Genomic DNA, 72,089 nt, shown 5'->3' on the forward strand with positions numbered 1-72,089 from the left:
TTCAAGGAGTGCCGACCGGACCCATTTTCCTGCGAGATAAGGTGGCCGGAGGTGGTGGAGATGGTGGGTCAAGGTGGTGGTGTAAGGGTGGAGCAAAGGTGTGGTGTTTGGCCTCCAAGAAAGTAAAGGAAAATGAGAGAGAAAGTAGAGAGAAGTTAGAGAATGAAGAATGAAGAAAAAAAATCTGCACTTCTAATTTTTTTTTTTTTGTGTTGAAATGGGGTGTTTGGTTACACCTACCATCAAGTTTGGAGTTGGGTTTAGATATCCTAAATGGAGTTTAACATAGGAGTGTGTTTGGCTCTAGATGAAAAGTTGGGAATATTATAATTCTACCCCCCTAAAGGAAAATTTCGTCCACGAAATTTATTCGTTTGTTTAGTCTAGTTCATACCTTGAAAAAGATGTGGATATCGAATTTTCATATTATCCTCCCGCTCCCAAGTAGCTTCCTCCAAAGCATGATTTTTCCACAATACCTTTACTAGTGGTATGGTCTTGGAACGTAGTACTTGATCCTTCATGTCCACAATCTCTATGGCTTCCTCTTCATAAGACAAATCATCCTTGAGTTGGATTGGTTGGAAATCTAACACGTGTGATGGGTCAGGCATGTACTTCTTCAATGTGGATACATGAAACACATTGTGAATGCGAGATAGACTAGGTGGTAAGGCCAAACGATAAGCAGTCTTGCCAATGCGCTCTAATATCTCAAATGGCCCAATATACCTTGGACTTAGTTTGCCTTTCTTACCAAATCGCATCACTCCCTTCCATGGCGAGATTCGTAAAAATACATGATCTCCCACTTGAAATTCCAAATCTCTCCTTCGATTATCTGCATAGCTCTTTTGTCTACTTTGAGCCGCCTTCAACCTTTCTCGAATAATATGCACTTTATTGGTAGTAATTTGAACAATCTCTGGCCCTAACAATTTTCTCTCTCCAACCTCATCCCAACATACTGGAGTTCTACATCTTCGCCCATATAAAGCTTCATAGGGAGCCATCCCAATACTTGATTGATAACTATTATTATATGCAAATTCTATTAAGGTCAAGTGTTCATCCCAACTACCTCGAAAATCTAGGACACAAGCTCTCAACATGTCTTCTAAAGTTTGAATTGTCCTCTCGGATTGCCCGTCGGTTTGGGGGTGAAAAGCTGTACTGAATCTCAGTTTAGTACCCAAGGCATTTTGAAGACTAGGCCAAAAGTGGGATGTGAAGCGCGAGTCTCTGTCTGAAACAATAGATACCGGCACACCATGCAATCTCACAATTTCATCCACATAAATTTTTGCTAATCGATCAAGTGAAAAGTTTTTTCTTAGTAGCCAAAAAGTGTGCAGATTTGGTCAACCTATCCACAACAACCCAAATAGAGTCATGCCCCTTCTGTGTGCGAGGCAGGCCCGAAACAAAATCCATGGCAATATGCTCCCATTTCCATTCAGGTATAGGAAGAGGTTGAAGTAAACCAGCTGGGCGTTGATGCTCTGTTTTAATCTGCTGACATACCAAACACCTTGACACGAATTCTGCTATTTCTCTCTTCATATTTGGCCACCAATAACTTTCTCTTAAATTTCGATACATCTTTGTACTCCCCGGATGCATTGCATAAGGTGAATTATGGGCCTCATCTAATATCTCCCTTTTTATCTCGGGCTCATTTGGAACACATAACCGATTTTTAAACATCAACACACCATCTTCTTTAATAATAAAGTCTAACAGAGTACCATCTTTCACTCGAGCTCGGGTCTTCTCCAAAATTGAGTCTTTCCCTTGGGCTTCTCGAATGCGATCCACTAACAAAGGTCTCACTTTAATTGTAGCTAACAAGGATCCCGACTTCCCAACTGCTAGATCAACTCCAATAGATTTTATTTCATGTAAGAGACTAAATTGAATGCCCTGAATGTGAGTTAATTTCCCTGTAGATTTTCGGCTAAGAGCATCGGCCACCAAATTAGCTTTTCCTGGGTGATAATTAATGGTGCAGTCATAGTCCTTAATCAGTTCAACCCATCTCCTTTGCCTCAAATTTAAATCCCTCTGTGTGAATAAATATTTCAAACTCTTATGATCAGTATATATCTCACATTTTTCCCCGTATAAATAATGTCTCCACAACTTTAAAGCAAAAACAACCGCTGCGAGCTCTAAATCATGGGTGGGATAATTGCGTTCATGGTTCTTCAATTGTCTAGATGCATAGGCCACTACCTTTCCATGTTGCATCAACACACAACCGAGCCCTTGATGAGAGGCATCACTATAAACAATAAATCCTTCACCACTTAACGGAATAGTAAGCACTGGGGCAGAAGTTAATCGCTTCTTTAATTCTTGAAAACTCTTTTCACAATTCTCCGTCCACTCAAATTTGGTATTCTTACGGGTCAAATGTGTTAATGGTGCCGCAATCAATGAAAACCCCTCTACAAATCTACGGTAGTAGCCTGCCAACCCTAAAAAGCTCCTCACCTCGGTCACGTTAGTAGGACGATCCCAATTCACCACAGCCTCTATTTTCTTCGGATCCACAAAAATACCTTCACCCGAAATCACATGCCCCAAAAATACGACACGATCTAACCAAAACTCACATTTGCTAAACTTCGCATACAACTTCTTTTCTCGTAAGGTCTGCAATACCACCCGCAAGTGTTGTTGATGATCCTTTTGACTCCTGGAATAAACAAGTATGTCATCAATAAATACAATCACAAATTGGTCAAGGTATGGTTGGAACACTCTATTCATAAGGTCCATAAATGCGGCGGGGGCATTAGTTAGACCAAAAGACATAACAAGAAATTCATAATGGCCGTAGCGAGTTCGAAAAGCAGTTTTCGCTATGTCTTCTTTCTTAATCTTAAGTTGGTGATACCCTGATCTGAGATCGATTTTGGAGAACACACATGCTCCCTGAAGTTGATCAAACAAATCATCTATACGCGGCAAAGGATACTTATTACGCACCGTGACCTTATTCAACTGCCGATAGTCAATGCACAATCTCATGGTGCCATCTTTTTTCTTCACAAATAACACAGGTGATCCCCAAGGCGAGACACTTGGCCTAATGAAGCCTTTATCCAATAACTCTTGCAATTGTATCTTAAGCTCCTTAAGTTCCATTGGGGCCATACGGTAAGGTGCACTAGAAATTGGGGCAGTTCCAGGAATTAAGTCAATAGCAAACTCAATTTCTCGATCTGGGGGTAATCCAGGTAGTTCATCAGGAAAAACATCTATGAAGTCACACGCAATTGGTATATCCTCCAATCTTGGACCACTCAATTCGGAGTCAATCACATAGGCTAAGTATCCTTGGCACCCCTTCTTAAGCATTTTTCTAGCGGTAATAGCAGAAATAACATAAGATGGGGACGCACATCGATCTCCACAAAATCTAAATTCAGGTTCCCCAAAATTGGAAAATACTACCTCTTTCCTATAACAATCCACCGAAGCATGGTAAGAAGCCAACCAATCCATTCCCAAAATCAAATCAAAATCAAGCATCTCTAAAGGCAATAAATCCGCTACCATCTCCCTATCTCCCAACTGTAATACACAACCTCGATATACCTCCTCAATTATAACACAATCCCCAATAGGAGTAGTAATGGATAAGCAATAGCCTAGAGGTTCAATAGGTTTATCAGCATGCAAAGAAAATGATAGAGATACAAAAGAATGTGTAGAACCCGGATCAATAAGTACATGTGCCTCCCTACTGAACACATAAATAATACCTGTTACCACCTCCGGATTAGCCTGAGCATCCCGCTGAGTCAAAGCAAAAACTCTCCCCTACGAGGTTTGTCTATCGGATTGAACACCTCCTTTATTCTGCTTGCCAAATCGAGTCCCAACCTGACCTCCTCCTCGGCTTCCCCCTCGGCCGGCACCTGAAATTTTATTACTACCAACTCCAGTACTAGCAGATAAAGCAGTTCGTGTGCAATCTCTAGCCAAATGTCCGGGTTGTCCGCAATTGAAGCAAGCTCGTGTATCTCCCAAATTAGTCATTTTAGGAACTGTGCAATCTTTCACCAAATGACCCTTCTGGCCACAACGAAAACACAAGTCGGTACCAGCATGACAAACACCTGTATGTGCCCGCCCACATTGCTTGCAAACACTTCGAGTAAACTGAGATGATGTCCCACTAGACTGTCCATGACGCTGATTAGAAATGCTTTGGGTTGGGGTGGGATGCTCTCTATTTTTTTGATATGCACCAGAGCTCTTGACTGAACCATAACCATGACCACCTCTTTTTGACGGTCTATTAAATGTGTTCTCATGATGGGATGAACTAAGGTGGCGCTTCTTCTGTTGTTCCGCTAACTTCATTTCTATGACATCTTCCTCAACTGTTAAGGCTTTATCAACCAAGGTTGAATAGTTAGTTATTCCCAATACTCGGATACGAGATTTGATGTCCAAATCCAACCCATCTGTAAAACGACGACATTTGACCTCCTCATCATCCACAAACGAAGGGGCAAAACGAGATAAAGAAATGAACTTAGCTTCATATTGAGCTACAGTCAAATCCCCTTGCTCTAGCCGAAGGAACTCTCTTTCTTTTTCATACCGATAGGTAGCTGGAAAGTACTTGTCATTGAAAACCTTAGTGAATTGGTTCCAGGTCAATCCTCCGGTGCCACTTGCCGTAAGTAGGCGTTGCGTGGCCTCCCACCAATATTCAGCCTCCTCCACCAGCATAAAACTAGCAAGTGCAACTCGCTGCTCGTCTGATACTTCCATCACAGAAAATATCTGCTCTACCCTCCTTAACCAGGCCTCTGCCTCCATAGGATTGGGCGATCCAGAAAATGATGGAGCCCCCAACTTCTTGAACCTCTCAATTGCGGTGAGGCGGTTCTCTGTAGGTTGCACAAATGGCCTTGACTGTGCTGCATTCTGTTGTTCAAGGATGTGAGTCTGCCTCTCCGCTAGGCTAGCCATTGACTCTAAAAGGCGCTGCACACTAGGGTCTAAAAATGCTGGAGCTGTGTCAACCCTTGGTGGTACGACTCTATCTGAATGTCCCACTTCTGGATTGGCACTTGACTCTTGAGTTTGCTCATTATGCGATTCATGTTCAATCTCTTCTTCCTGAACCCGAGGTGGAACTTCATTTCCAACACTAAGATGTGGCTCTCGCTCAGCCTCAAGTACTTCCATAAGGGGGCGACTCTTATGAACTCTTCGCCTTGCCATACACGCCTGTATAACAAGACAATTAAAACTTAGAATACTAGATCGCTATTAAACATCATCACTAATCGAATTACTAAGTACAATACCCTATCAACTTTAATTCTAAAATAACTAGTCTACAGATTCATAACCAAATGCTCTGATACCAAAAATGTAACGACCCAATCTTGGCAAGGCAAAACCCTGCCAAGAGGGTGCACCTCAAACGCTATAGCACCTTTCAATTGCCTAACATATATGAGATGATCTATTCAAAGACAAAAAAATATTATCATGCTACAAGATAGTTCCCAAGCATTTCCTCCCAAAAAAATATAATACATACTAATCACGAATCCATCAATACATCCAACTTCATAAGCAATTTTTACAATCAACCTCCTTCATAAAAAAAAAAGGGTAAGCTTACATCCTAGAATGACCCTAAGCAAAACCTCAACCACAAGATGCCCACCTGTGATCCTTCAAAAAAAAAAATCTAGTCTTCCAAGTTGAGGCGAGCCACACAAAAGTCTATGAATCTGAAAAAAAATTATTTAAAAGAATGAGCTAAAGCCCAATGAGTATACCAATACCATGGAGTTATAAAACTTGCTCCTACCAATAGGGTTCAAAATAAAGATACTAAACATAAGAGCTTAATTGGACTTCAATTTATACAAAATAAAAATAAAAATGATGCAATACAATTTTCATAAAACGTTATCAAGATTTTTCCAAGGAATCGCATAAGGCAGAAAAAAAAACATACATTTGGATAATGAAAGTAAACAAAAATATAACTTTTCAATACATTAAGATTTCCTGTCCATCATACAATCCACCACATAGCCTTAGGGTCGCGTTACCTCGCGACTTAGGTGGTGACGGTACCGTTACCCAGAACATAACCATAGGAGCATAGCTCATGTCATCGTAGCACTTCAATTCTTGTTTCAATGTTTCGGTCCCCAGGACCCCTTATACATACAACGACCCTTATGGTCCTTAAAACATTTCGGTCCCCAGGACCCCAAAGCATTTTGGCCCTTGTGGCCCCAAAGGCTATATTCGGTTATATGATCAATAAAATAAATACCCTCACATAACATTTCACTGTCATTCAATCATCATCATCATAAAATTTGAAAGACTCAACTTAAATAAATTCTCATAAAAAAAATTAATGCTTCATTATACAAATGAAATCGTATCTTTATTAAAACTCAACCCTTGGCCTCAATAAATTTATAGATTTTCTTTTTATACATATATCATGATGAAATGTATCATTCACTTCCTTTAATTCAAAAATTATTTTCAAACTTTGTAATAAAGATAGAGGTAAGGTAATTTCCATGGTAAGTATACTCACCTCCAAAAATAGCAAAAGTGTAGATTTGAAACTCTACAAATTAATTTCCAAGAGGTGGAGAGATGCCTTCCTCCAATCCTAACAATTAGTAAATAGGATCTCAAATTAGGAAAAGCTTTCAATGAAAATTACAACATCTACAAAAATGATCCTAAATAAAATTATGCTAAGGAATGGCAAGCTAAAGAACTCCTCCAACTTTAAATCACCCAAACAAATAACTTATCCAATCTCCATAACACCCATCCTTTGAACATCTTTGAGTTAGTAACTTTTTAAATATCCAATCAATTTATATGCACAATACCACCATCAATTTACTACAAAAGTCAAAAATCAACATTTTTGTATAAACTCAACAACTTAAGTAAAATCTCTTCAATCACTTATAAAATTCCTCCATAGAACATAGAGATACCCAATCCATCATTTATCAACTCAATTTCAACATATAAATTCCCTAACACCAAAATCCCCAATTTTTACATCACATTCAAACCCTAGATTAACCCAAAAATCTAAATCTCCAAATCAACCATCAAATTGACCATTTTTTTTTTTTTTAAACATGTAAAACATTCATGGAAACTAATTGAGAGTATAAAATTCAACAAGCAAACCCCAAATCATAATAGATCTAAAACACAAAAATTTCATCATCTCTAACTCAAAATATGTAAAACCTTCAACTAAACTTTTAGAGAAAGATTCTTACCAAGTACAAGCCTCTAATCCATCAAGAAAATAAATCCCATGCTTTGATTCTTCAAAAGATTAAGAAAAATCTAGAGTTTGTGCTTCTATTGTGTTATTTTCGGATGGATTCAAGGAGTGCCGACCGGACCCATTTTCCGGCGAGATAAGGTGGCCGGAGGTGGTGGAGATGGTGGGTCAAGGTGGTGGTGTAAGGGTGGAGCAAAGGTGTGGTGTTTGGCCTCCAAGAAAGTAAAGGAAAATGAGAGAGAAAGTAGAGAGAAGTTAGAGAATGAAGAATGAAGAAAAAAAATCTGCACTTCTAATTTTTTTTTTTTGTGTTGAAATGGGGTGTTTGGGTACACCTACCATCAAGTTTGGAGTTGGGTTTAGATATCCTAAATGGAGTTTAACATAGGAGTGTGTTTGGCTCTAGATGAAAAGTTGGGAATATTATACTCCAGCAGTAGCAAACAATTCATCGTCTCGATCAAATTCTATACTGCAAAAAAAGAAGGAAATTAATTCACAATCGATCTGATAACCAAGGAAACGTGTGTTTGTGTTTGTGTGTGTGTGTGTGTGTGTGAGAGAGAGAGAGAGAGAGAGAGAGAGAGAGAGAGGGGTCACATGATTGATGGATTTTAATTCAGATGCAAAATGTTATGTGTTTACTTCATAGGAATACAAATCTGAAAATTGAAGGAAGCTTAAATACTCTGGAAAATTTATAAACATATGTCTGTATTGAGTAGGAACAAATAATTGCTGCCGTCAATTTCACTCTTCAAGGTATCCAGACAGCTAGAACAAAGCTAGATCAGCTTGTTTATCTAGAAGGTCTTGCCATAAACATTTTTTATTTTTATTTTTATACCAAACATGATATTGTTATTGAAGCTGCAAGAAACCCCATGGTTACCTTGGATTTAACATTCACAAAGAACCCAATGCAAGCCAACCCCAGTTACGTCTAAGTCTTCTTGATTTGAATTGAGTAATATCTTATTGAGGTATTTCACCCCACAAGTTGGACTATGAACTTCCTCATTTAGCAGGAATTCTTCGATCCCACAATCCTCTGACACCATTTATCCAATTCATCCACTTAGTTTTACTAATACAATTTGAACTCCCCTTCCTTGTCTGAATAGCTAATTCAAAATATTTTAAATGGTTATTCTAATTGAAAAATCTAGAAATTCCCTAGATGTTGATTTGTGATTATGTACCAATTTTAAGCAGTATATAACAATCCCAATCAAACAATCAAGACAAATTGACACAATGATTTTACGTGAAAAAACCACAATTGGACACCTCCAATTGTGATAAAAAAAACCACAGGCAACAGCCACAAAACAATCCACTAAGAAGATATAAAGGAATTACACAGGTATACTCTCAATTACCTAGTGAATCCACGCCCGAATTGAACCAACCTCTATGTACCTCTTCCAACCCCGTCTTCACCTCGGAATTGCCTTGACGATGAGCCACTCCGGAATCCACCAAAGCTTCAGGCTCGAATTCTTCAGAATCTACCGAAGAACAACTTCCTGTTTTGTGTAGAACAAACAAATAATCCTTTGATGTATATTCTTTAAACTATGAGTTGAACACTTAATCAAAACATCAAAGAAAACTAGCAAAATATCCCTAGATATAAACCCTAGAACCCAAGAAGAAGATCTGGAGCCGTTAATAAAGTTTTGGGAGAAAACCAACTACTTATAGAAATCCAAAGTAATCATAGTTTTGGAAGAAAACCAATTCCTTATAGAAATCCAAGAATCTGTGTTCGCGTGGTCTGCTCGAGCGTGGGAATTCCCGCTCGAGCGGAGGCTTCAAAATTGTGTGATTCATATAGGCTTCACGCTCGAGCGTCAAATCACACCATCCAGTACTTTTTCAAGCGAAACAGAGATGCTGTGAGCTTGCAATCCCTGCTCGAGCGTCACTTTCCCCGCTCGAGCGGGACGGCCAAAATTGGAAAATCTGGAAAACTTGATCCTATTACAACCTCAGTTTTGATCCATGGAAATTGACAAAGGCACGATTCGGGTTGGATTCGCATCTAATAAACTCATAGCCTCACTGAAATAAAAGGTGCGAAAACAAATACAACTGAAAGGAGTTTTGTCAAACGGGGTTGCCAAGAATAAAACCTAACACTAATTTATCTCCTGATTATCAAGCTTTATTATGCCCTCTATCTACCTATAGTTTTACTAAAGCTACACCACAATCATTCTTAGTCTTACTCAGCCTAAAACCCCTAAACTCTAAGGTATTTGTCCATACATTTTGTTTGAAATGAATTACCACAGATTCTAGCTTGGTCAGCTTACATCATGTTATTTCAAATAACATATACTTTGGCACATTCTATCTATATGCCTAATAAATTATCCAAAGCTAATGATAAAGAACTAATACCAATGGTAGATTATGAGCCTATTGCTACTTGTCTTTCCTTCAATTGCTCTCACATGAATTACTAATACAAGATAGATGTCATTAATTACATTAACATATCTAGCAAATGTAAAATCGTAGTCACATCTTATGAATACAAAACTATTTAGGATCCACCAAGCAGAGGCTAGCATTAATGTCAGCCTAAGAGAAAGGTTTGCAATTTGTAGCTTATACATACATAACTAGGAAAATGGTTTGAATTCCATTGACCATACACTCGAACAAAACATGGTATTTTATAATTTCAATAATCAATCAACGAATATAGTTTTAAGTAGTGGAAATCAACAGGTCTTTGATGACTGATCAGTCACTTGAGTACAAAGTCTTATGTAATATGCAATAAATTGTTTTTTTTTTCTTCTTAGATAAATATGTAATTGTACCAAAATTAACTCGCCTTGATACAATATTGGCCGAGTGAAAAAGATCGCCATGCCTAAGTTCAGCAACGACCCTCAATCGGCTATTCATTAAATATATATATATATATAGAAGAGAAGTATAGCATCAGCACACAGACAAACTTAAGAAATAGGAACAAAGCCAAGAAGCTTCCTGAAATAAAACCAACATTATTGACCAAAAACGGAAAAATAAAAAACCTGTATCGTGTAAAGGTAGACAGCACAGACTGGAAATCCTCAAGTCCTGCATGATAACCTTCTCTATTCATGGCATTTGTGTCCCTTTCTTCCTGTTTATATGACTGTCGGACCCAATGCCGTCGCCTTTGTAAGTAACACTCTTGTAAGTCATTGAACTGTTGAAAAATAAAATATTAAAGAACTATTTGAACCAACAAAAATCAACACAAAACTACAGATCAATACACAATGTCTCAGGTTGGCCAGACAGCCTTAAGCTATTCACCATGTAGTGTTCCAACGCTTCAGCAGAAGTCTACTGAAGAGTGACATGCTAAAATTACCAACTGGGGAGATCAAGAGTAGCTAGCCAACAGTAGAAGACAGCCAGCACAAATAAGCACAATGAGGATCTAGACCCTCCACTGGTATGATCGTGGCTCCTAAACACATGGCCTATATTATTATCTTTTTGATAAGTACTTTTGGTGCAGAATACTACTCCCTCCATCCCAAAATAATGGTCACTTTTGGAGAATTCATCTTTTTTTTATAGTACAATTATTATATTTTAAAAATATTAATCTTTCAAAATTACCCTTTGATAGTATATTTTTTGGAGAATATTAATTGTCATAATTTTACTTTTTGTGTTATTAATGAATTTAAAAGGGCAAAACAGTGAATTCATATTATTTTATTCCTTAATTTTTGAAAAGGGACTAATATTTTAGGACAATTAAAAATGGAATAAGGGATTAATATTTTGAGACGGATGGAGTATTAAGGATTTACAGAACGGCATCACCCAAATCTGCATGCTGACAGTGACCAGTAGGATGTTGCACTGTTGGTTGATGATCCTTTAATCCGACAAAGGAAAAAAATTAAAAAAATAAAATAAAATTGAACCATCTCATAAATTTCTACATGATTTGTTTTTGATCAAATATATTTCTACATGATTGATAAGCATGAATAATAAGATTAGCCCAATTTAGAGGAATTTTACTGACCTGTGCATGGACCCTCCTTTTTCTTGCTACTGCAAGTCCTGATTGAGTAACATGTGAATCTGACCCACTGTAAGAATCCTTTCTTTGCACCATTTGAGAGCTTATAAGAGCTTTTCCATCAACTTTCCTGCTCTGTGAATTGCCTTCATTCATCCAGCATTGGCCCTGTGGACTGGGGGGGGGGGGGATACTAGAAAGGATGCCACATCTACGTCTATCCATCAATGACGGCCATGCTTTCTGTGGGGATATATTTTCTAAGTACCAACACCTGGCAAGGTGACGCCGACGTGTCAGCCGAGGTGCCACGTGTCTTGGTCGTTGTGCCGAGGTCATCTCGGCTAGGCCGAGGTTTCCTCCGAAGATATCGGAATCCGAGATAAGCGGATAAGGGACAAGAGTCCTAGAATCACTACAAGAAAATCAGGTTTTAGCAGCGTTTTTTATTGCAGTGGCTTGAAAAATACTGCTATAGATGGGCTATCGTAGCAGTTATTGACCACAACTAAAAATTAAATTTTTAGTAGCATTTTTTTCCTAACACGCTGCCATATTTTTTTTTATAGTGATGGTTTGTACTCAACCGTTACAAAAACCCAAGCAAAATAAACGCCCGCCAAATTCAATTCTCATTTCGCGCAGAATCAATTTTTTTTTTTTTTGGTGGGTTTGGGTGAATAACATATCAGAATTTCAATCCACAAAAAAAACCGTTCAACTCACAATTTGTGCCCTAGTCTATCAACACTTCTTTTACGAAGTATCAGAGCCTTCCTTCATCCTCTCCTGCGGCGTATTGACGACATCAAGCTATACAACATCACTGTGATTTCAAGGTCAGTTTGCTCTCTCTATTTCTCTTTCTCTATCCCTCATTTTCTTCTTGTCTCTCGATTTTTCTCTCTACCCTTCTCTCTTTCTTCTACTGTCTTAGTTTCTCTTTTTCCCTTACTGTCTTCAATCAAGTTTGGGTAAATGAAATTCATTGTTAAGCTGAGACTTGCCATCCATTCATTGCTTCTAATATCTCCAAAACTTCTCTACTTTGAAGGATTTCATGAACATCTTAAATGATTTTGATTTGGGAAAATAATTTAAAAAATAGATTGATTAACATGTTCGGTATTCTGATTTTTGATCATCTATGATATTCATATTTTAACCAATATAATTAGTGAAGTGAATGGATTGTTGCTGATGCTACCCAATAAAATCTCGTGCTTGAGGAATCATTATGTATGCTAGGTGTTTGATAAAATGCCACAATGGAGTAATAGTGCCAACATTTTTGTTTATTGGTTTGTTCTGTTTTGCTCCTTTTTTTCTCTTTTTTTTTTGTGAGAAAATTGTTGTTTATGAATTTAATGCACAATTTGTAATGTTTTGTATGAATTTATGATGCTATCTATTTTCAACAAAAGCTAGCCTTCTTTTTGCCACCTGCACTGTAGAATCCAGTTGGTCAATCTTAGTCAATAGAGTTCTTAGGGGACATTATTTGATAGCATGTCTACTATGTGATTCTATTTTGCCTACAATTTATCCACTCATGCACGGATATGATAGAATGGGCGTGGATGAAAAAGAGAGGAAAAAAAAAAAGTAACAGCTTTTGTTAGCTAGGATTTTCTTTGATGGATTTAATAAGTAGGTATCTGTGGAGGACTCAGGAAAAACATTAGCCTTATTAAATGTTACCTTGTACATATATTTTCCTACCACTCAGCAGGTTTGCTGATATAAAGAAAAATATTAGTGAAATGTTAAAGGTGGCTATTCCCTATTGGATATACACACACACATCTATACATGACAGGACATGGAGGAGATGAATTTTTAAAATTTCAGGACTCAGAGTAGCTTCAAAGTCACGATTTAGCCGATGCAGTGAAACAAGTGAAGGCAAAGTGTAGGTGAGAGCATGTCCTAAATGCTACATCTGTCTGTTTGGTCTTTTTATACTAATTAACTTTCATTATATTTTGATTGTGCAATAGAAAGACAATATGGTTTCAAACAATCATGACTAAGCATATAAATATAATAATTGCTATTAGTTAATTGTGATTCTAGAAAGGTCTGTTATATATATATGTCGATCTTATGTTGAAATGCTAGTATGTATATAATATAATGAGGCCTTCTTCATGGGTGTATACAATTACAAGTTAGGTGCTCCTTTTTAAATGTTAATCTTCACTTTCAAGTAGTGAGCTGACATGCTCTTGATTATGATCAAAATTCAGATTCAAGGAGCTGTTGATAATGGTTGACACTTGCCAAGTTGCTACTCTCTTTGCTGGTATGGAGTTTGGGGAGTAGAGCTGTTATGGGCTGCTGATTTAGAGCTCTTTGCTGCTGACCTGGTTTTGCTCTGGGCTACTGGTATGGAGTTTGGGAAGTAGAGTTGTATTCTGCTTTCCCTTGGGTTGGTGTCTTACCAACTGTGGGTGGTGTTAGTCTTTGCTCTTTGTCTTTTTATTGATAATTGTCAATGTATTTGCTTGATTATTATCAATAAAATTTCTCTTTGGCTGTTTAAAAAAAGAAAAAAAAGTAGCTACTCTCTTTTCTCAGGTTTGTGGTTATCCTTCTAAATGCTGTGACTATTCTATTTGTGTAATATTCTACGGACTCCTATTCAATTTTTCAGTTCACATTTTGTCAGCTTGTTTGGAAATTTAATTTATTAGACCAGTTTGAGCGAATATCCTGGTAAGTGGTTTGAATGAAAAATCAATTTTACCTCCAGTTTCTTGAAGATGCACACTCCACAGTCCATATGATAAAGACTACAAGAAACCTATGAAAAGCTAGGGTAGAGCCTTACTCATATTGACATTGTTTCATACCTTCTTTTTTAGATGGTTGGCTTGGCTAAATCTCCCAGTTTTTTAGAATACTTATTAACCTCATTAACTCATATGTTGTCCTTTTTCTAAATTTATGCATACTTATGTAAATTTTATTGTATAAATTAGGCGACAGATGTATCTAGTGGCATTCTAAAAAAGGCTTCTCCACAAACACATCAAAGATTCTCTTTTGGGAGTCATGAAATGCGACCTTCTAATCGGGGTAAGTCATCATTACAATACACATATATTGACACAAATTTAGAGCCATTGTTAATGACTTCTTTACCAATAAATTGTTAGTTAGTTTGGACAAAATTGGGATTTGATAGGTTGACTTCTCTACTTTGCTTCCTTTATTGGCATCCGTAAAAATACCAAACAAACCAGTGAAATAGAGAATTGGGCAATCGAACAAATATGAATATCAATGTATCAAACTGTAATATACAATTAAAAATAGACCCTTGGATGTTGCTATTGGTTGCTTGATTTGGTGGCTGCTACTACTGTTTGGCTTTATTGGCTGATTCAGTCCAAATGCCAGCCTGCTAGTTGCTTGCTTACATGTTCTAAGCCCTTTAGATGTCTTCAAGCATATCTAATCTTAGAGATCAACTTGTAGTGCTTAAAGAACAACACCAAGAACTAATGCAGAGTTTTTTTTGTTGGGTTGAAAAGAAAACAAAAAATAGAGGAAGAAAATAGAGAGGAGTGGGTTTCATCATAATGCAGAATTATTTTTTTTTGCTAGTATGGAGTGGGTTTCTTTGCTACCTTTGTTTGGCTTTTGTGATGCTTTATGGAAGCTTAGGTGTTGTTTGGTTTGGTGTGTTTAGAGTGAACCTGGAATATATGGAGCAATAAAGGTAGTGTGTAATTTCTTTGTATCTTTTTATTTCCTTCCTTTTGTTGTGGTTGGTATCTCTTGTCAACCCTTTTGTTTCTCTTAGTTGAGCTTGCACATGATTTTGCAATCCTTCTTATGCCAACCTAGTTGGAATGAGTTAGGTTCGCTATGATGCAATCTCGATTTTCCTTGTTGGTTGTTGTATTTCTCCTTTATCTTTAATAAAGAGTGCTCTATTTGGCTGATAAAAAATAATATGCAAATATGATCTTCAACTTCATTGTAATCTTTATTTTTTGATATGTAAACCACATACTTACCAAAAATACTTACCAAAAAAATAAGACTTGTGGAGAATTATTTGTAATTTAAATTTTCTATGTAGATTTTAAAATTGAAAATGATACTTATGCTCATTCAATTATTTTTATTGCAGGAAATAAGACAACATGAAAGCATCAAACAATGGACGCCATTTCTCGATCTGAACATTTTTCATGGAGGTCTTTATAAAATGGCGTCATGAGGAATACTTTTGAGTATATTGTTATGTGACAAGTTTATATGTACCTTTTGTATTATGGTGTGGCTATTAGTTTGCTAGAAATATTTGATCTATTTTGGTATGACAAGCTTATGTAATGAACCTTTTAATTAAGGTGTTTTGGATATTTTGGGATTATGAAAATGCAAACTCTTTAATCTTTTACAGTTATTGAGTATTGAGCCATTAGAATAAAATAGTGCTTTTATAGATATATAACGCGAGTAGGGATAAGTGAGAGACAACAATTAATGGTTACCAAACCATTGAAAATTTCAAGCTATATATTATTGGTAATTGAAGAGTAAACATAGCATATAACCGCAGTTAATAACGGTCGCTGCAAATAAAATTCAAAAAAAAAATTATGGCTATAGCGACAGTGTAAAATTGATGGAATAGAGTCAAAATATAGCAGCGGTTCACAAAATGTCGCAAAAATGAAGGATGTAGTAGCGGTTAACTTGTCGCTATAAAGTTATCAAGTCATGGTTATATTTAAGATATAGTGACATTTATAACCGTCGCTACAGCAACCGTCGCAATAAAAAAACTTATACCAGCGTTTCACAAAAACGTCACTATAAGGCTATGCTGACGGGGCTATTGTGGCGGTTTGGCCGCCGCTATTGCAACCGCGGGTAAAGGTATTCTAGTTTTTAGCGGCGCTTTTTCTTGCTTTTAGCGACAATTTTGGCCGCTGCTATAAGTGAATTTTTTTGTAGTGAATGAAGAGGGAACTCAACTTAGATATGGACAAGAGTCCTAGATTGGGAGAAGACTTCAGTTTGGGTAAAGATAAGACTCTTAGAGAGTTTATCCTAAATCCACTGGGAGTTCCAGATTAGCAGTAATCCTAAGTCCATTAGGGTCAGGCTCCTTTTGGGACTAGGATTGTATTGGCTATAAAAGAGAGGCACCCCCATAGGTCTAAGGTATGCTTTTGATACTCAAGCTTGTGAGTTTAGTACTTGATTTATCTTTGAGAGATATACTGACTTGATCGTCGGAGTGCCCCCGGGTGGTCGAAACCACCGCGGGATTCTTATATGTCTGTTACAGGTCAGTCAGGTGCCATCTATTCTGCCAGTGCTCTCCAGCTGGTTACTAAGCGGGCAGTGTGGTCGGAAAATCACCCACACAATTTGGCGCCGTCTGTGGGAAAGAAAGAAGAATAGATGGCCAATGACAGACAGAAGGATCAGATTAGAGACAACGCTCCTGCTGGGAGTGGGAGACCTATCGATCTCGACGTTGAAGGGGACGACCGCAACACAGAAACTCATGACCAAAGTCACGGAGTGAAAGACACCGGCCAGGAAGGTGACGCACCATAGGCAACAGATCGAAGCGGATACTACAACGAAGATGACCTCTAGGTATGGAAGAATAGATGCTTGCGGAGGAACGAAGACCCTTCCAGAAGGGATGCAAAGACAGGGGGCATGAGCGCTCCCAAGGAGATAACATTCAAGTATAGAAGAGCTCAACCTGAGTGAGCAAATCCCAGATCCCAGATCCCTGATCCTAGAAGACATGATCTCGGCCTAGATGAGTAGGTCCGAGAAAAGAAGAGCTCAACTTGATGAGCAGATCCAAGATTCCAGAAGATAAGATCTTGGCACCTGAGTCTGAGAAGAGAAGAGCACAATAAGCAGATCCCAGAAGATAAAAAGGAAACACACAAGATCAGACTAAAGTTGGCCAGAATTGAGAAGTATGCTAGGGCCGAGGAGGACATGCCGGGAACAAAGGCGTCGGAACAAGAAAAGAGAAACGGCTCGCCGATGCGAGGCCGAAATGAAACTCAGGTTGGAGCCAAGTAAGATCAATAGAGAAACCAAGGCCGACAACCTCGGCTTGAATTAAACCTTGGCGACAAGGTCGAAGCTACATGTATGATGAGAACCCAAGTGGATTTTAAGTTCACACTGGGGGGGCAGAGAGAAGAAGAGTGCGTTTACCACTTGTTGAAATTTGTAGCAATTTACAAGTTGGTTAAACCAATATGATGCTTAACCGAAGTTAAGCCGAGATGATGCTTAACTGAAATTAAGCCGAGATGGTTCCTTATCTTCACTTGTTGAAATTTGTAGCAATTTACAAGTTGGAGTTAAGCTGATTCCTTATCTTCACTTATTGAAATTTGTAGCAATTTACAAGTCGAAGTTAAGCCGAGATTATTCCTTATCTTCACTTATTGAAATTTGTAGCAATTTACAAGTTGGAGTTAAGCTGATTCCTTATCTTCACTTGTTGAAATTTGTAACAATTTACAAGTTGAAGTTAAGCTGAGATTACTGTTTCTCTTCGCTTGTTGAAATTTGTAGCAATTTACAAGCCGAAGTAAAGCCGAGGTTATTGGTTAAACACTTGTAGAAATTTACAAGTTGGTTAACCCGAAGAAAATGCTTAACACTTGTTGAAATTTGTAGCAATTTACAAGATGACGTTAAGCCGACATATGATCATCCGTTGAAATTTGCAGCAATTTACAGGTTGAAGTAAAAGCTAAGTATATTGTTTAACACTTGTTGAGATTTTTAGCAATTTACAAGTAGATCATTATTTAACACTTGTTATAACTTAAGGAAAGTTTATAGGTTGAAATTAAAACAGTATGTGTTTTATATCTGTTGGAATTTATGCAAAGTTTACAGGACAAGTTATTGCCGAGGTAAATCATCAGTTTGTATACCCGAGGTATGTCACCCCGTGAAGGTTGCACAAAGAAGGAAGAGCATACTAAAGACATGCAAAATATTCTAAGTATAGAATCATGCAAGAGCAGTTAGAAGAAGATCAAAACAGAATTCGTCGTGATTGACACGCCTTCACCTTACAACATCATCTTGGGAAGGCCATGGTTGCATGCAATGGGGGCAGTTCCCTCAACGTTGCATCAACTATTGCGGTTCCCCACAGAACATAGGATTGAAGAAGTCAGAGGAGACCAACTGCAGGTAAAGAATTGCCCCATGGCAGTAATGAAAACTACCTGCAACATTCGGGAACCAGGAAAGGCAGAGATTGAAGACGAGGACATGAAGGTCCTAGATGATGTCGGCAAGGAGCCAGCCAAAAAGAGTAAAGAGACACTGAAGAAAATCCTCGTCTAGGAGGGCGACGAAGAGCGCTTCATTCAGAGAAGGAAAATTGAATTAGACATTGAAGAATAAGGAGGCACATCGGCCATATGCAGAGCTTACATTATCTAAAGAACAAAAAGGTACAAGAGTACAAGCGACAAAAAAAGGAAAAACTTCAAAAACTGAGATCATGCTTAACCGAAGTTAAGCCGAGATGATGTTTAACCGAAGTTAAACTGAGGTGATGTTTAACTAAAGTTAAGCTGAGATGATACTTGACCGAAGTTAAACCGAAATGATGTTTAACACTTGTTGAAATTCTGAGAGAATTTACAAGCTAAAGAGTGCACAAAGTTAAATGTCGGCAAAAGATTCGCCAGAGTCAAACGTCGTTTTGATTAGAACCACTAAGTGCACGCCAGAAGTGGTGACCAGAATTGTGAAAGGAATAAATGCTTCAAGAAACAGCGATGATAGTTTGCAAAGGCCAAGAGAAAGAGGGTCTAAAGGGGGTGCATTAAATACCAGAAGTTTTAATACATCGGCGAAAGAAGAACACATCAGGTCTGTGACTACAGCACGAAGCCCACTTCCCTAATGTGATCCTAAGTACAACTTATGTTCACATTAGGGGGCAGGGAGAAGGTGCAGGGGGAAGTAATGATAATTAAGGAGCAAGGAATGTTAACACTTGTTGAAATTTTTGAGCAAATTACAAGATGAGTTAACCGAAGATTATGAAGTCTATCACTTGTTGAAATTTGTAGCAATTTACAAGTTTGGTATAGCCGAGATAACACTGAAAGACGTTTCCGAGATATGATCATCCGAGATGACCAACTAGCTTGTTAAGAGCTGAGAAGGTTGGCAAGTACAAAAATGAAGACCTTAAAGAACTAGGGCCTTGAAGCAATAACGTCAGACTGATCTGCTTCGACGGACGACGATGGTTCAGCCTCGGCAGTCAGTTGGAGGAGCTTCTCTACCGTTACCTCGGCATCAATTTCAAGAAAGAAGCAAACTACTCGGCATCAGCGGTAGGTTGTGTCTCACCTCCAGAAGACAGTTGGAAAGAACTTCTCAGCAGCCTTCTCAGCCATGAAGCTCAGCATCAATCTCCTGAAGAGTTTGATCAAAGCTTTTCTCGGCGATTGGTACCTCGGCATTTTGAAAGCAAGGATTGAAAGCAAAACTCTGGGAAAAGACACAGAAAACAGAAACAAGAATGTAATTCGTAAATCAAAAATGGTGATGAAGCTATCAGGAAATCAAGACAAAAAGATTGTACAGGTGTGTCAAGCCAAGAACAGTGGCAGAAATCAACAGATATGTGAACAGTGTATATTCAAGAAGATGATTTGGAAACAACGGGTAAAACAACAATGGTGGTTAACAATGAAGCAGAGCTTCTTGGAAAGCAACAAGAAATAAAACCAGGAGGAAAAGTGGCTTACTAGAAAGAGGGAAGCCGGAATGAGAATTGCCGAAGTCTGACGACGGATGCGAAAATGACAGAATAACGTAAGCTTCACCGGAGGAGAGGAACGAAAACAATTGCAGAGCTTGAAAGCTTGGAACAATGACGGATTTAAGCAAAAGAGCTAGAAAGAAAAAAAAGCCAGAGGATTAAATGAAAAAAAAAATAGTCAAGAAGACGACAAAGTTCAAGAATAAAGCGAAGTGCACAGGCACTAAGTAAGTATGTGAAAAACAAGAAAATAATGACCCAGACATGATGCTAGCAACAGAAAGCAGATATGACAAGGACAGTGCCAGGCATTCAAACAATTCAAAACGCCAAAAAAAAAAAAGACGAAAATAGAAGGCAACAGATGGCAAGTAAACAGATTCAGAAGAGTTATGAAAGATTGAGCTTAATAGCAAATAAAGAGTTTATGAACCTACCAAGTGAAATGAACGCCGATATAAAAATCGCCGGAGTCAAAATAGATGACTGGAAATCGGGAACTCACCAGAGAGTGTGAGTGGAGCAGTTGCAAAGCTCTTAGAGTTTACGAATTAATGGAACAAGAACCTCGGCTAAGAGGTGTGATCTCGAGCAGCTTGAAAAGCATGAAGCTTGATACTTGACACAAATGGACAGTAAGGTCCAGGGAACTTTGAGGTCGGCAAGTTTGATCTCGGACATAGGGGCACAGATGAACGAACAGTGTAGGTTCCATCACCTCAGAATGCCGAGGTAATAGAACCTAGGGGGCAGTTGTGGGGATATATTTTCTAAGTACCAACACCTGGCAAGGTGACACCGACGTGTCAGCCGAGGTGCCACGTGTCTTGGTCGTTGTGCCGAGGTCATCTCGGCTAGGCCGAGGTTTCCTCCGAAGATATCGGAATCCGAGATAAGCGGATAAGGGACAAGAGTCCTAGAATGAAGAGGGAACTCAACTTAGATATGGACAAGAGTCCTAGATTGGGAGAAGACTTCAGTTTGGGTAAAGATAAGACTCTTAGAGAGTTTATCCTAAATCCACTGGGAGTTCCAGATTAGCAGTAATCCTAAGTCCATTAGGGTCAGGCTCCTTTTGGGACTAGGATTGTATTGGCTATAAAAGAGAGGCACCCCCATGGGTCTAAGGTATGCTTTTGATACTCAAGCTTGTGAGTTTAGTACTTGATTTATCTTTGAGAGATATACTGACTTGATCGTCGGAGTGCCCCCGGGTGGTCGAAACCACCGCGGGATTCTTATATGTCTGTTACAGGTCAGTCAGGTGCCATCTATTCTGCCAGTGCTCTCCAGCTGGTTACTAAGCGGGCAGTGTGGTCGGAAAATCACCCACACACTTTCGTTGCAGAAGGATCATCTAAAAGCATCCTCAGTTTTACTGAATATCTCTCTTTTGCCCGATATAAGTCTATTCTATGTCTCTCCACAGCGTTTATGTCCTCCTTAATGTACTGGAGATCAGTTTGTATCTACATAACAAGCAGGAGACCATCAAATTTGGCTTTAAATCTTTAGTTACCACTATCTTTGTTAACCCTGAGGCCATGATGCAGCCATCCAACAGCTAAATGACAAAAAGGCCACGTTGCCAAAACATGCTACTCAGTGGGTCTCATTTTGGAGATATCTCATGAAAAGGCCAACTTATATTATGAACATTTTTATATATGAACCCCAAATCACATATGTCTAGGCAGTAGATAGACACTATAATCCACGTCACTTACAAAAATTAAAAAAGTCAAAATAAATCAAAATCAGGAGTACTCCAAGAATTTCTGCTAAACATATCTCTGCAAGAAAGGATGCCAAAAGAAGCAAACATGGGGTGATTATTCTGCCATTATGTAACAAGTCTAGGCTGGAATTCCTGCAAAATGATTGCAATGTTTTGGAGTTCATAAGCTTCTAAGAAACTTGCTAATTTAATCATTTTAATATCAAAACGTTGTGCACAACAAACTCTTGTTTGAGAATGGGACAGTCACTAATGTACCAACCAACATCAGCCTGACTTTCTTATACAAAAAATTTCTTTGTTTATATGTGGCTGTTGGTATTTTTTACCCCTCTTTTAGCTGCTGAATGATAATCCGTTATATGCAACTGCACATGATGGATGCTCACATACAGCCAACTAGGTATGGTCTTTATACAAGGTGACCCACGAATGACTTTATAAGCAGGTACCCCTTCTAGAGAATGGTACCCCCTTCCACCCCATTATTGGCTATGTAGTTTATACAACAAAAAACATATATATGTATATATTTTCATCATTACAAGCTTGTACAGGAAAATATAAGAAAGCCGGAAAGTGAGTCAAGTACAAGAACCTCATTGAGCTCTTCAAGCTTTTGCTTCCTTAGGCAATGCAAAAAGTCTAGGAGAATCTGCATATTTGTCTCAGCTTCTTCTTGTTCTATTTTTCTCTTTTTCTCTTCAAGCAGAGTCTAGAGACTGTCTAGCTCCTTAACTGACACATCACAACCCTGTCTAACAACCACAAAAAAAGTCACTTTCTAACAAATGAAAGCCGTCAAGCATGGATGGAAAGACAAAACGTGCATGCATGCACCATTAGAGTTAGAGAAGTGAGTCAAGATGATCAATTCTACTTAGATCCCAACTGGAAAAGAGATGCCTTCCAGAGGCAACATTTATTGATATATGTGTCATGCATAATCATTTATTGTGAGCATTGTGAGAATCCGAATATAAAAATTAAGTAAATAATAATAATATTACAATCTTAAAATATTTTGGTGGTGAATCCTAAAGTGCAAATTAAATATTTGGAAGGTCTTTTAATTAATTTTAAAACCTAAAATAAATTTATGGTGAAAGTCTTTAATTTAGAAGTAAGATTTATTATTTAAATAAATAAATAAATTTAAGTGCCAAATTAGTAAGCATATTTTGATCTAATAATATTTGTATTTTAATGGAGAGAGAAATTAAAATAATATAAAGGGATAATAATTTAAAACCTTTTGTTTAGATATAAAAAAAAAAACCCTAGTTTTCCTAACAAAAGCCCTAACCCTTATTATAATTTTTTTTTTCCACAAAACTTTCAACACATAGCAGCCGTGAGAGAAAGAAATGAGAGAGGGGAAGAGAAGCTACGTTGGGTGTCTCTAGGAATCATCTGAATCTAAAGCAAATTCTTCAAGGTAGACTAATGTTTTAATTGTTTTGTCTCTTCTTTTACATTTTTTTCCCCTTCTTTCTTCATTGTGATGTGCCACTGTTTTGGGTATTCTTGAGTACTGTTTTGGGTATAGTGTATGGCTTGTGTGCAGAGGTTATTTGGAGGCTAGCATGTATGGCCTTGGTAAGGTGAAGGGCTGAAGGTGTGTTTGGGTGGTAATGGGTCGGATTGTGAGAGTGCAACGTAGAGGGTGTAGATTGTAGTCTAAAAATTTTGTATAGAGTCACAAATTTTAAAAATCAAGAAACCATAGTAAACGGATGAATTTTAATCTGAAATTTTTACAGTAGATTAATTACATGTTGAATTGCATATCTGAATTTTTTCATAATTTTTTGGAGTCAAAATCCATATAAACTGATGTGTTTAAATCTGTCCAGAAAACTGGTTTTTAACAGTAAATTCGGAAGTGCTTTTCTCTTTGGGTATAAATCCAAAAATTATCAAATCAGCGTCATTAGAACCGGTTACGAGTCTAGTTTCTTGAATTTTTAACCTTGCATTGATTGCTCATGTATACTAAGAGAACCGTCAATTTCTTTAAAGTGCTGCAGAAAACAACCTGTTTGGATATAATAAATTGTAGATAATTATTTTGATAAGCAAATCAAGTGAAACCAATTGGGTTTGAAACTTAGGATATATTAGTTGATATCTGGAGGTTTTTAAAATTTTTCGAATTTCGTGGAGTAGGTTTTGTAATTTTCAAAGTTAGCGAATAGATTGAGAAAACTTGTTTAAAACTCTGCTTTATCTTAAAGTTATTTTTAGTTAAGTTTCGATTTGAACCCATGTCTTGGGTGATTTTAGACCTTGAAGAACATGAACTTAGGTAATATTTAAGAGTAACGGTGAGTTGGGTTGAGCCATGTTAGTGCGCTTTAGTTTGGGGTTACTTAGTTCTTATTCTTTAGTATTTTTTAAATTAGTAGTGACGTGTAGTTTTCATACTTGGTTCAGGGCACTAGTTGGACTTTTATACTCTATTCGATGATTATATTATTTCGGTTTCAAGTGAGTAGTTTCATGCTACATATTTTTATAAATGTTCCCCTACCCTGAACTGTTGGAAAATTAAATTGTTGTTTCATGACTAAACTGTTTTGATAAATTATTATATTATCAATGGAATCAAATTATTTCTGAAACATGTGTGAACTTGGCATACTGTAAACTATTTGTTTTGGTCTCATGTTTATAATGATGAATTACCATGTTTTACGAAACTGATGTGTATTGATTATTGGGACCATGTGTGTATTCAGTCTAGGGAAATTATTCCACTGTGTGTGGTAACTCTGGCCACTAGGGAACAGATCCGGGTTGGGCCGTGATGACTCTAGTGCTCAACGATTGTAAGGAAAAGACCTTAAAAAAAAAGCTAGGTGACCTTCAATTGGATCGTCTTTGAGAAAAGGCCCAGGTGCCACCCTGAGGATGACTCTTAGTTCGGTATTGGATCCAACGGGGCTTATAGCCTTGAGAACTGTGTGGCATATTATTTGTTTTTCTTGGTACCCAGAAAATTATTGGTGTTCATGTTATAATCTGTTTTAAGTGGAAAATGTCGTTTATCATGTTCTTGCGAGACATGAGTATTTTAAGTGTTGAACTGTGAAACCTTCTTTTTGAAACAGATTGTATTTACCAAACTGTATGCCAATCTAGTTTCTGTGATATATATCTTATTTTGGAATTGAACCATGTTTTCAAAACTGTATTTATTATCCATGTTGCTACTCACTGAGCTATCAGCTGACTTAGTTGTTTACCATTTCCAGGTGTTAGAAAGACTTAGAGTGGACTCATGGCGTAGCGGGTACTCAATTGCATGGACCTCTAGGGCATTTATTTAATTTGTTTTAGGTTGCTTTGTCGAGTTTTGTGCATACATTGTGGTTGGATTTTATTTAGAATTATTTTATTTTGTGGGCGGTTTGTGTCCCATTTAGTATATATATATATATTTTTAGGAAGTTGGTTATGACTTGTTTTTCACTTGTGGTATGTCACTGGATTGAGTGTTGATTTATTTATTTCTGAGCTATCATCACATTTATTCTTTATGGTTTTGGGCTCATGTTTAGGCTTACGTGTGCCTTGGGCTAAGTCCTTGTGGGCCACTGCCGGTCATGCTCGAATTTGGGGTGTGACAAGCATAGTTCTAAATATCGGCCGATACGCTACGTATCGGCCGATACGTATCGGAAAAATGGGGTGCCGCGACGGATACAGGCCGGTATACCGTTGAGATTGAAAATCGCAAGAGTATCGGCCAAGTCTTGGTACGTATCGGCCTGCAACCGTTACACAAGCCGTTACACAAGCCTCAACGGACCGATATGCACCAGTTCGGACCGGTACAGTAAAGAAAAAGTTGAAAACTTGTAAAATGATTTTTAAAATTTCACCGCTGCGACGCCTGATTCCTGATACGTACCGACCGATACTACCGATATCGATACTCCGCGATCGATACCGTTACGCTACCCGATACCGCGATTTAGAACCTTGATTGTGAATCATCTAGGTTCTAAATGAAATGAATCACACTTTACAGTGTTGCAAATGATTACAGTCAAAGTCCAGGGACATATCCAAGTGGGAAAGGAGGACGGTCCAGTTCGTGTGAAATAGGGAGATATCCCTAGCTCATCTGAAAGAGGATCAGTATGTGCTCCTCTGCCATGTTAAGTGTAAGAGGTTGCTCAGCAAGAGGAGGTGGAGGATGTGTTGAAGCCATCACAATAAAAGTTCCCGCAACAAGAACCGTCTGAGGTACATAAGCTTCATTTAAAATTGAGGCCAATGGAGGGGGCCAACAGGCTACTCTCCTGTTGTAGAGGCCTGCAAGTTAGTTTGAGGAGAGGGTTTGACATTTGAGATGGTCAGAGATGGTGCGACATTTTGGGATGATGAAGGAAGGAGGGAAGAATGGCTCCTCTTTGTGCTGCCAGCAAAGAGTCAATAAGGAGCTATTAGTTCTGCTACAATACACTCTTAGGCAATAAGCGAAGTTACTTAGTGATGACTCCTCTTTGTGCTTCCAGCAGAAAGTCAACAAGGAGCTATTGGTTCTGCTGCAATACACTCTTAGGTAATAAGCGGAGTTACTTAGTGATGGACGGCCGAGAGGTTAGCTCTTCGCTTGAGGTATCGGGTCAGACACTTCAATAGAGTATGTTGTAGGTATTAGGTATGTGCGGCGGTTGGTCATGGACCTCTGGGAAGACGACTAACACTTCAATGCCCACAGCTCATTGGAGGTAGCGAATGAGAGAACCAAGGAAGCCTTAGATTGAGAGAGGGTGACAGTCAGAGCCCTCAATCACCGGAGCTATGGAAGATGATAGCCAAATTTGTGCTTGTGTTCTACATGCATTGATACTCCCTAGTGAAACACCAAGACCGGTGGAGGCCAACTCACTAATGGACAGGTTGTCAACTCTCCTTGGTTCGACAAAGCGGAAGTATTAGGCCTATCATTGTGTCCTATGATTCAAACTTTTGAGGCTGTATCATGGAAGCTGCAGAGGTAGGTATGATGCATCAGAAGGTGTATCATAGCATGACACGTGTGGTGGTAAGTATGATATCTCTCTTCAGGTGTTGGGTCAATGTCCCTCTCTCTGAGACTGGTCAGGAGTAGTCTTTGTTGGAAATGGTTATAAAATTCTGGATAAAACCAGAATTTTTTCCTAAGTTCGGTCTATTTTTTAGGTGGGCCCCGAGTGTCGATTTACTCGGGTCAAAGTGGTAACGCGTTCTATGCCGCGTTGTGATTCACGTGGTATATTTGGTTGCTCAAAACCATTACCGAGTGAATGGGAAATTGAAGCCAAAGTGTGCTCCATGGAAATGGAGTTTTGGTGGAAATTCCTTAAGGTTGTAAATTGGCTTGTCCCACATTGATTTGGTGGGAAGTTTTGAAAGGGTTTATAAGGCTTAGGGTGAGATACTTGGGGTGTGCCCCAAGGGGTACCCAAGTGTTTTAGAGGGAGAGGTTATGGGCAAAATGGGCTTGGGCTTGGGCTCGGGTGCGTGGTGTGTGGTTGGGTTAGGCTTCTAATCTTTTTGGGCCAAAAACATTTGAATTTAATTTTATTTTTATTAAAATAAAATCCAGAATTCAAATTAAATTGGTTTGGATTTTTTGTTCATCCAAACTGGGCCCTTCCCGTTTTCAAACAGAATTAAACGGATTTGGATTTATTGCTCATCCAAACAGAGCCCTTCCCGTTTTTCAAACAGAAATAAACTGGTTTGGAATTAGTGCACACCCAAACAGGGCCCTTCCCGTAATTGCTATCTGTTTGAATTGTTGAATCTGTTTGAAATTCAAAACCCAACAGGTATCATACCTGTTCAATTCAAAACCAAGAGCCACATACCTGTTCAATTCAAAACCAAGGGCCACCTTCACATCTATAAATAGGACCACCCTCATTTGATGTTTTGCATTCAGAAATTTCGTATTTCACCTCTGCTAATTCTATTCTTCATCTTGCTGCATTTTATTTCCGAAAGAAAGAGTGTAAACACTTAGTGTGTTCGTAAGGCAAACAATTAGTAGTGCTGCTATTGTTTGTGGTAGATCATTTCATCCTGGGAGATAGACGTCCAAATTCTGAAAGCACCGTGGAGAGGACGAATCTATCTTAAGGACACAGTGTCAAACACTGGACTTGATCAGAAAAATAATTCGAAGAAATTTAATCAAGTAAGTTATTTAATTTACTTTCAGTGTTGTTTTTATTTGTTTATTTATTCAGATTTTAATTTTGTTTTTGTAACAAAATAAAATCTATTTTATTTATATATTTTTATTTCAAGTTTGATTTTTGTAATCAAACATATTCTCTCCTTTTCTTTATTTCTTTATATTCTGGTTGTTGTTTAGTACACAACAGAATTTAATTAATTTAAATACAGTGAAGATTGCCTAACAATCTTAAGACAGATTCCTTTTTGGGTATCTTCATTGTATTTAATTTTCTGTGTTTTCAAATTAATATTCTGGTTGGAAAAACAAATAGTGATTTATGCTATTTGACAGATAGTAGTAATATACTGTCTCTTTTCTTTGACAACAACTAGTAGTACGATACTGGTGTCATTAACAATTCAGAATATTATTTGGCATTACAGAAAATTCTTGTGATATTTTATTTTTCTAGTTTTAGTAACAAGGAAAATAAAATTATTTTGTTGTTATAATTATTTTCTGGTTTTAGTAACTAGAAAATTAATTTGTGTTTTAATATTTTCTGATTTTTGTAATCAGAGATTATGGCTACTACAACTGAAACTGCATCTGGCAATGGTACTCCTATTGTTACACCTACATCGGTCCCTATCCAGAACCATGTTCATGTACCAATCAATCATGGAGAAAAATCGGAAAAATTTAACGGTACCGAGTTTAAGAGATGGCAGCAGAAGATGCTGTTCTATCTTACAACTCTTAATTTGGCCCGGTTTCTCCATGAAGAGACTCCAGCACTTAAAGAGGGTGAAAGTGATCAGCAAGTTGTTGCCGCTGTAGATGCTTGGAAACATTCAGATTTCCTGTGCAGAAACTACATCCTAAATGGCCTTGACAATATGCTGTATAATGTATACAGTCCTCTGAAAACAGCAAAAGAATTATGGGATTCTTTGGAGAAGAAATACAAGACAGAAGATGCCGGCACGAAGAAATTTGTCGTCGGTAAATTTCTGGACTTTGTTATGGTAGACTCCCAAACGGTAATATCTCAAGTTCAAAGTTTTCAAATAATTTTGCATGATATTCATTCAGAAGGTATGTCTCTTAGCGAGTCATTCCAAGTCGCTGCTTTAGTGGAAAAGTTACCACCGGCTTGGAAAGATTTCAAAAATTATTTAAAACATAAACGCAAAGAGATGACTATGGATGAATTGATTGTAAGATTAAGAATTGAAGAAGATAACCGAAAGGCTGAAAAGAGGAATGGAAAAAATCCCATTGAGTCCAAGGCTAATGTGGTTGAACAAGTTCATAAACCACATAACAAAAAGAGGAAGTTTACTGGAGATGGTTCTAAACAAGGCGATAGTAGCAAGAAGTTCAAAGGAAAATGCTATAACTGTGGCAAAACTGGACATCGAGCTTCTGACTGCCGCCGCCCTAAAAAGAATCATGGAAGTACAAGTAAGAAGACCACCAATCAGGCCAATGTAACAGAATTGGATTACATCTCTGACGGAGTAAATGACATCAACCTTTCTGCTGTGGTGTCTGAGGCTAACTTGGTTGGAAATCCCAAAGAGTGGTGGGTTGACACTGGAGCAACTCGTCACATTTGTGCGGACAAGAAGATGTTCACTACCTACAATGAGGCTGCAAATGGTGAACAACTTTTCATGGGAAATTCTTCTACTTCTACTATGGCTGGACAGGGGAAAGTAATCTTGAAGATGACATCAGGGAAAGAACTGACCCTCAACAACGTACTGCATGTACCTGACATCCGGAAGAATTTAGTTTCTGGGTCTTTGTTAAGTAAAAATGGTTTTAGGCTTGTATTTGAGTCTGATAAATTTGTATTAACAAAGAGTGGTATGTATGTTGGTAAGGGATACATGAGTGATGGTCTCTTTAAGTTGAATGTAATGACAGTTGTACCGAAAGTTGCTATGAATAAGAATAACACATCTTTTGTTTATATTCTTGAGTCAAATTTATGGCATGGTAGATTAGGACATGTGAATTTTGATGCTTTGCGTAGATTAATTGGTTTAGATCATATACCAAAGTTTGAAATTAATCCTAATCATAAATGTGAAATTTGTGTAGAAGCGAAACTAACTAAGGCTCCATTTAAATCGGTTGAAAGAAAAACCGAACCTCTAGAATTAATTCATACTGATGTATGTGATTTAAAATTTATTCAAACTAGAGGAGGCAAAAAGTATTTCATAACATTTATCGATGATTGCATAAGATATTGTTATGTTTATTTACTTAGAAGTAAAGATGAAGCTTTAGAAATGTTTAAACTCTACAAAACAGAAGTTGAAAATCAACTTGGAAAAACCATTAAAATGGTTAGAAGTGATAGGGGTGGTGAATATGATGCACCATTAAATGAATTTTGTGCACAACATGGCATTATTCACCAAACTACAGCCCCTTATTCTCCACAGCAAAATGGAATTGCTGAAAGGAAGAATAGAACCCTAAAAGAAATGATGAATGCCATGTTACTAAGTTCAGGTTTACCACAAAACTTGTGGGGGGAAGCAATATTGTCTGCTAATTATGTTCTTAATAGAATACCCCACAAGAAAACCAAAAGCATTCCTTATGAATTGTAGAAAGGTCGACCACCTTCCTACAAATACTTAAAAGTGTGGGGGTGTTTGGCAAAAGTTGAAGTACCTGTTCCTAAAAAGACTAAGATTGGACCAAAAATAGTAGATTGTGTGTTTATTGGTTATGCTCAGAATAGTAGTGCATATCGGTTTCTGACTTATAAATCAGAAATACCTGATATAAATGTGAACACTATTATAGAGTCAAGGAATGCTGTGTTTTTTGAACATGTCTTTCCTTATAAGAAAGGACAGGAATTAAGTTCACAGAAAAGAACTTATGATTGTACACAAAGTCAAGAGACTAATGACAATCAAACACAAGAGACTAGTAATAGTCTCGACCAACAGGATTTAACTAATGATGAACCAAGACGAAGTAAAAGAGCGAGAACATCAAAATCCTTTGGTCCAGATTTTCTGACATACTTGTTAGAAAATGAACCTCAAAGCTTTAAGGCAGCAATGACAGGTCCTGAAGCACCTTTGTGGAAAGAGACTGTTAATAATGAAATTGAATCCATTATGCAAAATCATACTTGGGAATTGGTGGATCTTCCACCAGGTTCTAAACCTCTTGGATATAAATGGATATTCAAGAGAAAAATGAAAGCAGATGGTTCAATTGACAAGTATAAAGCAAGACTTGTTGTTAAAGGTTACAGACAAAAGGAAGGTCTGGATTATTTTGACACATATTCCCCTGTGACAAGAATAACATCTATTCGCATGCTTATTGCTATAGCAGCGTTGTTTAATTTAGAAATACATCAAATGGATGTTAAGATAGCTTTCTTAAACGGTGATCTAAATGAAGAGATCTATATGGAACAACCCGAAGGGTTTGTAGTATCAGGGCAAGAAAAGAAAGTTTGTCGACTTGTAAAATCCCTTTATGGATTAAAACAAGCACCTAAGCAATGGCATGAAAAATTTGATCATGCAATGCTTACTAATGGGTTTAAGATAAACGAATGTGACAAATGCGTCTATGTTAAAAACACTGACCAAGGATATGTCATAGTTTGTCTTTATGTGGATGACATGCTTATCATTGGAAGCAGTCAAAACATGATCAAATCAACTAAGCAGATGCTTAACAAAAGATTTGATATGAAAGATATGGGGGTCGCAGATGTTATATTAGGAATGAAAATTACTAAAACATCTGACGGATATGCATTATCTCAATCTCATTATATTGAGAAAATTCTTGATAAATTTATCAAGGATGATTTGAATTTAGCTAGAACACCTGTAGACATCAGTCTTTATTTATCAAAAAATAAAGGTGATGCAGTGTCTCAGTTAAAATACTCCCAAATCATTGGAAGCCTAATGTACCTAATGAATTGTACTCGTCCTGATATAGCTTATGCTATCAGTAAATTGAGTAGGTACACTAGTAACCCTGGAGAAGACCATTGGAAAGCGATCATTCGAGTTCTTAGATATCTAAGATTTACTCGTGATCATGGTTTGAACTTTACGCGATATCCAGCAGTACTCGAAGGTTATTGTGATGCCAATTGGATATCGGATACTAAAGATTCAAAATCCACTAGTGGATATGTCTTTACTCTAGGAGGCGCTGCTGTTTCTTGGAAGTCCACGAAACAAACTTGCATCGCACGATCCACAATGGAATCCGAGTTCATTGCTTTAGACAAAGCAGGTGAAGAAGCAGAATGGCTTCGTCATTTCTTAAAAGACATTCCAATGTGGCCAAAACCTGTGCCAGCTATTTGCATTCATTGTGATAGTCAATCTGCAATAGGCAGGGCACAGAATCACATGTATAACGGTAAGTCACGACATATTCGTCGTCGACATAATACCGTAAGGCAATTGTTGTCAAATGGAATAATCTCAATAGATTATATAAAATCTAAAGAGAATATTGCGGATCCGTTAACAAAAGGTTTGACAAAAGAGCTAGTGTATAGTTCATCGAAGGGGATGGGATTAAAGCCTATTACATAAGAGTCGTCATAATGGTAACCCTACTTATATGACTGGAGATCCCAAGAACTAAGTTCAAAGGAACAACTAAAGTTATGTATGGCTCGCCAGAAATCATCAAGGGATTAAAATTCCTACCCATTCCTATGGTGAGAGTGATATCTGCAACATATGTTGTCTGCAGGGGTATAAGGATAAGCTTTGCTTTTAATGATTACTTATATCTTGATTAAGGCATAAAATCAAGACGAGTATAAGGAGATACTCACAATAAGAATCACCTATATGAGTGTTGAACTGGGGCCGGTTCTATGAGAATGCAAAGGCTAAATTCTCTAGAAACACTTATGAAAACCAGGCGCGTTCAAGGCCAAAATGAACACAACAATGAGAACCACGATGTGTTAGAAGATATTTTGTGTGAAATCTATTGTCTTGGCTTACACAAACGGCTGAACAATTCAAGGCATCGCGTCCATTGGTTAGCCAGTAAGTCCGATAGGTTATCACTAGGGAAGGTTCAAAGCCGAAAACTGTCACACCCCAAATCCGGGCATGACCGGCCGTGGCCCACAGGGACTTAGCCCAAGGCACACGTAAGCCTAAACACGAATCCAATCACATTGAACAACTGAACAATAGTCCAATAATAAATAACCAAAACTCAATCCAGACATGCCATAATTATAAACGGCAAAATCAACCGTAATCAAAAGCCATCCAAACTTATGGGATATAAACAACCCACATATCAAAAATAATCCTAAATGAACTTCGATAAGAATAAATATAAATATGCACAAACTTGACATAACACTCTAAACTAAAGGAATGCCCTAGAGGTCCATGCAATTGAGTCCCCGCTACGCCATGAGTCCACTCTAAGTCCTTCTAACACCTGGAAGTGATAAAAACTAAGTCAGCTGATAGCTCAGTGAGTAGCAACATGGATAGTAAATACAGTTTTGAAAACAGGGTTCAATTCCAAAATAAGATATATATCACAGAAACTAGATTGGCATACAGTTTGGTAAATATAATCTGTTTCAAAAAGAAGGTTCCACAAATCAACACTTAAAATACTCATGTCTCGCAAGAACATGATAAACGGCATTTTCCACTTAAAACAGATTATAACATGAACACCAATAATTTTCTGGGTACCAAGAAAAACAAATAATTTGCCACACATTTCTCAGGCTATAAGCCCCGTTGGATCCAATACCGAACTAAGAGTCATCCTCAGGGTGGCACCTGGGCCTTTTCTCAAAGACGATCCGATTGAAGGTCACCTAGTTATTTTTAAAGGTCTGTTCCTTACAATCGTTGAGCACTAGAGTCATCACGGCCCAACCCGGATCTGTTCCCTAGTGGCCAGAGTCACCACACACAGTGGAATAATTTCCCTGGACTAAATACACACTTGGTCCCAATATCAATACACATCAGTTTTGCAAAACATGGTAGTTCATCATTATAAACATGAGACTAAAACAAATAGTTTACAGTATGCCAAGTTCACACATGTTTCAGAAATAATTTGATTCAATTGATAATATAATAATTTATCAAAACAGTTTAATCATGAAACAACAATTTAATTTTCCAACAGTTCAGGGTAAGGGAACATTTATAAAAATATGTAGCATGAAACTACTCACCTGAAACGCAATAATATAATCCTCGAATAGAGTGTAAAAGTCCAACTAGTGGCCTGAACCAAGTATAAAAACTACGCGTCACAACTAATTTAAAAATACTAAAAAAAAATAGGAACTAAGTAACCTCAAACTAAAACGCACTAACACGGCTCAACCCAACTCACCGTTACTCTTAAATATTACCTAAGTTCATATTCTTCAAGGTCTAAAATCACCCAAGACATAGATTCCGATCGAAACTTAACTAAAAATAACTTTAAGATGAAACAGTGTTTTAAACAAGTTTTCCCAATCTATTCGCTAACTTTGAAAATTACAAAACCCACTCCACGCTATTCGAAAAATTCCAATAACCTCCAGATATAATCTAATATATCCTAAGTTTCAAACCCAATTGGTTTCACTTGATTTGCTTATCAAAATAATTTTCTACAATTTATTATATCCAAACAGGTTGTTTTCTGCAGCACTTTAAAGAAATTGACGGTTCTCTTAATATATACGAGCAATCAATGCAAGGCCAAAAACGTATGAAACTAGACTCGTAACCGGTTCTAATGACACTAATTTGATAATTTTTGGATTTATACCCAAAGAGAACAACAATCCCGAATTTACTGTTTCGGACTAGTTTCCTGGACAGATTTGAATACCTCAATTTATATGGATTTCGACTCCCAAAAATTATGAAAAAATTCAGATATGCAATTCAATGTTTAATTGATCTACTGTAAAAATTTCAGATTAAAATTCATCCGTTTGATATGGTTTCTTGATTTTTAAAGTTAGCGATTATGTGCAGAATTTTTGGACTAAGATTCACACCGATTCTTTATACATGAATTTAACTCCTTAGATTTCTTAACAGCATATATATATATATACAAAATACATACACCTACAATCTCTCCATCAATGAATTAAATAACAATATTATTAGGATAAAGAACAAAGAAAGAAGAGAAGAAAACCTAGGAAGCCACACAGCACAACACATCCAAAGCTCTCCTTCTTGGCTACAACAATAATCTTGATGATTGAAAAACCCCTCTCTTTTCTTCATAAACCCACGGCTGCTAGGGCTGCTAGTGTTGTGGAAAACAATTATAACAAGAGTTAGGGTTTGTGTTTATTTTATTTTATACTAGTTGTGGGCACACTTAGGTCAAATAGATAGATAAATATACAAAATACATATATAAGTTACAAGCAATTCAAATGGTAAGAGTCTAACTTATTAATTTTGTAGTCTAGAGTTCAAGTCACACCCTCTTCTCTATTTTTTTTTTTTTTTAATAATAAATCTTGCTTCTCAATCAATGACTTTCACCATAAATTTATTTTAGGTTTAAAATTAATTAAAAGATCCTCTAATAATATTTAATTTGCACTTAAAGATTCATAATAAAATATTTGAGATTTGTAAAATTATTATTTAATTATTTAATTTTTATATTCGGGTTCTCACAAAAACTACCTATCCTGATGCAAGATATTTTCGACTTATACTCTTTCGTTAAAGTCTGCATATTGTTGCATTTCCGTTGTCATCAAATTCCATTCATGTGGGGGATTATTGGAAATGGTTATAAAATTCTGGATAAAACCAAAATTTTTTCCTAAGTTCGGTCTATTTTTTAGGTGGGCCCCGAGTGTCGATTTACTCGGGTCAAAGTGGTAACGCGTTCTATGCCGCGTTGTGATTCACGTGGTATATTTGGTTGCTCAAAACCATTACCGAGTGAATGGGAAATTGAAGCCAAAGTGTGCTCCATGGAAATGGAGTTTTGGTGGAAATTCCTTAAGGTTGTAAATTGGCTTGTCCCACATTGATTTGGTGGGAAGTTTTGAAAGGGTTTATAAGGCTTAGGGTGAGATACTTGGGGTGTGCCCCAAGGGGTACCCAAGTGTTTTAGAGGGAGAGGTTATGAGCAAAATGGGCTAGACCCATTGGACCCAAAAATCACCACACGCGCGCCGCCGTCCGTCCGGGCGGGCTGGGCTTGGGCGCGGGTGCGTGGTTGGGTTGGGCTTCTAATCTTTTTGGGTCAAAAACATTTGAATTTAATTTTGTTTTTATTAAAATAAAATCCAGAATTCAAATTAAATTGGTTTGGATTTTTTGTTCATCCAAACAGGGCCCTTCCCGTTTTCAAACAGAATTAAACGGATTTGGATTTATTGCTCATCCAAACAGAGCCCTTCCCGTTTTTCAAACAGAAATAAACTGGTTTGGAATTAGTGCACACCCAAACAGGGCCCTTCCCGTAATTGCTATCTGTTTGAATTGTTGAATCTGTTTGAAATTCAAAACCCAACAGGTATCATACCTGTTCGATTCAAAACCAAGAGCCACATACCTGTTCAATTCAAAACCAAGGGCCACCTTCACATCTATAAATAGGACCACCCTCATTTGATGTTTTGCATTCAGAAATTTCGTATTTCACCTCTGCTAATTCTATTCTTCATCTTGCTGCATTTTATTTCCGAAAGAAAGAGTGTAAACACTTAGTGTGTTCGTAAGGCAAACAATTAGTAGTGCTGCTATTGTTTGTGGTAGATCATTTCATCCTGGGAGATAGACGTCCAAATTCGGAAAGCACCGTGGAGAGGACGAATCTGTCTTAAGGACACAGTGTCAAACACTGGACTTGATCAGAAAAATAATTCGAAGAAATTAAATCAAGTAAGTTATTTAATTTACTTTCAGTGTTGTTTTTATTTGTTTATTTATTCAGATTTTAATTTTGTTTTTGTAACAAAATAAAATCTGTTTTATTTATGTATTTTTATTTCAAGTTTGATTTTTGTAATCAAACATATTCTCTCCTTTTCTTTATTTCTTTATATTCTGGTTGTTGTTTAGTACACAACAGAATTTAATTAATTTAAATACAGTGAAGATTGCCTAACAGTCTTCTCTTAGGAAGTAAGTTGAGCAACCTCAACAAGCCCATGATCTTAGCATCCAATCCACAATCCTCCAACAATCCCAAGCAATTGATGTCTAAGCCCTGCTCCCAGCCTAGGATGGCAAGTGATGGCCATGATGGTAATAAGTAATGATCCCAACTAAACAGGTAAGTGCACAAGGTAGACATAAGAATGTAAAACGAACTAAGCTACTCATGTTCAGCTCATTAAAGATTTTGTTTGAGATCGACTCATTATGTAAACAAGTAAAGTTCAAACAGATTTTAAAACTCGTTAAGTTGTCATACCAAGCTTGAACAATCTACCTGCTAGACACGACTCAATTATATGCATTATGAAAGATCAAGTTACTTAAGCTTGGCCAGTGATTGGATTGATTAAAATTTGTTTGAGATTGACTTGAAAATTAAAAAAACAAGCTTAAACACATTTTGAAACTCGTTAAGTTTTCAAGTCAAACTTGAACAACCTATGACTCAACGCGACTCAACTCAACCTTGAACAGCCGAGTAGGCTATGGTCGAGCAGGTAAGCTTGGCTCCACCACGTAGTGTTGCAACTTATGCATTGGGCTCTTCTTACTTTGACTTGTTCACTTGCTGCTTTAGCTCTCGGACGGTGGATGCGGTAAGGCAACAAACGCGCTAGAAAGGCAAGCGCGTTAATGGACTGAGCATCCATACTGAATGGTATATATGCCCCCACTTAGGCTAGGCATATAACCCCAAATTTGTCTGCTTGAGATCATCATGGTGCCTCAAGAGGACTGCCACATGGAGATCATGATGCCGAGGTGGCACTGACGTGGCACCCATGGAGCTTGCCACATACTGAGAGTGTAGTATAGATACACCTACAATAGGATGGCTGGAATCCATTGACATTTTGTTAAAAATGATATCATAAGAGGTCTACAACAAAAGTTAACTAAAACTATCAAATATGACATTAAAATACCTTAAAAGAAAATAAAGATACAACAAATGCCAAGAAACCACAAATCCTTATAGGAAGCCTAAAAAATGCCTCCAAAAGTATTTTGAATTATAGATATGTTATAATAGTGAAGCAATAGCTAAAACATATACATTATACATATGTAGACACAGGTTGTTATTTTAATATAAGCCTAGCTATGTGATGACAACATATCTTCGAAAGATATGTTATAAGCCACCTCAGGCAAGCCAAGTGATGTGCTGAAGACCTCATGTTAGCCTCAACACACTTTAGCACATTAACATGCACTCGTTGAAGTACTAAGCAATCTAGCACTTCACTTGTAACTTATAAACAAACAATTTAAGCACCAAGTCCAGTCATTTTAGGTAAAAAATAATTCATCGTATAAATAAATTTATCTACATTATCACACAACACATTATAGCATAAAATGTAAGTTGTCCCATGGAGTACACCGCATATTGCCAAAAAAAAAATGTCACTACATATACAAAGCAGTGCGATACAAAAAGTACTTCAAAATTTTGTATTGAACAGTAATATAATCAAAAGCATTTCTTTCAAAATATTCCTAAATTTAACAACTGACCTATTGCAATGCATGATGAAGTTGTTTAAAAGGACTAGCAGTTTTTGCTATTTGACGAGCAGAAGTCTCCTTCAATAACTACAAAATTTGACAAAATGTTCACAATAAGCTTAGTATCATGGCAGATAATTGCAAGATATGCTAAAAATTTAAGGAAACACCCTAACGTATATAGTTCCACTTCTTCATAATTACATTTTTTAACAATTTTACATCTTCAGAGTTGAATTCAGATATTGCATCATCTCATGTCAGTTTGAACTCCTAAGGATGAGACACAAATATGATGCAATATGGATGCACTAACACCGCATTTCTCAAAAAAGTTAGGAGATGCACACCAGAGACACACATAAATAAATATATACTTTTATATATATGTGTGGACAATAATAATTTCTTCATTTTCACATTACAAGTGTGTTTATAAGAAATCATTTTTCACACTCTATAAATTGAAAATTTCTTAATCTCTTTTAGAAAGTCTAATCATAAACAAATTGGAACTTTTAGGCTTTAAACATCAGATATGCTTCAATGTCCGCCTAAGCTATGAACATATATATCGCCTAGTTGTCCAAACCAAACCAACCTAGAGCCTTATGTCTGAAGCGTGTCTAGTTCTTACAAAATTTAAAACCTAATAGGATGTGTTTGGATGTGTATTAGGAAATGTGTCAATGTCAAACACGGACATGACATCCTGTTAGAAGTATCTAAACTCACAAAATTGAAAAGAAAGAGAATGTAATGAATTCCAAACAGAGCGGCAGAGGTATCACAAGTTTAACCAATCATTTTTTGATACAAAGAAACTTAAGAGTTTTGAGCTCTTCTACTTTTTCCAATTGGTTTTGTGTCAGGTGGCGAAACTTCTTGTAAGGCATAGCTTTGCCACACTGCTAGAAATCAAGGTTTTAGCGGCGTTTCTAAAAACCGCCTTCAAATCCTTTTGTGGCGTTTAGCACCAAACGCCGAAGATGCGGCCGTCGCTATAACTTTATGGCGCTTTAGAAACATCGCTATATTACTATAGGCGGCATTTTACAAAAACGCCGCAAAATGTCCTACTCACACCACCATGACGTCATTAGTGACGTAGGCACACCTGTAGACCTTTACATGGCGTTTTCATAAACGCCGTTAATTCTGCTAATTCAAACCATCATCCCCCAATTCATATTCAAACCCAATGGTATTATCTCCCAATTCAAAATACCCAACGGTAAGATATGACGTCATGCTGACATTTTTAGTGGCATTTAAAAACGCCGTAGAAGATTTTTTTTTTTTTTTAAATTTGAAATTGTGGTAATTTATTTCTTTGCTTGTTTAAATTTAAACTGTAACAATTAGAATAAAAGTAAACCAAATCTACTCCATATAAATAACAAACAAACAAGAGCACCACTGATTCTCATTCAACTTGAATAACAATAAAGATCAAATGAGAAGGAAAAAACAACAAAAATAACTAGTATTAGAACCACATGACCTGTTCCGCATCAAATTAAAAACTAGTTATGAATTAGTGGTTTGTTGCATCAACCAAACATGCATCAACTAGTTGTGATTGTAAAAATTCATGAATATACAATCATCAAAAAAAAAAACAAAAAGAATTTGTTGCTTGAACCCCAAGCTCCACCAACCCTTGTACCTTTGTCACGAGTTATCGTACTCCTAGTAAGAAACAATAAGAGAGAAATATCAGATAAGCTGGTTATGTTCATTTAAACAATCAAATGCACAACTAAGCAGAATACTCAAAATACATTATAGAAATATTGCAAGACTATTTGTAAGAGAGAAATATCAGATAAGCTGGTTACGTCCATTTCTTAAATCGATTCGAATTAATGCTTGTAACAACTTCAAATCCTTGCCAGATGCCATGCATAGCAGCAACAATAATGAATTCAAAAATCTCAGCCTAGTGGACATAAGAGGTTGTGAAAACATGGAATCCCTTCCGGAAGGTTGGTTCCGGTTCACCACATCGAATCTGAGACTTGCTTATCTACGACTACAAAAAGCTCGAGGCCCTACCATACAACCTCAGTTCTCTTCAAGTGCTGAAAGTATGGAAATCCCCTACAGGAATTGTCTCCAATTGGAGTTCTCTGATGAACCTCAGTTCACTTAACATCGACACGATCATGATCAGTAAGCCCCCATCAGAGTGGGGTTTGCACAAATTACCCTCTCTTAGAAACCTCCTTAATGGCTCAACAGATTGCCCACCCCTTTGACTACAACCTCTCTGTCAACATTTTTGAAACATCATCTTGATATGATCTTATACAAAGAATTGCTTCCAAGTCTCAATACAACTTCTCATATCTTAATACCTCCCTTAACTTGCTCAATGAAATAATAACAATTGCAATCTATTCAATAAAATTGAGGAAGATTATGTTTATACCCTGTTTTTCAGAGCTGCCAATCTGTCAACATACTAAGAACTAGTAAAGCAACACCAATCAGATAACTCCATTTTTTTTAACCAATCAATATTAAACAGGTACTAGAATTGAGTAGTCCTACAATAACATCAAAGAAACCCCCCAAAAAACTTAATGTACGACAAAAAATCTTCCACATACAATGCTTATCTAATTCAATTCCTACTGCCAAAGCCATCTTCTTTTGATCCTTGGCTGTCTACAAAAATCTGCAATCTATGGGATGACTCTTCCTTTTGTACAATATGTAAACAGCCAAAACGGTAAGCCCACTCTTCAAGGCTCATCACTCATGTACATATAAGGGGAATAGGAGCAAATTGAATCTGTATCCTGAAACAGAGAGCTTAATCAATACGTTGGATCATGGATCTGATTTATGTCAACATACAGTAGTCATTTGCTGACCACTGTGGTAATGCCTGTTGGAATGGAACTAAACAGAGGAATAACCGGGTTGACAACTGGTTAAACAATAACCCACAGTTTAGTAGCAGAAGAGATCTCAAATTTGTATGTAAGGGACCGAAGAGATGACTTGGACTCTAGAGGGGCTCCCACTTATTTTTGTTGACGAAAACATTGAAAATAAAAATTACACCAATTAGGCCCCTAATAATTAGAACCTAAAAATGGGAATATTGAAATCAACAGAGGTTCTGGCTATAAATATGGAAAATGTAAAGCAAGGGATTAAATATGGGGCACCAGAAATTTGAATCTCAAGACATGAACTCAAAGAGCACGACCACAAGGCAATGGCAGAATTAGATAAAAAAATATTTCTTTTGGGGTGGGAGTGGTTAGCTCATTGAATTAGGGGTGTCAAGGCTTGTGTTCTTGTGGAAAATCAGTGGAATTCTACGACTTTTTTTGGGACCTTGCCTGCCTAATCCAAGCTAATATAGGATCTACTTACTATAATATCACTCAAGAATTCTATAATCTAATGAAGCAATTGAGTTGTATTTTCAACACCAAATCACACTATGTCTTAATAAATTTAGAAAAGTGAGAAATGAAAAAATAGTGATGTTGGTACTTTTACCTTGTTAGTTCTTCTTTTTCTCTTTCTTTGAAAGGTGAACCTATATTTAATAAGAGCAAGTATTGTAATTAATAAGATATGGTATTTGTCAAAAAAGCTTTGATTAAATGATTGCTCACCTCTTGGGATGAAAATGCATGAGATTGTTGTTGATGTGACATTGGCCGAACAGTGGGATGACTACTAAGTGAATCCTCAACCTATCATTCAATAAGAAGCTTAAGTTGTATATTAGCTCTAAGCAATTTAAAGTAATAACTAGTAAAAATAATTAAAATACCTGTTGTCTATGTAATGGGTTTGAGGGTGCAACAACTGGATCAACGGGCACACCTGCAGCTTGCAATTGAGATTCCAAAAACTGAATTCGTGACTGAAAATTATATATTTTGCGTATTCCCACATGATGTATCCTATATTTTTAGAAATTTCATATCTGTGTAGTATCACGTGTCCGTGATTTTAAGATCGTGTGTGGAGGAAGAGAAATTTTCCTAGATGAGGAGCTGAAATAGAGGAAAGCATATATAGATCAAATTAGAAGAGGGAATAGGGCAGGAAACAAGAGAGAAAAACAGAGCAGATAAAACAGAAGATTTTGAAAAGGTTACATGAAAGAAAAAAATTGTTAACTCCATAATGGAATCATACTAATCAAATTTTAGGCACCAGAACAGTGGAGAGTTTTGACATGCTCAAAATTTTTGCCAGGTCATCAATCAAGCAGAGTCCCTTTGAATGTTCCTCAAAGGAATAAACCTGCAGCAAGTATGCAAAGCAGCATCCTTGGGCGATTTCTTTCAAATCATATTTTCCAAATACCCGTTTTCAATTTATTTTTCCAACTCATATTGTTTTGTGAAGTGATAAACACAACTTCAACTAATTTTTGTATAACTTTTTTTAAAGTCGTGTTATCATAACATAACTTTCCAAAAACCGACATGAGTACAGGAAATAACTTCAAAACAACTTTTGTGCTAGAACATGCCAGAAAATATTACCAGCTCTGGTAGTGGGAAGGGGAGACAAAATGAAAACCACTGAAATTAATGCATAAAAAACTTGAAATTATTGATTTAGCAAAATATTTCGTTTTAAAAAATATATATATTTTTTCTGCAAAAAACATTTTTCATATGTTTGGTTGCGATTTTGAAACTAATGTGCCACTAGTTGTATTAGAAGCAGTGGTGGTGGTGATGGTTGGGGTGGTAGGGTGGTGGTGGTGATGGTGGCGGCAATAGCATAGTGGTATTCGTGAGACTTTAATTTGAAAAACGTTTTTCATATTTCAGAAGTACAAATATTTCAAAAATAAAAGATATCTTCTCCCCAAATAATCTTGTTTTCCATTGATCACAGAAAATAGTTTCCATTAGCTTTCGTTTTCGGCATACCAAACACCAAAAAATGAGAAATTTTTTCCAAAAAACTTTTTTTCACCAAAACAAAGAAGCCAGTCTAAACCATATATTGTTTAGTTCAAACATAGATAGATTAGCTAGAGGAAATAGTACCTGCAATTCAGAGTTATGTACAGATGCAAGTGCGAGTCTTAATTTTAGGTACCAATAATTTCACTTTGATCTACATTCTCAAGTGTGAATTTGATTTGCCACGTAGTTCCTTTGTATATGTTATCACCTATTTTCCTGCAATTCAATTGAACTGGTAAGTAATTGGACATGTAACTATAACTAGCTATTCTGTAGTAGTAAGAACATCAAGTCCAAATGATTAATACCCTCTTAAACATTAACAAATCCAATAATGTGATTTTATAAATCGTTGATCAATATTGATTTATAATGCAATGAATACAAGTGAAGAAAATTTAAAGATCATTTTATATGATAATGCATTAATTAAAAAAAGAAAAATAGAATACTGTGAAAGTACATATAATCAAATTGGGTTACAAGACCTTGTGCCCCAGTGATATGCTTTCCAATCTCCATGGTGGAAGCTGTGGGTTCAAGCCCTATGTGGGGCAGTGGGGTTGATCCCCTTTCCCCTTCCCCTTAGATTAGACTACTGTTGGTTGTAACGAGTGACCAAAAAAAAAAAAAAAGAAGATTGGGTTATCCTTCCTCACCCAAAACCCGCACCAAACACGATTTGATTCTTTATTCCACCCAAAACCCAACTCATCATACTAAAAAAACTCCAAACCCGTCCCATTAGGGTTGAGAAGGGTCGGGCGGTTAACCAGATCGATTTTTGCCATCCCTAATTACTATAACCACCTTTAACCCATGTAAGTACTAGGCAAAGAAAGGAAGCATTAGCAACAGGACACAGTTTACCATTTCATGTGATACGTGAATCAATATATATATAGCAGTGAAGCAGATTGTATCAAACAAAACACATTCTCATACATTGTCTAAAGAATGTATTAATTTTCAACCTTTTGGGAAGGAGTGTAATGACTGAAAAGAAATAGACATCATATATATGGAAGAAGTGTACCTGGTTACTTGAGCAAAGAACCAATCTTATTCATCTGAAGAAAAAATTGCAGAAAAATTTTTTAAAAAAAAATTTAGGTGGAACAAATTTTAGGTGGGAAGGAGTGTGATGCTGGGAAATTGTAGGGCCAGCTCTGGACCTCAATATTCATCTGAAGAAAAAATTGCAGAAATTTCTTATTCACCTTAAAAAAAAACTCCCTATATTTATGTTATTTATATCAATAAAAATGCTGTAAGCACAGAAACTTTTCATAGAAAAGTGCATGAAATGTAGTGTTAGCAGCAATGCATTCATCTAGGTGGAACATGGCCCCATACAAGAGTCCAGTGCTACCACTTACACATTATTTTCATCCGGTACAGAATTAAGATAGATAAAAACCGGACCAAAAACCTTTTTTCCATATGTCACCAGGTTCAAATTTTACTATAAGATCTGGTCCGGCATAATGAGAAGTGACAAGAATCTAATACACATGCAATTTTGATCAAGATTATGTATCAATTGGAGATAATCACCAAAAGCATTAATACAAATTAGTGAAATCAACATGGATCATGTAATTATTTGTAAGTAAAAATGGGTATGGGTTGTCACTTACAGCAAGGGTTGTTGGGTTGACATGGGAGGTTAGGTCTTGTTTGAAGGGTCCACCGGTTCGGAACTCATTGCTGGGTGTGATTTGCCAGAACCCCACAGGCGGGTCAAAGCATATCCACCCGTGAACCCGATTATCTTTGTCCTCAGTTGAGTATTGGTACTTGTCATCCACCTTCACATCAGGAATGAATCAACATCTAAAACAATAGATGTAGCATTGCAATTAATGTCACATGGAGACAGGATCCACTATGCTCATCTCCTAGTTCTCTATTCCAAACTTCATCTATACCACATGATTAGAATCAAAGAAAGTAGGTTTGAAAAAAAATAGAAACAGAAGATCTCGTGTGAGTTAGAAGCACCACCATAATCATCATTCACAAATTGTAAAGAAATAGTCATTTTGTAAGAAGGGTAAAGGAGGAAGATCATTTCATTCCATTCTATTTCGTTCTAGTGAACTAAACACTACATACCTAGTAAATGAAAAGATAAAACGATATATCTGGGAGAATTAATGCTATGTTTGCTTTATTGGAATGAAAGTAGAATGTAACGGGATGTTCATTCCTTGGTCTCTTAATGGAATGACCTATCACTCATCCAAACGAACCAAACACTACCTGAGAATTTGTTATAGAAAAAATGGCATGGAATAGTGAGAAATAATTTAATATTACCATTTAGGACTACTATATTTACAACCTATATATGTTGCTTTCATGTGTTATTGTGGGTCCTATTATTTTTAAACATGATGAATTATATACGTATATATGATATTTCATGTGTTCTGTTTTAACCAAGGAAAAAAGCTAAACACCTTGGGCTCATCTGGGGGATCATACTGCAGAATCCAGTCCTATTAGTAGAGAAGATAAAGAAAGTGAATCAACATGAACTATTATAGATTCCATCTTGAAATGAAATAGTTCAGTCATAACAATTGGTACTTTTCCAGTGTTCCTTGTAGACAATTTTTGCAACCTTTTCATACATCTCATGGTAGTAAATTAGATGCTTGTAAACAGTTTTATACAGAGTTAACTGAAATAAATAGAAAAATAAAATTTCACAGCAATGCCAACTAACAGCAGACATCACCATGGCATGCTTGGCAGAATTAATTTCATTTATCATCTAAAGGTGCAAAAGTTTTTAACTGCTATAAATCCCTTCCTCATTTTTTTCTTTCTGTTTGGGGTTGAGGACTATCATTGCTGGCATACCATATTCAACACCAACAAGCAAAAGAAAGTAACATACCACTGCAGGAATATCAAGACCGCGAGCAGCAACATCAGTACATAATAAGATGCCCTTCTCTGCTTTGCAGAAGTCAAAAAAAGTGGATGTACGTCTCTGCTGCTTTTGCTTTTCCATGGATATCAAAGCAATCTACATGAATGTATCTGAGACGTTCAGAGTGGAACTTGACTGAGTTACATGAAGAGAAGAAAACCATCACTTTCTTTGAGAGATTCCTCTTCAAGAAGGAATACAAAAGAATAAATCTCTTGGCACTTGGCACAACACAATAGCCTTGCTGCAGCCCTTCATTAGTGACCTATAATAGCAGACATCTTATCAGGTTCTAGAAGCGGGTACTGAAGAAAATCAAAACACACTGAATAAATTCCAATGATTAATTTACCTTCTTCTGTCCATCATCCACATCAATATAGACAGGAGTTGTTTAAAACGATAACCGAGCAAGATCCTCAACTTGAAAATTTATAAATATTTAAGCTTCCGTAAACACAGAATTTATAATTTTGGTGTTGGAAACACTTGCAATGTTCAAGCAACAAAATTAGGAAAGTCTTATCAGAATTTTATTCACTGTGAGAGTTTCTATAAAGAAAAGAATTCAGAGATATTGATAAATAAAAAAAATATTGAGTTCAAAACAATGTATGTTTACAATCTAAATAAACAAAGGAAACAATAAAAGCATGTACAGAAATACATTCTTAGTCTGGGTAGCTGAGAATAGAGCTGTTTGCCTCTTCTGCACATCAGATAACATCTCAATTAATTCAGACACAATGAAAGACACCAAATATACACTTGTATAACATTCGTATAGGTGACAAGAAGTAAACTTGAAGCATTTCAGTTACTGCAGGAACAAATTAACACATTTTAAAATCAATTATGAAGCTTCAGGGGTGAAACGCAGCCAGAAAATTGATCCCAGGTGAAGGAATCAACAAGGCAATGCAGAAAGCAACAATCTCTCAAACATTAGATTTTCCTTCCCAGGTCATTCATTCACTCCCTTTGGGAAATCATATCAATTGGCATGTTTGTAAAATCTAAACCATATGACTCAAAAAGGTAAAATGCGCAATTATCTTCATCGGGAGGAAAAAAATCATTCACGAGGTGTATATTTTGAAAAAAAAAAAAAAGTTTCAAATAGATATAGAACAGCCTACATCATTTTTTCAATTCAAAAAATTGAACAAGAATCTTTCAATTCAGAAGATTTTTTAGATTTTCCAATTAAATTATGCAGGGAGAATAAAAACAATCACATGATATTAATTTAATGAAATAAGGTGCTAAAACAATTTCATATCATATAAGGCCATGATTCATAATAGCTGCCATGACACCCTGTACCACATTACAGTCAATAATACAAATGACTAAAATATGATTTACCTTTGGCAGAATCTTAATAATTTGCTTCATTTCTTCTTCAAAGTTTGCTTCCAATATCCTGTTGGATTCATCAATTATGAGACACTGCAAGTCCAAAAAAAGAAGCTTAAGGGCTGGTTTGGCAAGTTTAGAAAAAGCCTTATTATGTTGATGGGCTCATGTAAAGTCTTAAATATTTCTTTCTAAAATCATGAATAAAAATATCTTAATATGTTGATTTTGTTTTTGACCCCCCCAAAAAAAAAAATTGCAAATATATACTTTTTACAATTAATAATGTAATTAGCAGAGTGTTCTTGTTGCCATTATTAAATTATTAAAGTAATTAGCAGAGTGTTCCCAATATATGAACCCAAATTAATTTATTCCAAATAGTTGTACAAGAATGACTTCAGCTATATATATACATATATATTTATATTCAGGTCATAATCAAATATCAGTTCAGATTAATTCAAATCAGTTCAGCTTGATTCAACAGGACATATAACATGATTCAAATATCAGTTCAGATTAATTCAAATATCAGTTCAGCTTGATTCAACAGGACATGTAACATGATTCAAATATCAGTTCAGCTTGAGCGAGAGAGAGAGAGAGAGACAATGGAGCTCACCGATCTGAATCGCTGAGATGAAATTTGATTTCGATTTTGATTTCGAGAGAGAACTGAAATGACTCTGATGAATCACCGATCTGTTTCGCTGAGACCGAGCTGAATCTCTGAACCACAGAGCTGAACTGACAGAGATAATTAGGGTTTAGACAGCACAGAGAGAGAGAGACAGTCGTTCACCGATCTGAATCGATTTTGAGAGAGAACTTCAAAATGGCTCTGATGAATCACCGATGTAAGATCTTGGAAATGGCTCTGATGAACGCTCACAAGTTTGCTGTCACCGATCTGAATCGATTTCGTTTTTCAGAGAGAGAGAGAGCGCGAGTGAAAGTGAGAGTGAGAGTGAGAGTGAGAGCGAGAGTGAGAGTCAGATTCAAAATAAAGGTGAAAGAGGGGGAGGGAGCGTGCGGGACAAAGCCATTTCAAGGCGTTTATAAACGTCTTCTATTCATGAAACGGCGTCGCTTTGATTAGAGAAAAATGCGACGTTTATGAAACGCCGTTAAATATTACAAACAGTGACGTTTTAAAAAACGCCGTTAAAAATACGCCTCCAAAACTGATATTTCCTGCAGTGCCAATGCGTATTTTCCCACGTGTGATCAGGCTGGAGTGATGCATCTAAGCAACAAAACAAGAAAGTTAGTGAACCAAAAAGGGCATGAACAATGCATCCTATGCTAAGTAAGGGTTGAGAAGGTGCCCCTTCTGCTAAGTTGAAGTTGGGGAAGTTAAATTAGGGCATTTCATGCGAGGCTATCCCTATAGATGACATGTCCTAGTCGGTAGACTGGTAATATGAATAGGGTGTTTAAAATATAGTACATGAACTGTTTAAGTTCTTTACTACTTTTCTTAACCTCTCTTCTTATTTTTTACATATTGAGATCCAATTCTTCCCTTCAATAGCTTATGAAAGTCCAGAATGTGAAACTAGGCACCTCTATATTTGAATAAGAAAGGTAGTTGATTAATTCCAAATGTGTGGTCCTCCATACAATAATATGACTATATGAGCAGTACAAGTGGGCAGAATGTTAGCCATTGGACAATCAAGATACTAGTCTAACTAAGGGCAGCAGCAATGAAACAAAGAGATGAGTTTGCATCTCTTCATGCATGTATGTGTCTGTCCCAGAAAGAGAAATGCTTTGTTTTAAGTTGCATCTATGAGGCATGGAGATAACTTTTGTCTCCTTTTGTGAATGCAAACAGTTGCGATAATTAACAAAAGGATAATATACTTGTTCATATTTCCCTAATCAAGGTGCTTAATTAACTTCATCTAATGTGCCTTGCATTTTTATATGTTATGTGCAAAACTTAATCGGGATTAGTGGCAATTAAACATGAATAGTAGACCTAATCGTGATTAATTAAACCTAATCATAATTACCTAGGTTAAGTGTGATTAGTGTCCTAAACCTGATTAATTAGTGTTAATATCAAGTAATTAAGTTAATATTATAATTAGTGTGCCACCCCATACTTGTGTAGATATACATATACATATATATATACTAGTCAAATAGGCCCGTCTTGCACGGGCTGCTTGCACATTTTTTTTTTAAATTTTGATTTCACTTTTTGACTTTAAAGGGCATTGTTTTAATGGGAAAAAATGTAATGAAATGCTTATTTTTTGAAGGTTAAAAAATAATAATATCATTCCATTTCACATCAATGTTTCGAAACAACATGCAACTGTTAGGACATGCATCCCACGTCTCATAGATGAAGCCCAAATCTGTTGAGACCTTTTGAGCTTTGTAATATGAGTCCAGGAGTTTCACACCCAATGGGAATGCCTCATTCAATAACTCAATCAACATGTCAACAGACTTGCGTGGCTACTAATTAAGCACCTTCAAATGTAGAAGTCAAACAATGAATGACAAAGATGTGAACTTCTCATAACCTGGATACAATTCACTTTGTGCATCTTGAAGAAGTTTGAAATACTTTGCAGTCTCTGCATTTGGACCGAGTTAGAGTTCAGATGCATGGGGATCAGGCCCTTGTGGTTCATTACCCTCAATACTTGTACCAGCATGTGGATTTCCCATAGCCCCTTGTACCATTCAAACCATATCATCCCCAATGTCTAAATTAGCCGATGTTTCATTCTCTCGATTACCATGCAGAGATATGTAAGATTTCCCATTATTAATCCAATGTTTGTACCTTTTTAAAAATCATTCAAAATCATATGCTCCTCTACACCCTCTCATACAAGATGGTATCGATTCTCACATTTCCTACACGGACAACTAATCATCGAACCTTCAGCCCTATTGGTGTAGGCAAACACAAGGAATTGATCAATCCCATTAATGTATTCCCTCGACATCCTATTTGGCAAATTAATCCAACTCTTATCCATCATCTATACTTCCCTCAAATATCGCTTTTGCACACATCCACAAAAATTAGACATCAAATAACTCTAAATAATACCTACATATTCATGCATCATGATACCTATCCATCCAATTTCTCTCAAATAGGTAGGTGGTCTTATCCCATTCAGTTATTTACTGATTTCTGCATCAGGTACTTAACCCAAAAATGATTAAGTGGATTTATTTCTAACATGATAAAGTCAAAGTTTTCAATCAAGACCACCTACGTAGTTTAACACAAGGAACTAACAAGAATTGGTCTATATCAGGTATCTCATGAGTACCCAACAGGTAACCAATGTGAATCAAGCAATGCAAAGTTGATTCGTTATTTTAATTTTGGTAACCAATGATATTAGTAAGAGACACTGATATTCAAGACAAAGCTACAGATGTTGCGTCAATTCACAAAGCACCTACAAGGCTACAACCTATAATTCAAACAGCTGGTTCACATTCCAAGCAATGCAAAAGACACCACATATAAGGGAGGCAACCCAAAAAACAAAACACCAAAAACATAACTCCAGTGGGACAATATATGTACAACTACTAAAACCTGCTTAGACTTAGATGGAATCAAACCCCATATAACAGTGAAACTCCTACTTATACTATCCCAAGATGTGATTAAATGCATACTCTTTTAGGCACCAAAACCTAAATTACAATGTATTTATTTTGATGCAAAAGACACCAGACACAACCGCGTCATTAATTCACTTACCAATAAGTCTTTCTGTTGACCAACTACAAAATTTTAACCCCTCAATCCATCCCTCCCTTTTCAGATGCTATATTACAGTTTTTATTTCTACATCATTGGGCCATTTGACTAAACAAATTGAACTACCATTTAACATTAAAAATAAAAATAAAAAATTAACCATCTAACAAAAAATTATAAACATAACCCTAAAACCCAATCTTCAAATCCATACCAGAGGGGGGGAACATAATTTTACAAAACAAATGCAATGACGATTATAATTTTTTTTAGCACGTATATTAAAAAAGGTGAAAGCAAGCGAGCTATGACTGATTAGATCAGTCAAAATACATATGCATATACCACAGTTGATAACTATTCCTCAAACCCTACTTACAGACCAATCAATTCATGAAAAAATAGTGAATTTGAGTAAGATCTATGTGAGAGAGAGACAGAGAGAGAGAGAGCATACAGGGGTCGTCACTCGCTGAGTGAGTGAGAGAGGCGCGATTGAGACTAATTGAACCACCGTTGCTGCTGCTAGCCGTCGTCACTCCTCATTGTTTTATTAGCTCTTTTAAGAAAGCAAACACAAAGAAATCAAAGGCTATACATTGTAGGTATCTATAGGAAATTGAATTACAAATAAATTTGGTGTATATAAAATCCTATAGAATGATATGTCAGTTGTATATTTGTAATTTTGAACAACAAAATTTGGTGTTTTTGACTTAAAATTAACAAGACTAAACAGTTTTCTATAATGAGAAGATGTATATATTTATATATAACAAAGATGCTTTCTATAACAGTTTTCTATAACAAAATTGAAACAGTTTTCTCCATTTGAATTATTTGAACTTTTCACCTATAACATAAACCATAGGGTAATATTATACATCCATTATTATACAATATATAATCATTTTAAATTTCTTATAGTATAGCAAGCGTTAACAAAATCCAAAATCCAATGTAATATGAATATGAATGAGGGTACAGTGAACCCAACCTAGGTTTAAGATTACAGATTTAACTTGATGAGGTATTCCTTTATAAGATGTGATGTCTAAAATAAAATAAAAAACCAGGGTTTTGAATAGTTACTAATACCTAAATCTAGACAAATTGATGATGACTTACCTGATACATTCACTCCTGCTACTAGCTGTACCACTGCTGCTGCTGTTAGTAGGTAGCCGTCATCACTTGCCGCACCATCGCTACTACTCGTAGCCGTCGTCACTCCTGTTTGTCGTCGTTGCTCGTTGAGAGAGAGATCGTAACACGCTGATGCAATTTTGCCTCAAAGGATTTTGGGGGAAAACAATAGCACAAATGAGTGAATGAGCGGGATATGAAAAAAATTTCATTACTTTTTGCGATAGCATGTTTAAACCGTCACAAATGATAAATCTAATAAGTAAAACGACGTTGTTTTAATAAGAGTTTTTTTTTGCGACGGACAATTGCCGTCACAATTGGTCCACTATTCGCAAAGGTACACAAGCCGCCGCAAATACTTCTGTATTTAACACACTTTTTATTGTATTCTCATTCGTAACGGGGTACTTACCGTGGCAAAAGCTATTTAATGGCGACGGTTAAAAATGCCATCGCAATAGACCATTTTTTGCGACGGGATATGCGCCGTCACAAAAGAGTCGCTGCCTTCAACATTCTTCAAAGTTCTCCGACAGCCCTTCGAATGGAACACTGAGTCTAAGGAGGCCTTCCAATAATTAAACAATGCCTAGCCAATTCCCCTCTCCTCTCTCAAGCATTGCCAGGAGAGACCCTTTTCCTTTACTTAGCTGTCCCCATTACGGCGGTCAGTGCTGCTTTCATCAGGGAAGACAACTCAGTCCAGCGCCCAGTTTACTACATCAACCGCGCACTCCGGGAGGCAGAACAGAACTACCCTTTATTAGAGAAGATGGCTCTGGCTCTGGTCATCGCCTCAAGATGCTTCTAACCCTATTTCCAGGCACACTCAATTGTGGTCCCCACTAACCAACCTTTTAAGGAAAATTATGCAACAACTAGAGTCATCAGGCAGACTCATACAATGGTCTTTCAAATTAAGTCAATACGAGATCTCTTACCGACCTCGGACAGCCATCAAAGGCCAAGTCGTTACCGACTTCATTCTGGAATTCCCCAACCTTACCCCGCACATACCCCCTCCATGGCCACAAGCCATTCATGGGACAACCGATCCCCATTTTTAGACCCTTAATGGTTATGGATCATCCTGCAAAGAAGGTAGTGGAGCCGGTTTAATCCTCACTACCCCAGAGGGGGAATACTTCAAGTGTGCTCTCCGTTTTCTATTCAATGCAAGTAATAATGAGGCTGAGTATGAGGCCCTCATAGCGGGTCTTCGACTGGCTAAAGACATTGGGGTCGACCACATCCACGTGTTCAGTGATTCCCAATTAGTTGTCGGATAGATAACTAGGAAGTTTGACGCGAAGGAAGAAACGATGCGAGCATACAGGGACATCGCTCTTCCACTCACCCACCTTTTTAGTAGTTTCTAGATCCAGCACATCCCCAGGCCAGACAATTCTCAGGTGGATGAAATGGCTCAATTAGTTTTGGCCGACCCATCAAATCTCAGCCACGACGTTCGAGTCGAATACCTGACCACTCCCGTCGTTTTGCCAAATCCACAAGAGGTCCACTTCCTCCAAAACGAGCCTATCCCATGGGCCCAAGACATCATCTCATTCTTAGAACACGGGGTGTTACCAGATGCTAAACAAGAGGCCAATAAAGTCAAGGCTCGGTCATCTCATTATGTCATCATCAACGGCTTGTTGTACAAACGGGGATTCTCACGCCCATACCTCAGGTGTCTCAATCCTGCTCAAGTGAACTATGTGATGAGAGAAATACACGAGGGCGTTTATGGAAACCATTCAGGCAGACGGTCTCTGGCCCATAAAATTCTCCCCATAGGTTACTTCTGGCCCATGATCAATCAAGACACAATTGACTTTGTGCTTAAGTGTGATAAATGCCAGCGTTCTGCCAACATCCCTCATGCACCGCCAGCGGAACTGACCACACTCAACAGTCCATATCTCTTTGCCAAATGGGGCATCGACTTAATTGGTCCCTTACCCACTGCCAGAGGCTAAGTCAAGTTCTCTGTGGTTGCCATTGATTACTTCACCAAATAGGTGGAAGCACAACCTTTTGCTACAATCACTGAACGAAACACCACCAAGTTCATCTGGCAATCAATCGTGTGCCGATTCGGAATTCCCCAGGCCATTGTCTCAGATAATGGAAAAAAAATTAACAACGCCAAATTCAGGAAATTCTGTGAAGAGCTCTACATCAGACCATGTTTTTCCTCTCCAGGCCATCCCAAGCTAATGGGCAAGTCGAAGTCACCAATCGCTCCCTTTTGAAGATCATCAAGACTAAATTGGAAGCCACTAAAGAACTCTGGGCTGAGGAATTTCCGAATGTACTCTGGGCCTATCGCACGCAACCCCACAGGAGAGACCACTTTTCGCCTAACACATGGTGCTGAGGCAGTCATCCCGGTGGAAATCGATCTTCCGACTCCCCGGGTGCTACATCCGAACCCAGAACTAAATGAAGAGCTGCGACGGGCCGACTTGGACCTAATTGAAGAGCTCCGAGAGTCAAATGTTGTCAGGCTGGCATCATACCAACAGAGAATGAAAACACATTATAACCGTAGAGTCAGATCCCGAGAATTCGCAGTAGGCAACCTAGTCTTATGCGAAGCCACTCTCGCCACCAAAAACCCAATCGAGGACAAACTAGCAACTGAGTGGGAAGGACCTTAAATCGTCCTAACCAGACCATTCGAGCACTTACCGTCTCCAAGACATGATGGCCAGAGACCTCCTTCATCCATGGAATGCAGAGCACTTAAAGCGCTATTATCAATAAAACGATTTCTGCTAATTTTTGTATGATACCTGTTGTATGGTCCACTTTGTTTTTCAGAACACTTGTTCATTTTTGCTTTTGCTATACGATGTGTAAATCTATGAATGGAGGATCATGCTTTAATGACAAACATTTTCAATCCGCATTTTTGGTGTTGTACCCTCTTCTTGAAGAGCTCAGCCAAACTGAGACACATAGGGCTTGTTTGGTTTGTATTTGAGAAACATGTTTTGAGATAAAAAGTACGAAAATTTGTTTGGTTTGGTTTATTTTCAAAAGATGTTTTGAAAAATTATTTTGAGAGAGAGTTTTGGAAAAAGTGATTGATTTGATGTGTATGAGAGAAAGATTTGTTTGGAAAACTTGTAAACCAAACAAGTTTTGGAAAAATATTTTGGAAAAATTTGTTTGGTTTGATTGCTTTTGAAAACCTATTTGTAGAGAATTTTTTCCAAAATTTTTTGAGAAACACAAACCAAACAAGGCCATAAGCCTCAGCATCATCAATCAGTCTGTCTTAATTTTACTTGTTTGATTTTGTTATTTCTTTGAAGCTATTTTATCTTTTCTTAGAGACCGAACAGAGAGAGAGAGAGAGAGAGAGAGAGAGAGAGAGAGAGAGAGAGAGAGAGAGAGAGAGAGAAAGAGAGGGGAAATGGGAACTTGGGCTTTGAGAATCTTGGTCCTGATTTGGGATTTCTTGATGAGATCGGCCACTATGCGAAAGCGTCAATGACAGTAGTATTGACAGAAGGGTAATTTCGGAGTGTTTTGGAAAGATGGTTAAAAATTGATTTTTTTAGCTTTGTGTGACTTTTTTTTTGAAAAAATATGTACAAAATGTGAGATATGATGTGACCTAAAATGAGTTAAAAGCCGAGAAGTGACTTTTAATCCACTTCCCAAATTAGACATTCATCTAGTATTAAAAGTTAATAAGAAGTAAAAAAAATTATTTAGGATTTAATGAAATATAAGTTTACAAAATGAAACTTGTATATAAATGATGCTTGGAGAGGCTACTGCACATGGTGCGCAGCCAATGATGGAATTAGAAGACTATGGGGGTCATGGCCCCTCTGTTTCTATGAAAATAGTATTTGTCATAGCACTTTAAAATATATATATATATATATATATATATCATTTTATACATAAAATGGTCTCCTAGTATAAGAAAATACATATTTTATTATTCTTTCATCATTTTTTTTTCTATTTTGCACTATAATTTTTTTTTCATCATATTAGAGATTGCTTCTATGATATTTAATTTTTTTTCTATATATATATATGTATAATTTATATATCACATTGTACATACATGCATGTTTGTGTATTTGGTAATTTTTTTTTGAGTGATGCTGGAGACCCCCAGTGACTAGGCACCCCCAGCACCCCCAGTGCCACATGGCACACTGCCAGTGGCTAAAGTCCAAAAAAAAAAAAAATTGTTTTCCAACCAATCAGCAAGGACCCCCAGCACCCCCACTGGGGGTCCAACGCATTTTCCTTTTTTTTTGGCCCCTCCGATGATGAAATCCTAGTTTTGTCCATGTGTGCAACAGTAACTATTGTGTGGCTAATTGGGCCTTTTTTGAGCCTCATTTTGATGATCCATACCTTTCAATTTTTAGAAGATATCAAGCAAAATATGTCTGCAAAAAATTCAAATTAATCAGATATCAATATCCTTTTCATCAAGTCATGTTTGTATTCAAATTTATACTTCAAATTATATTTATCATTCAATTTTTAAATACAAATATGTCTTGATAAAAGGGATACTGATATCTTATTAATTTAGATTTTTTGTAAGTATGTTCTGCTCGATTTATTTTAAAAAGTAGACAATTCAGATTATCAAAATAAGACAAAAAAAAAGAAAGAAAAAAGAGTTCAATTCGAGTGCAATAGTTATGCACAATAGCCTCCTCAGTCCCGTCTAAATACCCCCTAAAAAAAACTAATTGACAAAGATGCTCTTAACCTTAAAGGTAAGTTTTTTTAGATAGGTCCTTAAATGTAAGTTCGAAGTGGCTTTTTGTACAAATAAAGATAAAGTAAAAGGAAAATGACTCGTAGCACCGAATTCGGCTCGAAACCCAAAACGAAAATGACTCATAGCTCGAATTCGGTGGCCCGAATTCGGCTCAAAACCCAAAACGACGTCGTTTTGGGTTTCGATTTTTTTTTTTTTCTGCCTTTTCTTTCTCTTCCTTTTCTTTCTTTCTTTTCTTCTTCTTCTTCTTCTTTGTTGAACACAGGAGAAGAGCAGAGGAAGAAGAGAGGAGAAGAGAAAGAGGAGAAGAGAGGGAGAAAGAGAGAGGAGAAGAGGAGATCGTCGCAGCACCACCGCCGCCGATCGTCGCAGCACCAGCGATCGTCGCAGCACCACCGCCGTCGCCTCCGGCCCCGCCTCCACCTCCTTCTCCCCCTGTGATTATGCCCCTTCCAGTCCTCCTCCTTCCTCCTTCTCTTCTTCTTCTCTTCTTTTTCTTCTCCGAATTCGAACCAAATTCGAGCCTCCAAATTCGAGCTACCTATCGGAACCGAAAGTAAAAATTGCTTTGGTCCAAAAGTGACACTCAAAATGAATCATGCCAACACATTTTAAGTCTGGTCATTTTTTTTTTTGTTTTTTGTCATTTACCTTGTATTTTGATTTTCTTCAATAAAGTTTTTTTAATTATTAAAAAAAGTCAGCTTGGATCATACTACTATACACCTCTTTTGGGGTGTAGAATATATGCAAGTCAGCAAGTAATGATATTTGTTAGGTTGATTACTATTACAAATGTCATAACTAAATCGTTTGCAGTCATAATTACAAAAAAATAATAAGTCATAACTAAAGTACACATAAGGTATAATTAAAAATCTTTTTAATCATAACTAAAATAATAATCAAATAGATTATATAACCAATATTACACCAAATCATAACTAATACTACAATAAATCACAATATATCATAATAAAAAAATACAATTATTATAACTAGGGCATATGATATACATCCAGAATGAGGTGTGCATTGTAACATTTTTCTTCGTTTGTAGGTAAATTATAAATTTACAATAAAACTTCCCGAAAGTTAAAAGAATACAAAAACACCACATGCGATTAATTTGTCTTCAAAATTTATTTTCGACTAGTTTAATGCAAAATATGTTTGTCTTTTTTTTTTTTTTTTTTTTTTGTTTTTTCCTTTTTGGCATCGCATTGTTTATATAATACATGTTAAAGAGTTGCTCTCCTTATGACGCTCAAACGTAGAGCTTGGAACCAAGAGCAAAGCTGAAAGTAGGGGTGGCAACGGTTTATTCGATTTGTAAAAATCGTTCAATTCGTTTAACTTGTATATAAATGAGTAGTTTCACAAATACAATGCGAACAGATACAATTTGAAATATGATATGGTTGCGGGTTTAATCCGCATGCGTAAGACCAGCCCGCACTTTTTTTTTTTTTTTTTAATTATCTTAACTGTTGATTTCATTTCTATATCCCACCTAGATATTATTTTTTTCAAAACAAAACACCCTTTATTCTTTGAACTTACTCTACCATTACATTTGCTAATAGTATTATATCAACTAAAACTAAATAAATACTGATCATATTATTATTATTACATAACTGAACTTGTCCCATATGAAGTGTGATTTGAAATTTTAAATTCCTTAATGAATATGAAATTCTAGTTTAGGATTTTGAAATATGTGCATGTATTAATTTATGATTTGATTTAAAATTTTGAATAATTTGTTTACGTTACGAATTGATTTTGTTGTGTTTTTAATTTTATAAGTTTTAATTCATTAATTATTAATGTTAGAGAATTTTAGAAAATGGGTGAAAAAATGGCTCAAAATAAATATTTACAAAATGAAAAAAAATAAGGCTCAAAAATAAATTTTTGAAAAAAAAAAGTCTAATCCGCAAACTATTCGCACATCCACGAATCCTATCCGCACAAACTGCAAACCACACTGCGGGCGGTTACAGGTTGTCTTTTCCCCAAACCGCGTAGATGCAGGCGGGTCCAAACCGATCCACAAACCGTCTAAATCCGAACCGCGAACACCCCGAACTGAAAGAGCTCAGAAATTTGGTTACTCCTCTATTTAATAAAACCTAAGAGAAACATTATAATACACACTCCTCAAAAAATATATGTTATATGTATTTTATAATTAAAGAAAAAATGACATAATTTCATATTTTTTAAGATATAATTAAAAAAAAAGTATAACTAAATAAAAAATGAGACATATCCAAAAAAATTTATAAATCATAATTAAAGAAAAAAATTAATTATAATTAAAAAAATAATATAATTAAAAATACATATAATACACCTCCTTAAATTGTGTGCAATTTTCCTAAAAGTTTTACTAAATTTTAACTTAGAGCAATTATTGTATGTTATTAGTCCTGAGGTTATAGTGGGCGGCTTAGCTCATGCTTTGGACCTTAGACTCGTTTGGTAACAGGTTAATTTAATAATTTTTTACCTATTTAGTTAAAATATGAGTTAAAAACAATTAATATGTTTGAAATGACTTTTTAACTTTTTATAAAAAAATGTGCAAAAAATAAAAATAAAAAATTTTTTAACTTTTTAATATAAATTATTAACTTTTTAACTTTTTAAATAATTTTTTAACTTTTTAACTAAATCAATCGCTTCCCAAACAAAGCCTTAATATCCGCAAAGACATCCAACCTCTTCTGAAAGTGGAGCATCCAAAGAGGATTATTAAATTTGATGTCAAATCTATAAATTCTGAGAGATATGAGTGGCTGAGACTCGGGCACTACTATACTCGTGAAACTTATGGTCTCTAATCCCTAGACACACACAATAGAGAGAGGAAGTAGAAAGTAGTGACTTTTTTGGAAATTTGAAGATTCTAAGGGATATTTTTTCTTAAAAAGTGATTTACTCTTCATCCATGTGTGTTTCCAGCAGCATATTAATTTCTAGTTCAAAAAAAACAGCATATTAATTTAAATGGAAAACTATGAACTTTGTGTAAATTCAAGGTGGTGGTCTTCAAATGCCACGAAACTTATGTAAATTTGAACATATATATATATTTGAAATTTGATTTTGTTTTGTGATTTTTTTTTTTAAATTTTTTTAGCCCAAAAAAAAAAGTTATATGTTTAGGAATTACTTTTTTAGATGTATAAAAAATTTGGATGACTAGTACATATAATTTGACTTTTTTAATAATTTTTAATTTCTCTTTTAAGCAATGATAAGGACCCAAAAAAAGTTATTAAAAATTTTGCAAAATATTTACAAGGGTGTTAAAGCATCCTTACCTGCTTATTTATATTTGAGCACTGATAGAGGCCTCGAATTCGAGGCCTCGAATTTGCCTCGAAAGTGCTTTCTTTTTTTTTTTTTTTCCTTTTTTCTTTTTTTGACTTTGTGTATTATTTTTTTTGTTTATTTTATTTTTTTAGGGTAGTTATATGTAGGGATGTACCAAAAAAATTAAATATTTCATACCAGTTCATCGTATAAAAATATATAAAATTAATAAATTGATCAGTCAATTTTGGATCAGTCAATTTTATCACTCAACCAGTCCAACCTAATTGATTGATCACTGCTGGTTAAAATTTATTAATTCCATATAATTTTGTATGATGAGTTGGTGCGGAATGGCTAATTTTTTGGCACACCCCTACATATGACTACCTTTAAAAAAAATAAAAATAAATAACACAGCCCAATAAATAAAATAAAATAAAATAAAAAAATTTATTCAATTTTATCATTCAATCAGTCTAATCCAACTCACTTGCAAAATATCTAATTTTTTAGCACATCCCTATACATAAACTATCTTTGCAAAAAGAAAAAAAATAAAAAATAAAAAATACCAAACTAACTGTCTTAAGTTAAAAGAAAAGAAAAAAAAAAATTTGGGATTCGAGGCAAATTCGAGGCCTCAGATTCGAGGCTTTAGGCATTTCCCTTTATATTTTATCCTAAAATATTATTAAAAAATTCATTTCCTATTTTAAGAATTATTTTTTCATCTACTTCTTCTAACAAACTCTATACTCTTTCTCTATTGTAATAAAAGATTATATTTAATTATTTGATATTTTATATTTTTGGGGATGGAGCTGCTCAAAAACTAATCAATGATGGTTGAATAAAAAATAATTTTATATTTTTGGAGGTAAGTAGTTGCTCCCTATAGCATTTCTTATAATAGGGAGTTGCTTTAGGAAACTGATGGGTTGACGATTTTATAAAAAAAGACTCTCTAAAATAGGTAAGGGATAGATTTAGGAGATTCAATGATAATGCTCTTAGATGCCACATGTGACTTACACCCAATCGAGTATTATATAAAATTTTTAATAATCTTTTTGAAGTAACATTTTTGTTTCACTTTTTTTAACTTTTGAGTTTATTTTTATTTTTATTTTTTAATCAAAAAGCCAAATTTCCAGACAGGTTCCATGTATTGCTTCAATTGAAACGTGGATCTATTTCTGGAGACTTCCATTATTGAGCTTTTGTGGTGGCCTAGAAGGATAAAACAAACCAAAATGCTCTGGTACTTAAAGATTTTGTTGTGGGACATCATTTTTTGCTATATGTAAATCATTTTGTTTTATGAATTTAAAGAAAGGGATCTTGAGCCCTCAAGATGGGGAAAAGAAACAAATATCACAAAACGGAAATGAGAAAACTAATTGTAAAGTTTTTACTATTAATTTTTTATTTTCACGAAAAAGAAAATTTGGTAATATGAATTCCTCCTACATGAGATAGACTGAATAAGCCAAGCAGGTGAATCAATACTAAGGTAAGATCAACCATATCATCCTTCAATTATCTTCATGTCATTAATGTACCAAGAAGAATAAAAGATTCAACATGGGAATAATGATAGGGAAAATCGATGTGATTCCCCACAAGTAAATCAATCAATGGGAATAAAAACTAATGCGGAAAAATTAAATCAAAAGCAACACAAGAATTTTTACGTGGTTCTCTCAATGTGAGGTACGTCCACGGGATCGAAATCCGATTCCACTATCAACCAAATAAGTTCCAAACGATTACAAACGAGACACTAATGGTCTCACAAAACACCCTTAGGTGAATTCCAAATAATCACAAATAAACAAGAGGAAAAACCTCACCAAATAGATGAACCAAATCTTCTGAACCAGAGTTGAAGAAGACCCAAAAATAATGAACCAAACACCAACCGAAGATGCCCCAAAAATTGAGCTTCACAAAAACTGAAATTGAACCAAATATTCCAATCTTCGGCACTGTTACCCAAAAATAATGTAAGCCGCCACTCACCCTTATTTTGTTTTCAATGTTGTTCTTTTGTATCACACGGCACAGCACACACTACACAATATATATATATTGTTAATCTAGGGTTTTGTAATCAAGCCCTAATTGTATTCAAATTGAATTGGATCTCCACAAATATAATATATAAAAATATATTATACCTAAACCAAGTCAAATTAAAACTCTTTTAATAAATCAATTGGGTCCCACACTCCAATAAGGAGGTATACCCAACAATTCTCCCCCTACCGACTTAGGTGGAGAGATCAACCATACCCGCCAAAGTTCGACACTTTAAATGTTTGTCCCTCGACAAAGTCTTTGTCAACATATCCGAAATATTATCATCCGTGTGAACCTTTTCGAGTTGCAACAATTTCGAATCTAACACATCACGAATCCAATGGTATCTTACATCAATGTGTTTCGATCTCGAATGAAAAGTAGAATTTTTGCTCAAGTGAATAGCACTTTGACTATCACAATAAAGCACATATTTTTCTTGCTTCAAATCCAACTCTTGCAAAAATTTCTTCAACCATAACTCTTCTTTGCAAGCTTCCGTAGTGGCAATAAATTCAGCTTCGGTAGTTGAGAGAGCAACACATTTTTGTACTTTAGATTGCCATGCCACAGCTCTCCCTGCAAAAGTCATCAAATACCCCGAAGTAGATTTCCTAGAATCAACATCACCAGCCATGTCAGAATCTGTGAACCCATCAAGCATCGGTTTACCATCCCCAAAACACAAACACACTTTCGAAGTCCCTCGAAGATACCTTAGAATCCATTTTACCGCTGCCCAATGTTCTTTACCCGGATTAGAGAGAAAACGACTCACCATACCAACGGCGTGAGCGATATCCGGCCTTGTACAAACCATGGCGTATATCAAAGAACCAACTGCTGAAGCATATGGAACTTTCAACATCTCTTCCTTGTCTTTCTCACTTGTAGGACATTGATTCGAACTAAGCTTGAAGTGACCCGCAAGTGGACAACCAACCGACTTTGCTTTATTCATGTTGAACCTCTTAAGAACTTTCTCAATATAGCTTTCTTGAGACAATCAAATTAGTCCCTCTTTGCGATCACGAACTATTTTCATACCAAGAATTTGCTTTGCCAGTCCCAAATCTTTCATAGCAAAAGACTTGCTCAACTCCAATTTCAACCTGTTTATCATGATAGAATCTTGACCCACAATTAACATGTCATCAACATAAAGCAAAAGAATAATAAATTTACCATCTGGAAAATTTTTCACAAACACACAATGGTCCGAAGTGGTTTTAGAAAAACCATTATTCATCATGAAAGAGTCAAATTTTTTATACCATTGCCGCGGGGCTTGCTTGAGGCCATACAAACTTTTCTTCAATTTGCAAACAAATTTCTCTTTCCCTTTTTTCACAAATCCTTCCGGTTGCTCCATGTAAATTTCTTCTTCAAGATCACCATGCAGAAATGCGGTCTTCACATCAAGTTGCTCAACTTCAAGGTTCATACTTGCAGCCATGCCAAGTACAACCCGAATAGAAGACATCTTTACAACTGGCGAGAAAATTTCATCAAAATCAATACCTTTCTTTTGCCCAAAGCCTTTCACGACAAGACGTGCCTTGTACCTCAGATTCTTGCCATCATTCTTCAATTTGAAGACGCACTTATTTTTCAGAATTTTCCTCCCCTTAGGCAACTTCACTAAATCATAAGTCTGGTTTTCAAGCAAGGAATTCATCTCCTCTTTCATGGCCTTTTTCCAATCACCTTTCTTTGTATGCTCAATTGCTTCTTGGTAGCTCTCCGGTTCCCCTTGATCAGAAATCAACACAAATTCATTAGGAGGATACTTTCTTGAAGGTTGTCGGTCCCTTGTAGATTTTCTTAACTCAAGTTGTGGTAGCGGTTCTTGAGTTGGATGTTCTTCCTCAATTTCTGGCTCAACTTCATTAGGATTAGCATCATCCTCCATATCTTCAATAGGTGGCTGCACATCTCCCCCGTTTTCATCATCAACTGAAGATGAAGGAGATAAATCCATGTCAATGAGATCACTAGTTTTTGGCTCCGGTTGATCACCTTTGCCAAAGTCTTCAATTGTTTGGTCTTCAAGAAACACAACATCACGGCTTCGAATGACTTTCTTGTCGACCGGATCCCACAATCTATACCCGAATTCATCACGCCCATAGCCAAGAAAAATACATTGTCTTGACTTGCTATCAAGCTTGGACCTCTCATCTTTTGGAATGTGAACAAAAGCTCGGCAACCAAACACTCTCAAGTGCTCATAAGATACATCTTTACCAGTCCAAACTCTTTCTGGAACATCACCATTCAAAGGATAGGAAGGAGACAAATTGATCACGTCAACCGCTGTCTTCAATGCCTCACCCCAAAAGGATCTTGGCAATTTAGCTTGTGAAAGCAAACACCTTGTTCTTTCCACAATTGTGCGGTTCATCCTCTCGGCAACTCCATTTTGTTGAGGAGTCTTCTTAACTGTCTTTTGGTGCCGAATACCTTGGCTGCGACAATACTCATCAAATGGCCCAATGTATTCACCACCATTGTCTGATCGGATGCACTTCAATTTCTGCCCTGTTTCTCTTTCAACCATGGCCTGAAAATGCTTAAATACTTCTAGAACTTGATCTTTAGCTTTTAGTAGAAAAGCCCAAACTTTCCTTGAATAATCATCAATGAAAGTAACAAAATAAAGTGCACCACTATGTGTTCTAACTTTTAAAGGACCACAAACATCCGAATGAATCAACTCCAAAACATTTTCTTTTCTAGAAGCAACATTTTTATGAAAAGAAACTCTATGTTGTTTACCCGCCAAACAATGAACACAAGTTTTAAGATGTGTACCTTTCAAACCGGGTAGAAGCTCTTTTTTGAACAAAACTTGCAGCCCCTTTTCACTCATATGGCCAAGCCACTTGTGCCACAATTCGGTAGAAGTATCATCTTGAAGTACAAATTTTTCCTTGCATCGAATAAAGTGTATGAGTCTTCTTGCACTTAGCCACCACCAAAGAACCCTTTGTGAGCTTCCATATTCCATCACCAAATTTGTTGTTGAAGCCTTCATCATCTAGCTTCCCAGTAGAGATCAAATTGAGGCGAATGTCGGGAACATGCCTCATATCTTTAAGCAACAACTTGCAGCCCAAATTTGTTTCCAAGCAAACATCACCCATACCAATAATCTTGGACAAACCTTTATTACCCATTCGAACAGAACCATAATCTCCTTCGGTGTAGGTAGTGAAAAAATCAACTCGAGAAGTCACATGAAAAGAAGCACCGGAATCAATCACCCAATTGCTCTCTTGGCCCACAAAATTGATACAATCATCTTCACAAACGACCATGAGATCACCATTGGTAGTAACTGCCGTTGTGTCTTCTTGCTTATTGTCCACACTTTTGTCACGCCTTTTCTCCTTATTCTTGAGCTTTCGGCATTCTCGCTTCATGTGCCCTTTCTCATGGCAATAATAACACTCAACGTCTTTCTTTGAAAAAGGGTCATCTCTTGACTTGTCACGGCTTTGATCACGACCATGAGGAGTCTTACTCCTCCCCCTTGTTTTGCTTCGGCCTCTCACAACAAATGCTTCCGAATGAGAAGAACCGGCTGATTTTCTTCTAGTTTCTTCATTCAACAGGCTACTAGTGACTTGGCCCATTGTGACAACTCCATCGGGCACCGAATTACTGACGGTCACAACCAAAGTCTCCCAACTTTCAGGCAAAGAATTAAGTAGTATCAAAGCCTGCAACTCATCATCAAAAACAATTTTCATAGAAGCAAGTTGGTTAATAATACTCTTTATTTCATTCAGATGTTCCGGAATAGGGCTGCTCTCTTTATATTTTAAATTAACCAACTTACGAAACAGAAAAGCTTTATTTGTGGCTGATTTCCTATCATAAAGGCCCTCTAATTTTTTCCATAAATCATGTGCTGAAGTTTCAGTAGCAACATGATGAAACACACTGTCATCAATCCATTGACGGATAACACCAACGGCTTTTCGATTAAGCCTATTCCAGTCATCATCTTTCATACCCTCGGGTTTGCTATTATCACCCTCAATGGGTCCATACAAATCTTTACAAAATAATAGGTCCTCTATTTTAGTTTTCCAAGTTACCCAATTGCTTCCATTGAAGCTAGACATACGACCCACATTCCCTTCCATTGATTTGTACAAATAAATAAACTCAAATAGACCGTAAGCTTTGATACCAGTTGTTAGGGAAAATCGATGTGATTCCCCACAAGTAAATCAATCAATGGGAATAAAAACTAATGCGGAAAAATTAAATCAAAAGCAACACAAGAATTTTTACGTGGTTCCCTCAATGTGAGATACGTCCACGGGATCGAAATCCGATTCCACTATCAACAAAATAAGTTCCAAACGATTACAAACGAGACACTAATGGTCTCACAAAACACCCTTAGGTGAATTCCAAATAATCACAAATAAACAAGAGGAAAGACTTCACCAAATAGATGAACCAAATCTTCTGAACCAGAGTTGAAGAAGACCCAAAAATAATGAACCAAACACCAACCGAAGATGCCCCAAAAATTGAGCTTCACAAAAATTGAAATTGAACCAAATATTCCAATCTTCGGCACTGTTACCCAAAAATAATGTAAGCCGCCACTCACCCTTATTTTGTTTTCAATGTCGTTCTTTTGTATCACACGGCACAGCACACACTACACAATATATATATATATATATATATATATATATATATATATATATATATATATATATTGTTAATCTAGGGTTTTGTAATCAAGCCCTAATTGTATCCAAATTGAATTGGATCTCCACAAATATAATATATAAAAATATATTATACCTAAACCAAGTCAAATTAAAACTCTTTTAATAAACCAATTGGGTCCCACACTCCAATAAGGAGGTATACCCAACAAATAATTATGGGATAATATCAAATAACTCCTATTTTTCTAAAAAAAATATATTAACACCATGTTGAGAAATTTGATTCTATGAAAACTTCGTTTAACAAAATAAGACTTAGGCCAAGTTTGGGAAGACTAAATAAGTGTACTTTTTGACTTTTTATGAAATATGGGTTGGGTTTGGATTGGGTTTGAAGTGATGTGTTAGAGAGGTGATGTGACTTAAATAAGATGATGCGATTTAAATAGAATAGTGACTTTTTGACTTTTTGAATTTTTTAAGAATTGCCAAACTTGACCTTATTTAATATTTTTTTGTTGTTTCTATATGTAGTCCCTTCTTCCTCAACCCTCTATTTTCCCTCTCATGCACATACATTAGAATCCTCAAACCTCATTTGCCCTCCACTGTATGATTTGAACATCAAATTTCATTGCTCCAAAAATATCCTAAAGTAAAATATATATTCTTATTCTATCTTATTAATTAATTATTTATTTATTTTGTTTTTCATCTTTAACAAGAACCTGTCAAGTTCTTCAAATTACCAGACTGAGAAAGCTTTTTTGTCTTTATCTTCAACAAGAACGTACCAAGTGGCCCAAATGATGATAAGGGTTAGGATAGAATGTCTTCTAAACTTTTTCATTAGATATGTTCTTTCATTTCATGGAAATCAAATTTTCCAGTACGATTTTCTTACGAAAAGCTATATGTAATCTCTCTCTCTCTCTCTCTGATTTTGTTTCAACAGTTGACCTGTGAGTGAAGTACTGGAATTGGTAGCTGAAGGGTTGAGGATTGAGCCAAAGGACTGTGATTGTTAACCTTTTTGTGGGATCAAAACAGCGCGGTTGTGGGGTTGGGGAAAATGGTGATGGCGGGGGAGACAACTTGGTAAACTTATAGGTATATCTAACAAAAGAGTATAGCTATTTAAGTTTAAAAATTAAATTAAACTTTTAAATTTAAAGGGGATGCACCAATAAATCCCAAATTAATAACTTATATACTGTTTAGTCCTAAAAGTTTTCTTATAGACTGAAAGGTCCCATTACAATGTTTCAAACATCAGATTAATGTTTCGAACATTAGATTTCGAACATCAGATTAATGTTTCGAACATTAGATTGATGTGCAAATGGGACTAAATGGAGCATAAGAAATCTTTTAGGACTAAATGATTCAACTTTTCAGAAACTAGGACTTATCGGTAAATTTTCCTAAATTTAATGATATAACAATTTCTTAGAATATTTAAGGTAATTAATTCTCTCTCTCTCTCACATATATATTTTATAATCATTAATCAATCATACTTTTTACACATGGTCTAAGAAGTGAATTGCATTTTCCATAATAAGAAGGTGTCTACAAATTTATTTTGAAACCCAAATTTTAAAAAAAGTAATAAATAAATAAAATAAAATAAAAATTTAATATCATTATACCCCTAAATTAAATATCACAAAGCCCAAACCATAACCTCACTTTAGCAGCTCCTTCAAGCTCTGATTGGCCATTCCCTACTCCAATTTGCCATTCCCATCCCTTTCCTACTTTGGCTAACCATTGGTCGTTGCCCTCTTTCCGTTGTTGCCACCTCATTCTCTTCTTTTTCTTTCAACTTTCGCACCTCCCCATCGTCGTTGCCTCCACCATCTTCGTATTCTTTTGTCCTTCTCGGACAGTGAAACCCTAACCTAGTCCCCTTCTCTATCGCGACTACCATCTCCCATTGTCCACTATGTCATCTTAAACCCCCCTCTCCCATAGCAACTATCCATCCCCATTGTCCTCCTCTCTATTGTGAAAACTTTCTTCGTAGCGAAACCTTAAAACAATCCCCTCCCCCCAATACCCCACTATGCTTCTCTTCGTTGTCAACCCCCTCGTAGCCCTTTCCTGAACCCTAGATTTAGGATTTTTGGATCTAAGGTTTTAGAAAGAGAGAGGAAGAGGAGGAGAAGAAGAAGGGAATGAAAGTGAGCGATGGATGATGAGAGGTATCGGAATGTAGCTACAAAGGTAACTAGGAAGGGTTGGGGCTGGTGAGGGTAGGATTTGAATTATTTGGAATGTTGAAAGAAAAAAACTTGAATTTGGAAATGTGGCATTTTGATTAGTGAGGTGTCCAACTAAATTTTTGGGATGCCTCTAATAAAAGAGAATTTTTTTGCCCCTTTCATCATTTTCTATTGGTCGTAGAAGAAATGATGGAATTGTTCTTATGTGAACTTTTTTTTTCCCTTTTCCTACCAATCTCAATATTATTTAGGATAAATTACACCAAATCACTTAAATTATGACTTAGTTGTATTTTACTTCCGTTAATTCAAAATGCAAATTAACCACCTCAAACTATTATTTTGTTACATTCAACATCTTTTGTTAGGATTTTGTCTCACAATTTAAGCAAAATAAGGTCATTACATGATAAATAACATGCGATAAGACAATGTGGCTATCATTGCATTAAGGCCCATTATTGGCTAATGATTAGTATTATGTAAAATGGTATTACTATTATATTCAATATTTGTTATATAATTAAAAATTGAGGCGGACATTAAAGGTGACCATTCAATAAGAAAAAATATATATAGAAAGACGGAAAATTCTACTGTAAACCCCCTATTATATGCACCCTTAGGTTATGTTATTTTCTTTTTTAATTATAACCAAATTTTTAAATTTTTGGTTATGTCTCATGTGTTGTTTGATTATGACATTATCTTTTTTTAGTTATGACTTAAAATGTAAAAAATTATGTAGTTGTTGTTTTTTTTTTTCTTTTTTTAGTTGTAAGGTGCATACGATAAATAAGAGTGTGTACTATAGCCTTTTCCATAGAAAGACAAATAATTATATGGCAGTGGCTTTAGTCCAGTCCAAGATCGAACTAGACCGTGCTGTTGGGCCCGTGAGGGGCCACCACGGGTCCCGTTTTGATAATCCGAACCGTTCAATGTGTAGAACTCGTCGAGTATTATATGCCTGTAAAAAATCATGTTGATCGGATATCGATAGCTATGTAAACAAAACAGTTTTTTATCAACCGTTAATTTTTTCACCGTCCATTTTTTTTTATACAAAACTGATTTAATCACATAGCTATTGATATCCGATCAACGTGATTTTTTACAAATATATAGTATTCGACGAGTTCTACACATTCAGCGGTTCGGATTATCAAAACGGGCCCAAAAAATTGGCCCCATGGGCCGAACTGGACGGATCTAGTCTTGATATCAACTTGAGACAAGCTGGACCATAATTATATTTACAACATAATTATTAATACTGATAATTAAGCATAATTGATCCTCAATCATGGAGGCGAACAGCACCATCGATAAACAATACTAATAATAGAATGATAGACATAATTTGACAGGATTACCACAAAAAGAACTAATGATAATAAGGCTTATTTTGGAAAGTTGATTAAAAGTTAATTTTTTTAACTTTTTGATTTTTTTTTTTGGGGATCAAATTATCTCTTTATTTTTTTACATATTTTTTTTTTAAAAAAAAGTTAAAAAAACATCAAAAAAATTAACTTTTAACTTACTTTTCAAAATAAACTAAAAGGTGACGCATCAATAAGTTGAATTGTGACAAATTATGTAGACGGTGATAATGAAAATTATGAAGCGATTATCAATGCAAGCAATTGTGATAATTAAGCATAATTAATCAACACACGTAACAGTAAGAAATACTTTTAACGATAAATAAATGAATAATTTGGCTGGCCAAGATTGTTGATGATAAGTAAAAGAATAATGTGGTTGGCATGTAGGTCGCATTGTGCCAAACTACTAATATATATACATGAGTTTAGAGGAAGAAGATGATGTATTTAAATAAATTTAGTCGTATATTTTGGTTCACAAATCACAACGGAAAATGTTCTTATTTACAAATGAATGGGACTCATCTGCATATGGGTCAAATAAAAGGATAAAGCGAATTTGCGCAAAAAATAGA

At 36.2% G+C, this 72,089-nt stretch overlaps 1 protein-coding gene, 2 long non-coding RNA genes and 1 pseudogene across 4 annotated transcripts; 1 reads left to right on the forward strand and 3 right to left on the reverse strand.

Annotated features, from left to right (window-relative positions):
- Window positions 1-7,750: 7,750 nt before the first annotated feature.
- Window positions 7,751-11,616, reverse strand: LOC145788854 (E3 ubiquitin-protein ligase COP1-like). Its single transcript, XM_082889138.1, has 3 exons — window positions 11,382-11,616; window positions 10,384-10,541; window positions 7,751-7,799 (listed from the first exon to the last, which is right to left on the reverse strand). The coding sequence occupies exons 1-3, from the start codon at window positions 11,601-11,603 to the stop codon at window positions 7,751-7,753; spliced, it is 429 nt and encodes a 142-aa protein (XP_082745264.1). The 5' UTR covers window positions 11,604-11,616.
- Window positions 11,617-11,861: 245 nt separating this feature from the next.
- Window positions 11,862-15,801, forward strand: LOC114256281 (uncharacterized). Its single transcript, XR_014339971.1, has 5 exons — window positions 11,862-12,217; window positions 13,230-13,294; window positions 13,628-13,766; window positions 14,363-14,459; window positions 15,523-15,801. It is a non-coding gene; the product is annotated as an uncharacterized LOC114256281 (long non-coding RNA).
- A 6,722-nt stretch (window positions 15,802-22,523) lies between these two features.
- Window positions 22,524-47,138, reverse strand: LOC114279469 (DEAD-box ATP-dependent RNA helicase 27-like; annotated as a pseudogene). Its single transcript, XR_014341282.1, has 12 exons — window positions 47,097-47,138; window positions 46,709-47,009; window positions 46,266-46,304; window positions 45,441-45,611; window positions 44,837-44,987; window positions 43,882-44,016; window positions 42,642-42,694; window positions 42,481-42,561; window positions 42,362-42,401; window positions 40,509-40,531; window positions 38,849-38,926; window positions 22,524-22,679 (listed from the first exon to the last, which is right to left on the reverse strand). The product of XR_014341282.1 is annotated as a DEAD-box ATP-dependent RNA helicase 27-like (transcript).
- Window positions 47,139-47,249: 111 nt separating this feature from the next.
- Window positions 47,250-52,798, reverse strand: LOC145788923 (uncharacterized). Its single transcript, XR_014339972.1, has 3 exons — window positions 52,318-52,798; window positions 48,113-48,196; window positions 47,250-47,453 (listed from the first exon to the last, which is right to left on the reverse strand). It is a non-coding gene; the product is annotated as an uncharacterized LOC145788923 (long non-coding RNA).
- Window positions 52,799-72,089: the final 19,291 nt, after the last annotated feature.

Source organism: Camellia sinensis, chromosome 9 (genome assembly GCF_055761805.1).
Source record: "Camellia sinensis isolate YWXY chromosome 9, ASM5576180v1, whole genome shotgun sequence".
Classification (NCBI taxonomy): domain Eukaryota; kingdom Viridiplantae; phylum Streptophyta; class Magnoliopsida; order Ericales; family Theaceae; genus Camellia; species Camellia sinensis.

What these genes read in the sequence shown, in the direction of transcription:
- LOC145788854 (XM_082889138.1), bottom strand. Translation starts at nt 11,603, where the DNA reads ATGGATAGACGTAGATGTGGCATCCTTTCTAGTATCCCCCCCCCCCCC. An exon ending in AAAGGAGGGTCCATGCACAG is followed by an intron (nt 10,542 to 11,381) that starts GTCAGTAAAATT and finishes ATTTTTCAACAG; the next exon opens with TTCAATGACTTACAAGAGTG. An exon ending in TCTACCTTTACACGATACAG is followed by an intron (nt 7,800 to 10,383) that starts GTTTTTTATTTT and finishes CTTTTTTTGCAG; the next exon opens with TATAGAATTTGATCGAGACG.